This window comes from Meriones unguiculatus, chromosome 1, assembly GCF_030254825.1.
Source record: "Meriones unguiculatus strain TT.TT164.6M chromosome 1, Bangor_MerUng_6.1, whole genome shotgun sequence".
Classification (NCBI taxonomy): Eukaryota; Metazoa; Chordata; class Mammalia; order Rodentia; family Muridae; genus Meriones; species Meriones unguiculatus.
The window spans coordinates 114533906-114605286 of NC_083349.1; the positions used below are offsets into that span (position 1 = coordinate 114533906).

A 71381-nucleotide genomic window follows, 5' to 3' on the forward strand; every position below is an offset into this window, starting at 1 on the left:
AGAGCCCAAACAATCCCCCCACTGTTGGCCAGCAGGCCCTCGCCCTGCACAGTTGGAGGCCCTGTTCCTGAATGCTTAACTGGGTGAAAGGTCACCACAGACAGGTTTTTCTGAGCTGACAGAAGTGCTTCGCTTCAGAGTCTGAGGGAAGACAAAGAAACAGAAGCCTCAGCTTTGAAGCAAGCAACTTCAAAGGAGGCCTCCCCAGCCTGGACCCAGAGTGGAGGAGGAGGGGTTGGAGAGGGTGGCAACCCAGCATTAAGAACCCAGAAAGCAACGCTTCCAAAAACAAAAACAAAAAGCGACATAACCCTGAAGTAGATGGCAGAGGTTGGCACCCTTCCCTGGAAACTTCTCAGAGCTGGCAGGTTTGGGCCCTCCCGTCTAAAGCAGGGTTGTAGTGTGGTCTCGGAAGAGCAAGCCAGCCTGTGTAGTTAGGGTACACTGCAGAAGGAAGCCTGTCTGAAATGAGGGGGCCTTAGCATTGAATCTCAAAACAAGGCTGCTCCAGCTTTAAGTATCTACCACTCGGGCACCCAGCCTGTTGTCCGTGGGCCATTCTCCGTCCTTAGAATAAAACATTATGGGTTCCTTCTGGAAACATTCAGGCAAAAGTTCTGTCATAAAAGAACCAGCTCATTTCAACCCCCTCCCCGGCTCCCACTCAAGAGTTCCAGACACACATTCCCTTCCCCAGAGATACCAGCTCAGCCTCTGGGGGGTGTTGTCTATTCCCCCCCACCACCTTTTTTTCTTCTCTCTCTTCCCCCTCCCCTCCCCTTTGGTTTTTTAAGTCAGGGTTTCTCTGTGTAGCCCTGGCTGGCCTGGCACTCACTCTGTAGACCAGGCTTGCCTCAAAATCAGAGATCCACCTGCTTCTGCTGGGATTAAAGATGTACACCACCACCCACAGCTAGGCTATCCCCATCTCTTAAGTGGCCAGCCTGGTCCACACGTGTGGTTAACCACCTCCTAAAAAACATTAAAAAAAAAAAGTCATCTATGTTTAACATTCACAAATGACCATCATTCTCATTGTCAAAGCCAAAGAAGCAACAGCCCAGAATAAATTTCAGACACTTTTTAAAGATCTTTAGATGAAGTCAAATAAAGACCTTTGGCCTCACCTAATGGGACTAAATTCACAATAATTAGTACACTCTTCGTGTCTGAGTGACAGGCTTATTCTCCTCAGGGAATCTGACAGGAGCAACCTGGCCTCTTGGGTCACCCAACCCCCTAAAAGGTGGCAGGCTCACTGACTATATTTACTATATAGGGCCACAGCCAGGAAAGGCCTCTGTGAGAATTCCTTCCTTACCCCAAATTCATATATTTCCAATGACACTATTGAGCCACAGGAGCCATTTATAAATGTCATCATCATAGTCTTTTAATATTTTACATAAAAAACTGTATACACAGCTTATAGAACTTTTATGTAAACATCATAAGCTCACCACTTTGTCATTTGTCAGTTTATTTAAAAAAATAAAACAAAAACAAAACAAGACAATTTAGTAGAAGTACCACTGGGCTGGGAAGGAGGGAGGGGGCAAGGGGCAGGAGGCCTTGCTCTGCTCTGCACACAGAATGTACAGAAAATTTCACATAGATGGAGAGACTGTCTTGTAGGGGGGGAAGGTTTAAATAAACCCCAATGTGTGTTGCCTTCCTTTATCAAAACAGTGTGCGTAAGCTACACAAATAAAAATCACAACAGTGTTGACACTTTTTTTTTCAAGAAAACAAAGCAAAAATTAGTGTTGTTTTTTTTTTTAAATCTCCTTAAAGTCATTAAAGTTTTAAAAATAAACATCAGAAGTAGATGAGGTTACAGCATACAAGTGTGGTCAGAATGCTGTCTTATGCAAATGACAAGTGCACTGAGTGTCAAACAATGAGACAATTGTGCAAAGAATTCTTTCATCATCAACAACAACAAAAAAAAGCTTCAGCCTTTAAATAAATTCAGTAACAATAGTTTCTCGGACTGAACAATGTTCACTTGTAGGACAGGCACAAAGTTCGCTTATGGCAAAAGTGACCCCAAAGCACACCGTGGATCCTCCGACGGCGGCTGAAACGGAGGTTCTGGGGGGGGGGGGGGTTGGCCCAGGAGACTCTGTCTGGGAGCTGCTTCCTCTCAAGCTCAAGTCAGCTGCAAATGTCTTCCCCAGGGTGTGGAAAGATGGCCAAGTCCAGTTCATGCTCCGATGGGCGGGCAGCTGACCCAGCCTGGGAAAGGAGTTGCTCTTGGGCCCTGGTCACACCACTCACCACCATTAAACAATACCATTCTGCCTCCGAAAATAAAATCTGTGTTTCTGTAACATCCCCATCTTCCCCAGCCCTCCCCTCCCGTGATTCCAGGGGTCTATGTTACAGACATGGAGGGACAGTAGTGGCTCACTGGTTGCAAGCGAACATCTGCTGGGGTGCGACCACTCGGCGTGCCCCTGGGGAAACCAGAGGTGGGGGTGGGGCTGGACCGGGGAGGGACGTGGGGAGTCGTACACACACACAACCACACTTTGAGGCCTGGCTCTTTCGAAAAGGATGCTCAGGAACCCCTTGGCACTCAGCGGGGTGTCCAGGCCTGTGCCACAAAGCTGGACACACACAGACACTGGGAAGGGGGAGCTTGGTGCCCACGCTAATTCTCAGCGTGACCAGCCAGAGCCACCAGCAGATGTCAGGCAGTCTGGTGGTGTCCTTGGAGGCGTGGGTCTCCCTTTCTCCCGGCTCCGTGGGCGACCGGGCCAAGGAGGGGGAGCCACGCTGGCAGGGGGCGGGAGGCAGGGCGCGGCCCTCATAGCACCTTGCAGCAGTTGATGCAGCCATTCTGGGAGCCGTAGCGCTTCTGAAGCGCGGCGCGCGTGGCCGTCTCGAAGACCTCGCGCACGCCCTCCTTGGTCTTGGCCGAGCACTCGAGGTAGTCATAGGCTTGGATGCGCACCGCCATGGCCCGGCCGTCGTCCGTGCGCACTGGCTCCTGCTTCATGCGGGCCAGCTCCGTGCGGACATGCTCATCGCTGCGCAGGTCTTTTTTGTTGGCCACTAGGATGATGGGCACATTGGGGCAGAAGTGCTTTACCTCGGGTACCCACTTCTCGGGGATGTTCTCCAGAGAGTCCGGGCTGTCCACCGAGAAGCACATAAGGATGACGTCGGTGTCCGGGTAGGAGAGCGGCCGTAAACGATCGTAGTCCTCCTGGCCCGCCGTGTCCCACAGCGCCAGCTCCACCTGCTTGCCGTCCACCTCGATGTCCGCCACATAGTTCTCGAACACGGTGGGCACGTACACCTCGGGGAACTCGTCCTTACTGAACACGATCAGCAGGCACGTCTTGCCGCACGCGCCGTCGCCCACCACCACCAGCTTCTTGCGGATGGCCGCCATGAGCTCGCCGGGCGCCGGCAGCAAGAGGGGCCCGCGAGCGCCTCGCCGCCGTCCCGCTCCCTGCTCGCCGCTCCTCGCCCTCCCGCGGCCGCGCGCTGCGCGCTGGGCTCGCTAACGGCACCGGGACCCCGCGGAGGTGCGTTCTCTCGGGGCGCTCCGGCTGGCGCGGCAGGGGCGCGGGGGCATAAGGCGCACGGAGCGTGTCGCCGCGCTGCCACCGGACGCTGCTGCGGTCCTCCCGCTGCTGTTGCCGAGCTGCGTAGCTTTGTGCGAGGCGATGGCTGGGGCTACGGACTCGGCCTGGCTTCTCTCCCCGGGCAGGCTCTCTCCAGACCTGGGGCACACGGGCGCAGACGACTGCGGTGGCAGATGCGGGCTGCGGCCCTAGCGCCCGCTATTTAAAGAGTCCGGCCACTTTCTTAATATAGCCATCCAATGGGAAGCCACCGGGCTGAGCTCATCGCTGCGGAGCCTGCCTCCGATTGGCTGCCCGCCGCAGGCCGGAGGAGGGTCCCGGGGAGCTTGATTGACGGCCCCGTCCGCCGGGCTGGGAGAGGTGGCGACTGTGGAGTCTGCGCGGTGGCCCGCCCCGTAGGGTTGTGTGGCCGCCAGGTCCCCGCCTGCCTTCGTCGCAGCCTCTCTGAGCGCGACGCGGTGGGGCTGGCAGCCCAGAGCCCTCCGGGTCTGGGCGGGCGGTTCGGAGAGCAGCCGCACTTTTGGAGCGTGGGTGTGGGTAGGGGGAAGTTGGCTACTGCCACGGCTTCAGATTTACCTAGCTTCCGAGCGAACTCCGCGCGCGGGTGCTCAGACCCATGGGGGAGGGGCGGCGCTTTCCCTGTGGTTTTGTTTTTACTTAAACAGACGCCCATGCACACTTTTGTGTCCGAGCCAAGGGTTTCTTTCTTTCTTACTTTCTTTAGGTGAGGAGCCCCTCTTCTGCTCGGGGCCGCACCGTGATACTCGCCCAGAGACAGCCTTTTCACAGGGAGAGGCTGACAGTAAATGAGGTGGGCCTGGGTGAGTCCCCTCCAGGCTCTGTTCTTCGGGGCCTGAACTTAGGTCTCCCGGGGGAAGAAGATAAGAAAAACAATCTAGGAGAAGCACAGCCTTAGGACAAAGGAAAGAGGGGTGCGGGCCACTCCCCGGAGAAGTCATCCATCTTGGGGAGGCAGCCTCCACCCAGCTCTACAACATCATATCTTGATTCTAGTCCTGAAGCCAGAGGGCTACCTGAAGTGCACTGTGCAAGAAAACCCATGCACCCCAACAACTCTCACTGAGCCGATAAAAAGCCTGAGCTGGGAAAGTAGGGAAGCTGACAGGGGACCTGCAGGGGGAACACGGTTAAGGCGCAATGGACAGAGCTTCTAGTTGTAACACCAGGCCTTAAATCACGTGTTACTCGGTTCTGCAGGAGACAATACCAACTCCGGTCTTAAGGGATCTAAGTCAGTCCGTTCTAAAAAATAGAAGGGAGCTGGGCATGGTATCTCACGCCTTTAATCCCAGGCCGAGGCAGTCAGATCGACTTCAGTTCAAGGCCAGCCGAGGCTACACAGAGAAACTCTGTCTCGAAAAAAACAAAAGAAAACAAACAAAAAGATAGAAAGGACAGAAAGTAGCATGGGGAGTCCCAAAAGAGAAACTGTTTGAACAAAGCACCTGAAAGATAGTTGAAATTCAAACTGGGGTCCCTCATGGAGGGCTAGGCTAAAGGTACCAACTAAGAAAGCTGTATCTAGGGTAGAGGGACTGCCCCACCATGGCATGATGAGGTTATTGCCCATTTCTCTGTCTCCTGTGAATTTTCTGAAGGCCAGGATGTCCTCTCACCTCAGAATCTGAAGACCTAGCCCTATGCTTGGCCCTTTGCAAGGATCAGAAGGTGGCCGGTGCAGTGGCAGGCCTGCCCACCTGTCCTCCCAACCACACAGGAGGCTCGGGGTGATCTTCTGGGTCTCTAAGGGTTGGAGGTCAGTCTGGGCAACAAAGTGAGACAGAGAGAGCGGGGAGGAGGAGTAAACGACTTTGGAGAGCTAACCCAATTTCTCAAAGTGGAACTTTCAGTTCTTAGTTCAACACCAGACTCTGTTATAACCTGACCAAGCCAGTATAGTCAGCCAGGGTTTTCACATGTCCTTCCGGTGTTACGGTTTCTATGTAGCTGTATAGATATGATCAAACCGAATGTTCCATTAGTGCCACTGGAGCCCATCTCAGAGGGAACCACTTACTCAAAGACCAGAAAAGCTGGGTTTCCTTCACCCTGGATTACATCCCAGCCTTTTGTTTTTCTCTGCATCAGTTTTCCAGACCTAAGGAACTGGCAAATGGTTTGTTTTGTCATTGGTTTAGGAAGTCAGCATACACACACACATACACACAAGTGTGCATGCCTGTTAGGGGGAAAATTCTATCCACACATATTTTTCTCCTTTTAGTCAAAACTTTTTACGGCTGTATTGTTAGCATTGCTTTCCTTGGTCTTAATATAGCTTGGGAATCTTGGCTGTGTCCTTAAACTTCAGATGTTAAGAAAATATGAAGCAGAGCTGTGTGCCATGAGGCTCTTTAAAAGACTTGAATACAAAGAACCAGGAAGCAGGATTAAGTCCACTTGCTTCCTGATTTCCAGACCTATTTATACTGGATGTTCCAAGCTCAAGTCTCTGTATTGAAATAATTGCCAAAAATACAAAGTGGGCAAATTATGCCAAAGTCAAGAAGGACAAAAATCTCATTTTGCAGCGACCTCTTCATGGGGTTGCCGTTTCTCACCCACAACACTTTGCTCCCTGCAAGGAAGACCTCACTGCTTACAGGATCAACTTTTCCAAACTGGAGGATGGGTTTTATAATCTCCCCCTGTCCCACTCCCACCCTTCAAAATTCACTTTCACTGCAAGGTAATGTCTAGACTTAGTTCTCCTACACAAGAGATCATTTTCAAAATGTTATTAATATATAGATTCACCGTATGGTGAATAATATACTGTATCAGTATATTATTATTTTGTATCAGAGATTCAAATATTAAGAAAATATAAAGAGGTTATCTTTCAAACAGGAGGGGACGAATCCATTTCTAGTCTGCAGCCTAATTTATTTGCCCTTTGTTTGTTTTGTGGGTTTGGCTGTTTCTGTTTTTCCCCCAGGGGCTTTGTAAATCACACCCCACTAGACCACACCAGATATGGATTTTTTACTAGATTTTAGTGCCACCTTGTGGCACGGTTCATAACTTTTTTTCTTAAAAAAAAAAAAGGAGCAAACCCTTAAAATTGGCATTTTGTGAACACTTCTACTTTAAAAAAAAATTATTTTTACAAGATATAAAACTAGCCTGGAGTGATGGTGCACACCTTTAATCTCCCAGCACTTGGGAGGCAGAGGCAGGCAGATCTCTGTGAGTTTGAGGCCTCCCTGGTTTACAAAAAGAGTTCCAGGACAGCCAGGGCTACACACAGAGAAATCCTGACTTGAAAAACTTGATTATATGTGTGTATTATATATTTAATACATATATGTGTGTTGTATAATTAATACATATATAATACACACATACATAATGCATATGTTATATATGTATATATATACACATATATATACTCAAAAAAATCTCATGAAAATATTTAGGGAATTTTTTTCAAAAATTTTTTTACATTGTGTGTGTGGGGGGCCCTCCAGGTAGGAGCAATAGCAGCTACCATACACTTCTCTGTCCCTAACTTGAGACCTGTTTTGACTTGAAGTTTTAAAATAGAGCATTGAACTCTTCGGAGAACCAGGTTACATAGTTTGACAGTAACCTGGGAACTTGGACAGTGACCTTTGGTCTGACCTTAGTTAGACCTTTATCTATTTCCCAGAATCAGGGAAATAGACAAAGGGTAAGGGGGTCGGGTGGGGCTGCTCCAAAACTGCTGTAGACACCAACCACAGGTGGCTACAAGTGCCTGAAATGTCCCTCATGCCATGAAGGAACTAAGTTTCTACTGTTCAATTTTAACTCAAAAAATTCAAGACTGATATTTGAGGGGCTGAGGTATCCAGTTGTAGAGTCTAATCTGCCAGGAGCCCTGAGTTGGAGTTTCAGAACTCCCAAATGAACTGAGCATGGTGGTGTGTGCCTGTAATCCCAGGACTGCTGAGGGGAGCAGAAGCAGGACCGCCAGGGTTTCCAAGGTGACCCATGGCCACAGAGCAACTCCAAGGCCAGCCTGAAACAAATGGCTCTTTCTGTAAAAGGTCAGGGAGAGGAGCGAGGCGGCGAGGCAGCCGAGACTGAGAACTGGAGTGTGGTTCCTGGTGGAAGGAGAGAGCCAGCTCCCTCAAGTTGTCTCCTGACTTCCGCTGGTGCTCACTCACAAATGTGGAAACAAGTATGTTACTCTAGTGCAGAAGAGATGGCTCTGCAGTTAAGAGCACTGGCTGAGCTTCCAAAAGACCAAGGTTCGATTCCCGGTACCCACACAGCAGCTCACAACTGTCAGTAATTCCAGTTTTAAGGGGATCCAACATTTTCACACAGACATAGATGAAACACCAATGCATAGGTAGATGAAACACCAATGCATAGGTAGATGAAACACCAATGCACATAAAAAAATGAAAAAAGAAAAAAAATTTCTTAAAGTGGTTTTGTTCTGTTTGTTTAAAAAAAACTGTTAGTTGAAAAAAAAGAAAAATGAAGAAAAAATCCTGATATTTGGCTCACTCTTTCTGAACTCTGGCTGGCCTGTTCAATTCCACTGTTCTGGCTCACACTCCTCTCCAAGCTGACTGATTCAAACTGGCTTCTCTTAGCTTCTTATTTGCTCTGCTTGGCCTTAAACTAACCCTAGCAACCTGTTCTAATCTTCTGGTTCCTTCTCATTCTTTGGCTTCAACTTTCTCTGCTGACCTGCCCTGAACTCATAAAAGAACCCCCATCTTACTGCTTCTTTCTACAAACTAACTTTACCTTCATTGTTTTGGGATTAAAGGTATGTGCTAAGGGTGTGTGTGTGTGTGTGTGTGTGTGTGTGTGTGTGTATCCCCGTGTAGCCTTGGCTATCCTGGACCAAGCTGGCCTCATACTCACAGAGATCCACCTGCCTTTGCCTCCGCAAGTGCTGGGATTGAGGCATGCACCACTCCCCTGATTTTGCTGTATAGATTTTGTATGGAAAAAGTTTTCAAGCAAAACTGTTTGCTAGGAAGGAGAAACAACAACAGGCAAAATAATATGTTCCTCTCTCCAAAGGTAAGGTTTGCTGATGAGAGCAGAGTCTGAGCTTTGCCTCTGAGGACTATCTGAGAGGGCAGAGAGGAAAGGTCACAGGACTTGCCATTACACAAGTTCCATCATTAGGAAAGCAGATGCTTGTAGGTTCGGCAGAGTTAGCTACAATTGCACACACATTTAGTAATTCAGCCAAAGCTTCAGGAACATGATTCATCAAAGCGTAGCATAAAAGGAGGCTCATGCCAAAAGCCAAGAGCTACTTTTTTAGCCCTTCTCCTTCCTAGGTCTGTAGCAAGAGCAAGTCATTCTTTGTAGGTCTTTGTTAAGTTTTACCACTTATATATTTTTTAAAAAGTCATAAAAATCAAGATACAGAAATCTCACATCTCCACAGAAGTCCTGACAGAGCATAGCTGTGAATGAGACAGGAGGCAGTGGTAGTGACTACTGGGGACTAGAAAGTGTGGTAAACTAGGTTATAGAAACACTGGATATACGGCATGAGAGATGGCTCAGAGATGGCCCTCCAGAGGGCCCAGGCTCCATTCTCAGCACCAACATGGCAGCTCACCACTGTCACCAGCTTCAGGAGTTCTTACACCTTCACACAGGTATACATGCAGGCACAATGCTTATAAACATTAAAACAGAAATTAGATAAGTAAGTAGAAACCCAGAATATTTGTTTTGGGTTTGTTATTTTATTTTGAGTCAGGGTTTCTCTGTGTAGTCCTTGCTGTCCTGAAATTCACTCTGTAGACCAGGCTGGCCTGGAACACAAGACTAACTGTCTCTGCCTCTCAAGTGCTGGGATTAAAGGCATGTGCCACCACAGCCTGGCTAGAAACTCAGAATTTAAAAATAAACCAGATGCTATTCAGAAAAGCATAGATAGGCCAGGCTAATTTCAACAGAGCTAGTTAGGATCCTGAGCTGGATGAAATGCACTTATGAGAACCAAGGAGGAGCTGGCCTGCTGAAAATAATACTGTCAGTTCATTTATTGAAACAAAAACAAGGGCTGGTGAGATAGCTGAGCAGGCAGAGGTACTTACTACACAAACCTGAGGACCTGAGTTTGACCAATCATGGAAATCCAGGAAGACAGAAGGAGAGAGCTGACCCCCTAAAATTGTCTGCTGACCATAATGTGTCCCACTGCCCATAATAACTGAGGAGGAGACTACCCAGCCTGAGCATGCAAACAAGCCTCCGGCAGGCCTTGCTCTTCTCTCCGGTTCCCTCTGTTAAAGTACCTACCTGCCGCAGGTCTTAGCCGCCTACCCTGCCCTCCACCTATGGGCGGGGCTTCTCCCCCAGAGGCCCTTTACTATATAACATCTTGGTTTCCTTTTCAGCCTTTTCTCCTCCTTTACCCTCTTCCTGCTCTCTGCCGCCCCCCTCCACAGCAGCACGCGCTCTCCAACCCCCGCCCCGCCCCTTCCCTCCCTGCTCCCAATAAACCTGCATTTATATAATGTAGCGTCATCTCTCCATTAGCTCATTCTATGTTATTTAATCAATCACCCTCTACCTTGCTACAAAACAAACAAACCAAAAAAAAAAAAAAACCATTAGATTACAATCCTAAAGCTATCTCGCAAAGTCTAGTTCCTGATTTGGCCACTTCCTCCCCCTGAGGCTTACTTGGTAGGTCCAGCTCTCAAAGTATTGAAGTCCATCAATCAAAAGCACCCTTTGGCTCACCTAACTAACATGCCCAATTAAAATTAACACCTTATCCTAAAGCAGGGTTTCCCCCTTTACCTTTATAAACCAGTTCCCTTTGGGCCACTGTATCCTCTGTATCCTGAGGCAGTTCTTTGTCCTCCCTCTTCCCCCTCCCCCTTGTTCCCTTCTGCTTCTCCCTCAACCTCTATCTCCTGTCTTTGTCTCTTGTTCCCTGCCCTTTGTCCCTCTGGGGCAAATAAATCTCCTTTGTGCTGAAAACTTAGTCTTGGGTCGTCCAGAGCTGATACCAATCCTTTCAATAATAAGTAAAAGCTTAAAAGTAACAACAAAGACTCATTTATAAAACAAACAAACAAAAAGATCCTTTTATTTGGTTTTATTATCACAGCCCTTTATCCCTGCCTTCCTTCCTTTATTTATTTGGTTTTTCAAGACAGTGTTTCTCTGTGTAACCCTGGCTGTTCTGGAACTAGCTCTGTAGACCAGGCTGGCCTTAAACTCAGAAATCCACCTGCCTCTTCCGCCTGAGTGCTGGAATTAAAGGCATGCACCACCACTGCCCAGCTTTTATGTGTTATATTTTTGATGTTATAATATAATGGCATCATTTCTGCCTTCCCTTTCCTTTCCCTCCAAAGCCTCCCATATGTCCCGCCTTGCTCTCTTTACAACTTATGGCCCTTTCTTTTCATTAGTTGTTATTACACGTGTGTATATATGTACATATTCCTAAATATAGCATGCTCAGGTTACTTGTTACTTTTATTTATGTTCAGGCTTGACCACTTGGTACTGGATAATCACTAGGTCAAACCTTCTTTTAACCCTGCAGTCAAAGCACAGAAGTGGAAGGGGCAAAAAGTTGTTCCCATAGCTGACAAGGTACCTACAGAGGAGTGGAGGGCCTTGCCTCCAAAGAGGAACACAGAACACCAAGTTCTTTCTCTCTCTTTCTCTTTCTCTCTCTTTCTTAAAAAGTAAATGATGTAATTGGAGCCCCTCCACAGGAATGATTCACTTCTTCTGTTCTCTGATGAAGTCAGGATTTTGCAATAGGGAAGAGCTGAGTTCACAATGGATTGCCACACTCCAGTGTGTTACCATCGACAATGTGTCTGTGACTATTTATAGAACCAGACAGAGCCTATATTAGGAGCCACTGCTCAGAACCCCAGAATCTGGGAAGCAGAGAACACATTTGTGGGGTGAACCTTGTGCTTTTCTTCCCCAGACACACAAGGAAAACTGTTCCTAGAAACTAGTCAAAAAGAGAGGCAGGAGAAACCTCCTAAAGACAACTTTGATGGACTTGCTTCATCTAGAGAATGAGTGTTTTCTGCTCAACTTGATCACAGTGTGTGTATCCTGAAAAGCAGGATACAGTAGAACACATTATAACCCTAGCACGCCAGGAAGCAGAGGCAGTTGGACAATTGTGAGTTCGCAGACAGCTTGACCTACATAGTACCTTCCAAGCCAGCCAAGGCTACAGGGTGAGACCCTGTCACAAACAAAAAGAAAAAAAAAATACAATGCATTTATACTTGAAAATCTCAATGATTACCTAGAAAGTTGACTCAACGAATGTGTTTATTCATTCCATCAGTGATTATTAGATTATTCCTAATAATCTAATTATTCCTATCTAATAATAATAATAATAATAATCTGATTATTCCTATCTTCCAGAAATCTATTTACAGGACATGGCTGCCATGGTCTAAGGAGTGTGGGAAGCGTGTTAGTGGCTACTCAACTTCCAATGTCAAACTGAAGTAGCAATAGGGCTTGAGTCTGGCAAATAGGAACTATGTGGTGACCATGGCTCCCCCAATTCCATCATGAACCCTTCTAGCACAGTGTGGTTAGGACTGGGATAATGGAGAATGGAGAGATGGTGTTTACTCTCAAAGGAGTTCCAGCCTGGGACAATTCTTGCAGCCAAACTTACTACTTAAAGCTGATGGGGTAAGTGCTGTAATGGGTAAGTACGGAGGAGGCCCATAAGGAGGCACAAGAAGTCTCGAACAAATGACTATTGTACTTTGGTGATCTCCAGCGAACTCCACACTCCAGTGTTAGTCTCTTTGTGTAATCCTCTCCCGTGATGATTCTGAGCTTGGCCGTGGCACTAGCTTACCTCAACCTGATTGATGCAAGCTGCAGGTTGGTGTGTTCTTGCTCCTTAAGAATAATTTTTTCCTGGAACCCACCCATCATTCTCTGAAGATCATCAACCAATCTCACATAGAAGCCCCATATGGGAAAGAACTGTGACCTTGGCTATTAGCCGAAGCTGAGCTAACAGCTGGTGCTGGCTCCTGTGTGGGTGGAGCCACTAGAAGTTTCCACCTTAAACTCCTGGCCAACCTCTGGGAAGCAGGACTTCGTGACTCAACAACAACCCACAGAGATAGGAGAAGTGATGAGCTGTTGTTGTCTTAAGCCACAGGTTTGGGGGTGGCTTGTTCCAGCTCTGAGGCTTGGCGTCATGGAAGTTAGCCTGGCCAAGTAAAGAGGAGTACATGAAAGGCATGAGATGGTACAGCAGATTCAGATACTGTAGAGAAGGCTGAACAGGACCCTATGTGGGGCATAGGGTCAGGGAGAGGCCGTTACTGAAACTGAAGTTGGCCACGTCCAGATCAGAGCAGCTAAAGATAAGCAGATGCCTCCAAGATTGCCCCTGATCAAAATCCAGTGATAAGACTGATAAGACTCTGTAGGTATGATTTATGGCAGGACACAAGATGAAGCAAAATCAACAGGGGGAAAGGCATATGAGGCAAAGTCTGGGGCAATCATCAGGTACAAGGAAATTGCTCTCCTTGAGACACTTCATTCATGAGAATCCTCTCCCAGCGTCTCACAGATGCAGCTCCCACAGGAGCTTACAGCATCTCCTGTGAAACACTGCTAATTAAGGATCATGGCACTCGGCATCCCAGGGCTTCTACTAGTGACTGACGGATATTTTTATATGTGCACTTGGCTAGACTACAATGCTTAGAGGTTCCATCAAACACTTGTTTAAATGTGAGAGTGTTTCCTTAAAAGATGGCATTAACACTGAAGGCTTGGAGTCGAGTAGATGGATCACACGCAGTCCTGTAGGTGGGCCTGGTCCACCTGGTTGAAGGCCTTTATCAGAGAGGTTCCCCTACAAAGAGGAAGAGACTAACCCAAGACTGTAATATAGAATGGCCTCAGTGTTTAGCTGTTGCTCTGCAGATTTAGAGTCAAAAACTGCAAGATAAACTGAACTGCCAGCCTTCTAATTTGTAGGTTTTGACATTTCTGGCCACCTAAATATTCCTAATATTCCTCTGTGCATGCTTACCTACCTGCCTGCCTGCCTGTGTAGTTTCCATCCCTCTTCCTGGGTTACATGTGAGAGGGCCAGAAGCAGAGGAGGGCTAGATCCATATCTATGCAGGAGATGGACTCATTATCAGGCACCCTGATGTTCCTACTGGCCCTTCTCCTGCTTCCTTCCCTCACAACACCATCTATACCAGCCTTGACTTTAGGATGTCAGTGAGACTCATGAACACACCTAGGACTATTTAGACAGAAGGGACTCAGTGGGCCGCTAGGCAAAGTGTGGTCCAAGGGCAAGTTACCTCTGCATATCCTAGAAGCTTTGGGAATGCAGAATCTCAGGCCCTAACCTATCCCTGGATCTACAAATTTGAAATACAGATGTTAACAAGACCTGACAATCTGAATGTGAAAGTTCGAGAAGCATTGTCGTGGTCCCCAGTTTAAAACTTTATTGTCTGCTGATTGTGGTAACCCACACTTGTAATCCCAGTATTTGAAAGGCAAAGTGAAGAAAGTTACCAAAAATTCAAGTCCAGCCTGACCTACATAGCAAGTTCCAGATCAGCCAGGGCTACATAAAGACACTCTAGGCCATTACAAGGGAAAATTTTGAACTAAAAAAAAAAAAAAAGATATTTGGTAAGAATGGAAAAGGGAACTTAATACATATTTTAACTTATGATGCTAAAACATAAAATACAAAAAGTAGTATCTGCCATCTAGTTTTGAAGTTGTTGAATTTTCTTTACTTTTCTCAAATCACTGAGGCACATTCAAAGCTCCTGTGTGCCCTCCCCAATCCTGTTCCCCAGACTCCCTTTTTATTTTGTACTGCTATGCATACACAGCTACTAATACTAGTGCCTCCTAAATACCTATAGTATTTTGAATTCTCTTTCTGTCTCTCTCTCTCTCTCTGGTGTTGAGACAGGGTTTCTCTGTATTAGCCCCCTGGCTGTCCTGGAACTCACTTTGTAGACCAGGCTAGCCTCGAACTCCTCTGTGCCTCGCAGAGATTCCTCTGGCTCTGTTTCCTGAGTACCGGGATTGAAGGTGTGTGTCACCATGCCTGGCTTGAACTTTCATGAGTAGTACACTTTATGTGACTTCAACCTCTTGCTTCTACTCAATGATAATCATTTTGAAGTTTAGCCGCATGAATACATAAGTGTCCCATTTGGTACATACGTATCTGTCCTCCTGTTGTAGCATTTGTGGTTGTTTTTGTTTGTTTGTTTGTTTTTTGTTTTTTTTCTTTTTCTTTTTCAAATCTTTTGGGTGGACCACAAACTGTGCTGCCGTGGCCAATGCTGCAGTTGGATGGGTCAGAATAGGAACATGCTGAGGGACTTCTAACCTCCTTAGATGCATTCCTACATCACTGGAAGGAGCTTCTAACTGAAATCCTGGGTTGCATTTCAGATGTAGAATCCACAGTCCTCACAGCGAGTAGGAGATGCCTCTGGCTTCTGATCTGGGGACTTCATGTTCTAGGGGAGCAAATGTGGCCAGCTTCAGGAAGAAAGCAGTCCCTGAAGGTGTCCTTACATCCATACTTAATCAGAGTCACAGAGACCTCACTGAAAATCCTTTGTTCTGTCCATCTTCTTCTTTAGGTCTATGACCGGGAACAGTGATTAATTGGAAATGTGATGATTGACCCTCAGTGAGTCAGTGATGTGGTAGAGCCACTGTTTAATAAGGGAAATGGATTGGTCACATGGAAATCGGGACTAACTGTGTCAAGTCTTCTGGGTAACCACCCATCCAGCAGAGCTTTATTCTCCTAAATTCTGCCAGCTTCCCTGATGGTATCTTTTGGCTCTCTTAAATGACTGGTTTTAGCTGGAATGCTGACAGAGCCAGAAGGCCTAGTGGAGTCTGGTTCTCATGTCTGTAAGTTGGAGGCAATTATTTTGAGTCATCTTGATCACCCTTAGTGTGGCCTTCCACCCTCCAGAATGCTAACCCATCTTCTTTACTCCGTTGACTCAAGGCAAGATTCCAAGGGAATGAAGAGATGCCACAGAACGCTGGAGGGTGAGACACAGGTTTTCTATAACATCGCTTCCACGAACTCTGCTGGCTTAGGGAGGGATAACTAAGGATCATTGCTCAGTTCCTGGTCGGTGACCTGTTTAGGAAGGACTAGCAGATGTGGCCTTATCGGAGGAGATGTATCACCGGGAGTGGGCTTTGTGGTTTCAATAGGCCACGCAAGGCCCGGTCTCTCTCTCTCTCTCTCTCTCTCTCTCTCTCTCTCTCTCTCTCTCTCACTGCAACTTTCAGATTAGATGTTAGCTCTCAGCGACTGCTCAGTGCCATCCCTGCCTGCCTGCTGCCATGCTTCCCACTATGATGATCACGGACTAACACTTAGACACTGTAAGTAGGCCCCAATTAAATGCTTTCTTTTATAAGTTGCCTTGGTCATGGTGTTTCTTCATAGCGATAGAACGGTAACTAAGTCTTCAAGTTCTACACATACACATATATGTATATATGCATATATTATCTATATTTGTGTATATATACACATATATGTATGTATATGTGCATGTCTGTGTGTATGTATACACAGAAATATAGATAATTATTAATCCAGTTTCCATATATGGGAGAAAACATTTCTAAATTGTTTTGCTCAACATAAGCAAACAGATTGCCAGTTGCATTAACTTACCTGCAAATGTCATGATTTCATTTTTCTTTATGGCTGCATAAAGTCCATTATATGCACGGGCCATGCTTTCTTTACCCTTGTGTCTGTTGGCAGACAGCTAGGCTAACTCCATTTCCTGGCTGTCAGAAGTATTGCAGCAGTAAGCATAGAGGCCTGGCGGTGGTGGTGTACACCTTGAATCCCAGCACTCAAGAGGCAGAGGCAGGCAGATTTCTGAGTTCAAGGCCAGCCAGGATCTATGGATCAAGTTTCAGGACAGCCTGGTATACAGAGGAACCTGTCTCAAACAAAAGGATCCCTAGAGCCCTGAAGTGTGTATGTTGATTTACATATATATATATGTGTGTGTGTGTGTGTGTGTGTATACCCAGGAGTGGTAGAGTTGGATAGTATGGTAATTCTATTTTCAGTTTTTGACTAACTTTCATACTGATTTTCACAGTGCATTCAGCCATTTGAAAAATAAGCTTTTACTTTTAAACGGTGAGGGCAGAGATGGAACTTTTACCCATCGCCATATAGATTCTAGCTAGAATTTTCTGTGCCATTTCTGTCTCAGTGAGCGTTTCATTACTGTGAAGAGACACCATGACCATGGCAACTCTTACAAAGGAAAACATTTCATTTGAGACTGGCTTACAGTTTAAGAGGTTTCGTCCATTATCATCATGCTGGGAAGCTTGGTGGCATGCAGGTAGACATGGTTCTGGAGAAGCCAAGATTTCTACCTCTTAATCTGCAGGCAGCAGAAAGGGATTGTGTGACATACTGGGCATAGTTTGAGCACATATGAGACTGCACTTCCTGCAAAAGGCCACAGCTCCTCCAACAAAGCCACTCCTCCTAAGAGTGCCACTCCCTATGGGCCAAGCATTCAAACCCATGAGGCTATGGGGGCCAGACCCTTCAAACCACTACAACTACCAAAATTTATCATGATGATAAAATTACTATCATACTCACCTCTCACTCACTTTTAAATTATTGACTATGACTACTTTTTTCCTTAATCCAAAAATGTTATTTTAAAAAAGTACCCTCAACCTATATAAATTCTTAGAATTATTTTTTTGTTGCTGTTGTTTCTCTGTGTATAGCCCTGGCTGTCCTGGACTTCATAGATCAGGCTAGCCTCGAACTCCCAGAGATCCACCTGCCTCTGCCTCTGCCTCTGCCTCTGCCTCTGCCTCTGCCTCTGCCTCTGCCTCTGCCTCTGCCTCACAGGTGCTGAGGCCACCATGTCCAGCTTCAATGGTTATTTTTAAGCACTATGCGTATTTGATGTTTTGTAACCGGTATTATGGACACAGCAGTGAAGAAACAGAAATGTGATGTCTACTCTTGTTGGTACTTTTTGTTTATGTGTTTGTTTTTCAAGACAGGGCTTCTCTGTGTTGGCTGTCCTGCACTGGCTTTGTAGAACAGGGTGGCCTTATTCCATGGTAAGAAAAGACACATTAAACAGCATTACAAGGTGTTAGTACTGTGGGCGAAGGAAGGCATGAGTAAAAAAAAAAAAAAAAAAAAAAAAAAAAAAAAAAAAAAAAAAAAAAAACCCAAGACAGGGCTCTGACTTGGAGTTGAGGCAAGGAAAGCTTGCTAAGGAAGAGATGTGGGCTAAATTTGAGGAACAAGTACACATTATGCAGGCTGAGGGAACAGGGAGGAGGGTGGGAAGGGAAGGAGGGGTATTTAAGGCAGAAGAAACATTGTGTACTCAGAAAATTAAGAAGCCTGCATGTTTTGGGGCTGAGACATAAGGGACAGGAAGGGAAAAATGACTACAAGATGAGATTAGAGAATCAGCAAATTAAAAAACCAGCCCCATGTAGCCCTGTAAAGGAGTCTGTCTCTCTCTGAGAGCAACACAAATGTGTAGGCATGCACTGTAGCTATGTCCCCTCAAAATCCTTACATTGAAACCCTAATCCCCAAAGGGACTATATGACAGGGGCCCTGTCCTAGTTGAGGTCACTATTGCCGTGATGAAGCACCATGACTAAAGTCAACTTGGGAACTTTAACTCACAGTTCCATGTAGCAGTGAGGGCAGGGACTTAAGCAGGGCAGGAACCTGCAGGCAGGAGCCGATGCAGAGGCCATGGAGGGGTGGTCCTTACTGGTTTGCTTCCCATGGCTTTGCTCAGCCTGTTTCATGTTAGAACCCAAGATTAGCCCAGGGATGGCACCACCCGCAATGGGCTGGGCCCTCCCCCGCTAATTAAGGAAATGTCCCACAGCCGGATCTTATGGTGGCATCTTCTCAACTAAGGTTCCCTCCTCTCAGACACAAAAACTCTAGTTTGTGTCAAGTTAACATAAAACTCATCAGGATGGGGCAAGGGAACTCAAATGATGTCATAGGGTGGGGCCCTGGACCCAAAGGACTGGTGTTATTAAGAAAGATAACAGGGGGCTGGAGAGATGGCTCTATGTTTAAGAGCACTGACTGTTCTTCCAGAGGAACTGGGTTCAAATTCTAGCACCTACAAAACTTTCTGTAACTCCAGTTCCAAGGATCTGGGACCCTCATACAGACATATATGCAAAAATAAAATACCAATGCACATAAAACAAAAGTAAACAACTTAAAAAAAATGAGAAAACAGGAAAGGATAGAGAGAGAAAGGCTACATGAGGTCACAGAGAGGAAGGCCATGTGTGGCTGCAGAGAGAAGGCAGCTGACTGCAAGTCAGAAACCAAGCCCAACAGCACCTTGGTTTTGAACTTTGAGTCTCCAGGGACTTTGGGAAAAATTAATTTCTGTTGCTTAAGCTCTTTGGTTTGTGTGTTTAGGCTCCATTGCTTTGGGAGAGTAATACAGCTTGTGAAACACTGAGATTTATGCTCCCAATAAACTATTCTTTGTCTCATGAGGAGCAGGTCCAAAAACCACTGGGACACAAGCGAGAAGGCTGTGAAAGAGATTTTTGCAGCCAGCAAGTATGGTTTGGAACTAGCGCTAGCCATGAGAGATGCTGAGAGATGAGGTAAGCACCATCTCTGGGAGACGGAGCCATGAAGAAAAAGGCAGGCACAGAGGCAAAGGAAGGAATGGATGAAAGCAAGACAAACATGAGAACCAAATGGGTGAAAAGCAATGTCCCTTTCACTCCCATTTAGAGGCTGAGGTTCAGCTGTCTTCCATCTTGGTTGAACCCATATGGCTAAGTGAACATAACTGGAAAGTAGTTGGGGCTTGGTGTTGTGCTCCAGAGCCTCCAGACAGCCGTGGGCATGACCTGAGGGAGTGGGACAGTTGGCTTTCTGGGCCACCTTGAGCCCTCTGTCCTGATGTGACTAAGTCCTAGATATGCCTCTTCTATCCTATCCAGCTGCTGGACCTGCTTGGTTTCAGCACTGGATGGGCAGTGTCAGCTGCATGGTCACTTTGTCTCTCAGTCACAAATATTGTGTTGATCGTGAGGCTCAGCTATGTGACAAGAATCACTTTTCAAAGGATCTTCATTCTCCACTACAGAGGGCATGGCCTGGGGTTTACAGGAGAATTACTCCCCAGCTGGCTGGCCAGCTCTCCGCACGTATCCTTTCCTGTCACCACAGCATCTCCTGGGTCATATGATTCAAGTGACAGAAATGCCTCGGGCTGCAGCCACATCCTGCTGTGGAGCCTCCACACGTCTCGTACATGGGCCCAGCACAGCCCTGTCAGCCGTTCTCACCCTTCTGCTGACACATGACTCCTGATGTCAGCAGCCACCAGAAGGAGAAGAGAGCATACACTGTTGGTACCCACCCCATGTGCTGAGGCCTCAGAAACTTAATCTCATCCCGTCCTTACGATAAAGCCAGACTTACGCTTTATATACTTTTCCTTTCTCATTGCTGAATGGAATACCTGACAGATGCTACTTAGGGGAAGAAATTCCCTTAGGTCACAGTTTCATGGTGGGGTGAGCAAGGTGGAGCCAGGTAGAGTGTGCACGGCAGGACAGCGAGCATGGTGGGACGAGAGCACAGCAGGGCGAGCATGCGGCAGGAGCAGCTGCTGTTCGAGGAGGGTGAAGCAGCTTGCTAGGTGGCTGATCAGGGAGCAGAAAAGATGAGGCTGGCATGAATCTGGAATAGAAACCCTCTAGTCCCCCCCCCAAAAAAAGCCCTGTGTCAGCCAGATAGGGCCTGTCTCCAAAAGGTTCTGTAATATCCCAAAACAATGCCACCAGCTAGAGGCCAAGCGTTCAACATGTCAGTTCAACAGGGGACAAGCATCTGCCTGCCCCAGACAGACAGCAGATCAAGTAGATGATTACACTCAAGTCTCCTTGATTACCAATCTCTGTCTCTTTCTCTCCGTGAGTCTTTCTTTGTGTCTCTCTGTCTCTGTTTCTCCATCTTTCTGTGTCTCTATCTCTATTTCTTTTTCTGTCTCTGTCTCTGTATGTGTTTGTATTTTTGTCTTTCTCTGTGTGTCACTGTATCTGTGTCTTTGTGCTTGTCACTGTCTCTATGTCTCCGTTTCTCTCGCGCGTGCTCTCTCTCACACACACATGCATGCACTCACACACTCTAGAATTCTACAGATTCTAAACACCCCCATGGATATACACCTTAACCAAATACCTAGGCATTTCATGATCTAATCAAATTGACATAAAATTAGCAACCATAGCTGCTGCTGCTGCTGCTGCTGCTGCTGCTGCTGCTGCTGCTGCTGCTGCTGCTGCATGCCTCTAGGTTTGACAGTCACTGCTTTGGACAGTTCGCCTCCTTCTGTGGTGACTTGTCCACTCTGCCACCACATCCTCATAACCACAGGAGCACGGCGGCCATGTTTCCAGGCTGGCACTCTGAGTCCTTTGTCTTAGTAAGCTGCAATCCTGCACTGACTATCATAGGGTCACACCATGGGCCTCTCCACCTCCGCTGGCCTTCTGCACCGTTAGGATTCACAAGATAAAATCCAGGAGATTCTAACACCAAAAACCTGATTAGTAGCCCGGGAGGCCCCACCGCTGGCTGTTGAAGGCTGCTGAGGAAGGGAGTCACTTTGCTTTGCAGATGTGGCTGGTCACCCATGCTGGTTAGTTACCCATGCTCCAAATGGGAGGACCCACACCCATGCACATTCCTATAGCACTAATTGTACTCCCGGGGTGGGGGATGGGGGTTGTTTGTTTGCCTGCCTTTTTTTTTTTTTTAAGGAAGAAAGTGAGCTAATCATTCATCTCTCTGCATCCTGACTGTGGATGGATGCAATGTGACCAGCACCTCCAGTTCCTGAAACCTTGACGGCCCCACCATGATAGACTATACCCTCAAACCATAAACCAAAATAAGCTGTTTCTCATGTTTAAAAAAAAAAAAGAGCCTGTCATTATCTAAAACGTGACTTTAACTGAGCATCCTCATTTTTATCTACTTATCTACTTTTTGCTAACCTTAGCATTTCCAGCTTCCTTCTCTGTGAACTAGGGTGACACCAAAGTCACAGGATCAGGGTAGCTGGTGCCAACAGGGCAGGCTACTGCTTTCTGAGTGGTTTCGGAAATGCTACCTGAAAGAGGTAGCAAAGAGAGCAGCTGAGATAAGCGCCTTGCTGAGCCCAAGGGAGCGCGTTTCATTCAGTCTCCTGGGTTTTATCTTGTGAATCCCAAAGGGGCAGAAGGCCAGGGGAGTGGAGAGGCCCATGATGTGACCCTATGATAGTCAGTGCAGGATTGCAGCTACTAAGACAAAACCCTGGATGGGGCAGGCACGTGAGACAGCCTAAGGGGTAGGTGGGGGACATAGCTCACTGTGGCTACAGAAGGACAGCCTTCTCAGACCAAAGCTGACACCATCAGTAAACAGGAAATTCCTCCAGCCACAGCTTCCTGTTCTTCTTGCCAGAGTTTGGAGATCTTTGAGGAGGATTCAGAGGAAGACTTGGCGTTTGGCAACCTCAGGATGGCTCACCAGCTTCCTACCGGGTAGTGCCTCAGGTTTTGCAGCCTCAGGCAAGCGTGTACCCTACAACCACTTGGGTCCCCCAGCTCGCTCGGGTCCAGACCTGAGAGAGAACCTCAAACCTGATTGGCAGGAAGAGGAGTTTCCCAGCAGGAGTAGGTGGGGCCTTCAGCCTGTTCTCTCCTTCCTTCACCCTGGTGGTCTCTTAATTGCTTCACCCACTCTTGCAGTTATGTCGCCAAGCTGTCTCCAGGGACCTCTCTGTTCTCGGTGGTCTTACGCACTCTGTGGTAATGAAAAGACACATGAGACTCTCTTCTCAGCCCTCTCCTTGCCTCCCCTCCCTACATGCAGGTTCCCAGTCAAGGCTGTGAAGAATGAGTACATGCACAGGTGAGATCAGAGCCTCAGGGAGGTGGGGGAACTGAGACCCTCCTCCTGTAGACCCTCACAAGGGCACGTGATAGAAGGAAAGCTAGAGCTTTAGCCTAAAGGAGAAACTGCCTGAATGAAATTGAGGACGTGGCTGCTCCTGGGTATGGAAGAGGGAGACAGGTTTTCTTTGGTTTGGTTTGGTTGGTTTTTGGTTTTTCAAGACATGGTTTCCCTGTGTAGTTCTGGCTGCCCTAGAACTCACTCTGTATACCAGGCTGTCCTCAAACTCACAGAGAGCCACCCAAGTGCTGGGATTAAAGGTGTGTGTCCAGCTGCGGATATGAGAACAGTCAGAGGTGTCTGGAAGAGTCCAGACTGAACATGGCCATCAGAATAGACCAACCACAAGAGCAAAGAAAGGAGGAGAACAAGAGAGGAAGAGATGAGAGGGGTCAGCAGGCATGTCAGCCATTTGTTTCTTTGGGATATGACATCACCTATCTCTCGCCAGCTCTGTCACTACTTGCTGCTTAGAAAACCATTTTACTTCTCAATGGTGGAGCTTCATCGTCATTATTTACCCGGCCTGCTACCTAGCTAGTACTCAAAACTGTGGCCTTTGAAGGGATTTGGGGGCTGTAAGTTGATCTTAGTTAGGGCTCTTCTGGGTCAAGAGGTGAGGAATCAGACATTATATAGGAAGGGATAGGTAAAACGGGCCTCACTTGCTCCTGGGAAAGGGAGAGACATGCTTGTTCATCTCTCTTTCTGGCGTTCCCGTATGAGTCAGCGTCTTGCTCAGTCAGTCTGCTTCTTGCGTAATTCTGGAGCCAGCTTCACCTCCCACAATAACTTCTCTTGTCTCCTAGAACTGACCTGAACAGTCCCTAGAGGGTCTGCTTGGGGCCATGTGCCCATGCAGGGACTGGGGGCAGTCTGTTGAGAATCCTGTTCTAGACATACATACCTAGAGAGCTGGGAGGTGGGACTGTCCCAGAATAAACAAGGTGTCTTTCCTTGGAGAATAAATGTGCTGGGAAGGTGCCACTGTGGGGTGGTAGCTTTTGTCAAAGGCATCTACCACATTTTCCCAATTCTAGTTGCCCTTGGGTTAAATGTGTTGGTAGCTAGGGGGCATAGGTTTTGAACCCAGATGGTCTAACTCGAATTCTGCTTCTCTCACTTTCTACTGTGTGACGTTGAATAGGTTGCTTTAACCTCTCAGTACCTAAATCTGTGACAATTAAATGATGATTCAATACACGAAAGGCATGAAGAATCATGCCTGGTATGGGCTAGGTACTTCATAAATCTTATTTTTATTACCAGTGCCTGGGATCCCTAGTAAAAGAAATGCCTGGGAGGGAGCTGGAGAGATGATTCAAAGGTTAAGAACACTGGCTCTTCTCACAAAGGTCCTGAGTTCAATTCCCAGCAACCACACGGTGGCTCATAACCATCTATGGTGAGATCTGGTGCCCTCTTCTGGTGTGCAGGCACATGTGCAGGCAGAATGCTGCATAAACAACAAATAAATAAATCTTAAAAAAAGAAAAAGAAATGTCTGGGAAAGCAAAAGAAAACACTGCTCTCCATTCACACTCACCCCTGTTTCCTCATGATATCTGATGGATTCAGTGAAGCAGTAACAACTCTCAAAGTTCTGTGGAAGCCTTGAGCATTACAGATGTTGACAGGGGAGTCTTGGCCTGCAGTGTACAGAAGCTGTAGCCATCAGTGACCTATAGAGGAACAGAACCAATAGGGTGAACACATATTAAAAGGAGATTCACCAGACTGGCTTGCACAGCACAGGCTAGGAGGTCCAGCAATGGCTGTTGGCATTCTGGAGAATCTGAAAACCCAGTTGCTCCTCAGTCTGAGAAGCTGCATGTCTCAACCATCCCAATCTGGCACTGAAAGCCTGAAGTATCCCGGGAGAGTCCCCGGCCTTCAGTCCACATTTAAAGGCTGAGGAAGCTGCACTCTGGCGTCAAGCAAAGACAGTGGCAGCAATACAGCGGGTGCACTCACCAGCAGGGATCGAAGGTGAGCAGGTGAAGAACAGCACTGTTTTGTTTTTTGTTTTTTCCTCCAAGCTCCAACCTAGAGGGAGGTTTGAAGGGGGCCAAGGGCCGCTGCCCACTCTAGAAGAGGGTTGTCTGCACTCAGTTAATCATTCCAGGAAATACTGTCAGGGGCCTGCCCAGAGGTGTGTCTGTTAGTTGATCCCAGATCCAATCAAGTTCACAGCCAAGAAGAACCATTACAGAAGGAAATGCACACCCCCGTGCGAAGAAATTTACCTAAACTGTAAATTAAGACCTAGTTAGAAGTTAACAAAGCCCACAATCCATATCATAATAATTTCATGTCTTAGATGCATTTTGTCATGTTGAAAATGTGTATGGAGCGGCTGAGGCTCAGTGTACATTTCCCTCACATGCACAAGGGCCTGGATTCAATCTCCAGCACTACAGTACAAACAAATGAACACACACACACACCACAGAAGCACAGGTACAGTCTCACTCTGAAGCCCATTCTAAAACTCACCACAGAGCCAGGCGATGGTGGCTCATGCCTTTAATCCCAGCATTGGGAGACAGAGGGAGGTGGATCTCTGTGAGTTCACGGCTAGCCTGGATATCCAGGACCACCAGGGCTACACACAGAGAAACTCTGTCTCTGGAAAACCAAAACCAAAATAAAATAAAATAAAATTTACCACGTAGTATAAGCTGCCCTCAAACTCTTGGTAACCCTCCTGCCTCAGATTCCATGGGGATTATAGAGGCTTGTGTCTTTTATTTATAAAAATGGCAAGTACTAATCCCAGAGGAAGACCAGAGTTTAGAACAAGTAGAATAGCGATCAAGTCTGTGGTTGGACCACCATTTTCCATTCATCAAGATGGTCCCTCCAGCCTTGCTTATAATAATTATAAAATGAAAATGCTCAGGTAGGTATGACGATCAGGCCAGTGGAATTAAGCAATCAGTGAAAAAAGAGCTAAGCGCCTGCGGTGGTTAATTTTAGGTGTTGACTTGTCCAGATGAAGAAATAGAGAAATTTGGACAGCTTTGTGGGTGTGTCTGTGAGGATGTTTCTGAAGAATTGTGGCTTGTGCATCTGACTGGACTTGCCCTCAGTGTGGGTAGGCACCGTCCAACCGGAGAATAACCACAAGGAGATTGATGTCTCCCTCCAAAAGCCAGGGCATATTCAGCTCTTGCAGTGGTCATTGGAGTCCAAGTTGTTTGGCAGCCAGACAGCTTTCTCCTTGGCTTCTCCAGTCTTTGACCTCAAAACTGAAAGCACGCCTTCAGTTTCCCTTGCACTGAGGACTTGAGACTTGGACTGATATATGTTACAAGGGTCCTTAGGTCCCCAGATTACAGACCTGCCCTGAGATTTCCCAGATGTTATAATGTGGGGACTGTAAGACCTGGGGTCTCACAGCTCAGGAGTTCAATCGCGCCCTTCCCAGAAACTCCCCCAGACCAAGACTCGTTGCAAAAGCAAGAGGTTTATTTACCATTGTACAATGGGGTCACCCCCGCTGGTCAGCAAAGAGTGGCACCGGGAGACAAAGGCCTTTAGGTTTTTAAAAGAAAAATTGCGGGAGATTTGAAGTTCTAGTTTTGGCAATTTAGGATTGGATGAGGAAGCTATAAAGTAAGATAATTGGTTAGTCTTAGGTGCTCAAGCTTGGCCAGTCCTGCCAAGTGTGGATGCAGCTGCAATTGAAGGTGGGGGTGGTTAGCTCATCCTTGAAAATTAAGGCTTTGGGCTCTTGGCTGGAGGTCAAAAGCTACTCAGAAGAAGTCTAGGTTCGTTGCTAAGAAATGCTATCTCAAGGACAAGGGTCTGGTCCTTCTTTTGCTGAGTGAAGGTCATTGCTTGCTTGCCCTTTTTTTATATCTGTCCTCACGGATAGGGTCACATTTCTTCACTCTCTGGAAAGGTACTAAGAGGCTTTAGCTTAACCTGGACCTAAAACTCAAAACTATAGGCTTTAGAAGACATATAGGTTACAGTTATCCTAACCCTTTCAGGGACTAGTTATCCAGTTAAACCCTCTCTCATCTGTCACATATGGTCCCTCTGGTCTGATTCTCTGGAGAACTCTCTCAGGTAGGATTACCACTGCTGTGAAGACACATCATGATCAAGACAACTGATAAAAGAGAGAATTTACTTGGGAGCTTGTTTACAGTGTCATAGGATAAGTCCATAACCATCATGACAAGAAATGCGGCAGCAGGCAGGTAGGCAGGAATGGCGCCGGAACAACAGCTGAGAGCTTTACATCCTGATCCAAAAGTTGGCGGCAGAGAGAAGGAGACTGGGCCTGGTGTGGACTTTCGAAACCTCAGAGATCACCCCCAGTTACACACCTCTTCCAACAAGGCCACACCTTCTAGTCCTCCCCAAACAACTCCACAACGAATGACCAAGCATTCAAATAGATGAACCTGTGAGGGCCGTTCTCATTCAAACCACAACAAGAACCATCACTAAAGTCATGCTGATACAAAAGGGTTATACAAAAACACCCCCCTAAAATCATAAGTCACTAAGAATTTTTAAAAACTTTGTATTGATTCTTTGTGAGTTTCACACCATGTACCCAAACCTGCTCATCTATGAAGGTCCCTTCATAGCCATCCTTCGCCCTTTCAACCTTCCCCCAAATAAAAAACACATACACAGACAAAACAAAACAAAAAACCATAGAGCTATAGACACCTGCTTGCCAGAGGAGGTCACCTAGGGGTTCATAGCCACAAGGCTAGCCTGCAGTGGGAACCACCATAGTGTACATCACAAGGTGCAACTCTCCTACCCTTACCATGGGGCGAAGGGCAGGTAAGGTCTATGGCATCTTTCCCTGCCCATACTGTGTGGCATGGCAGACGGCAGTTCTCTGTCTGTCTTCCTAATCCCATGCTGAGCTACAGATTTGATTTGATTTGATTTGATTTGATTTTTATGCATCCTAGACATAAAACAGCTTCGGCCACCTAGCCAAGATTTAAGCTAGGATGACCAAAGGACTGCCATGTTCTGCCCCTGACTGATATTAGAACACCACCACCAATAAGGTGTCTCTTTGTCCATTGCCGGGGGTGGGGTGGGGGATGAATTTTTAATCCTGTTCTTGGTTTCAACTTGGTTTTGGGTTTTGGATTTTCGAGATGGGATCTCATGTCACCCAGGCTGTCCTTGAATTTGCTGTTCAAGCAAGAGTGATTTCAACCTTCTGAGCTCCAGGTTTCATCTCCAAAGAGGAAGAGACCACAAGTGTGGACCTCCAAGCTTTGCTTATGTGGAGCTGGAGCTCAGACCCAGAGCCTCATACATCGCACAAGTATTTTAAAGTGGATACTGCCTGTACAGTTCATCTGTGAGCTCGGGCATTAACATCTCAGAACCATCGCCTGCTTGTGTTATCTGCATGTTTGTCTCACTCTCTCTTGCACACTGGTGCCCCTAGGGCTAGGCTTGGTAGTTGCTTTGTTTTGTTTTTCTGACCCACTCCTAAGCAGGAACAAAGATTCAAAAGCTAGACAAAATTTCCTTAATGTGTGTGTGCAGAACCAGTTATTCTTCTCTGAGAGGTAAACTAAGACGCCCTGGTAGAAAGGAAGGAGACAGAGTGGTGCTAGGAGAAGGTTGGATTAGCTGCTTGACAGATCACAGATAGGTGAGGGAGGAGAACAAAGAGCATGAGTTTGCCAGTATGGCTTCATGACCAGCTTTGCCGCTGAAGGCTACCTGCTGCTCAACAGCCCTAGGTACCTATGAGGGTACCTCAGTCACAAGTGAGGGCTGTGCCCACTTCATATGTCATGAGGGCCTCTGGTCCTTCACCAAACGAGCAGCTGATCAAGAGTTCCACAATCCCTATCTTATTGTTTGATAATCTGTTATAACAGCTTACAGAGCCCAGGAACACAGTTATTTGTAGTTATTAGTAGTTTATTATAAAAGATGCAGCCCAGGGCAATGGCACATGCCTGTAATCCCAACACTTAGGGAGGCAGAGGCAGGTGGATCACTGTGAGTTCGAGGCCAGCCTGGTCTACAAAGCGAGGTCAGGACAGCTAAGGCTACACAGGGAAACCCCGTCTCGAAAAACCAAAAAGAAGAAGGAAAAGCAGAAGAAGCAGAGGAGGAGGAGGAGGAGGAGGAGGAGGAAATGCAAATGAGGCTAGACTGTGGCTCAGCTGGTAATGTGCTTGCCTAGCATGCCCAACGTCTTGAGTTTGATCTCCAGCACTGCATAAACCGGTATGGTGGTGTACTTCTGTAATCCCAGCACTCAGGAATGAGTGCAGGACAATCAGCTGTTCAAGTCCACCTTCGGCTGTATAAATCTGAGGCCAGCTGGATTGGATGAAATCCTGCCTCAAACAAAACAAAACATATAAATGATCCGCGCAGAGGCAAGGTGGTGGTGTTCACCAGCCTGGACTCTCTCTGACCCCTCACTTAGTTTTTGTATAGAATCTCTGTTAGACATGCCTGCTTGATTAAATCATTGGCATTGGACCAGTGAACTTAATCTGCAGCCCTACCTTCCTCTCCAGACGTTATGCTAAACACTCCGATCCTCTTAATCACGTGGTTGGTTTCTCTAGTCCAACCCACCGGGTACTTAGAAGAGGATCTGGGTAGGACCAGTTTTTTTTTTTTTTTTTTTTAAAGCTTTCTTTCCTCTTCAACATTCCTCAACCCCCATCCCCTTCAAGCTCCTTGGGAAGATGGGACGCTAGAACTTTCCTGTGAAACTGTCCTCAGGAACTGGGTTAATCAACAGTTCCCGATTCAGGACTGTGCAGACCACAAACAAGGTTTTATTCTTAATTGCTAGTACAGAGTCCCTAAAACTTTTGGAATGACTAGAATGTTGAATACTTTTAACATACTACTTTGGTAGCTTCAGGGATGGGACATGGTTAGAAGTTTAGAACAGGGATGGCGGCATCTGCGCGGCTGGAGGCCCGCCTGGCCCAGGTGCACTTCTACCCGATGCTGCTCTACATGGTGTTCTAGTGTTCCTCGGGAGGGTGCATGGCTGGGCCCACCGGGACTGGTACCACCGCATCGACACCACGGTGCTGCTGGGCGCGCTGCTATTGCGGAGAATGAAACGCCGGCTGGTATTGGACGAGAATGTACGCGGGACTATCACCACGAACCAGGACTTCGAGACTAGATTCCTGTGCAACACGTCGAAGGTGCATCAAAAAACAGGAGCCTAGAAGAAGCTATGGAAGCTATGCCAAAACCCGGCCACACATTTCCATCAGGCCCAACCAGTTGGAAGTTCTCAAGAGTTCCACAAGGAGACTGCTGCGAGGGCAGCCGAGAACCAACTGCTGACATCTCTCACGCCGACATATTATTAAGAATATGAAATCTGTGGATGACAAAGAACCCGGCTCTCCCCGAGATACAGTAAAAAGTTTAAACAAGGGGCTTAAGCCAGGACAACACCGCAAATGTGCAGGGCAGTAAAGTGCCTCCTTTGCCTGCCTTCCTGAAATAACGCTTGGATGGCTACAGAGAGCAAGATTGTCTGGCTGAATGTTACTTTCTTCGACAGGGTCAAGGAAATACTAATTTTAACAGAATATTGTGTATCTAATATTTTGTGTACCATCACTCAAAGATGTTAATGCTAGGAAAGGAAAGAAGAAGTACTTAGATTGAAAGGGTTAGACTAACTTTGTATCCTGTATGTCTTCTAAAGCCTATAGTTTTGAGTTTTAGGTTCAGGTTAAGCTAAAGCCTCTTAGTACCTTTCCAGAGAACAGAGAAATGTGACCCTATCTATGAGGACAGATAGAAAAAAAGGCAAGCAAGCAATGACCTTCACTCAGCAAAAAGAAGGACCAGACCCTCATCTTTGAGATAGTGTTTCTTTTTTTTTTTAAAGATTTATTTATTTATTATGTATATAGTATTCTGCCTGAATGTATGCGTGTGAGCCAGAAGAGGGCACCAAATCTCATTGTAGATGGTTGTGAGCCGCCATGTGGTTGCCGGGAATTGAACTCAGGACCTCTGGAAGAGCAACCAGTGCTCTTAACCTCTGAGCCATCTCTCCAGCCCCCGAGATAGTGTTTCTTAGCAACGAACCCAGACTTCTTCTGAGTAGCTTTTGACCTCCAGCCAAAAGTCCGCAGCCTCTAAGCTTCAAGGATGAGCTAACCACCCCCACCTTGAATTGCAGCTGCATCCACACTTGGCAGGACTGGCCAAACTTGAGCACCTAAGACTAACCAATTATCTTACTTTATAGCTTCCTCATCCAATCCTAAGTTGCCAAAACTGCAACTTCAAATTTCCCACAATTTTTCTTTTAAAAACCTAAGGTCTTTGTCTCCCGGTGCCACTCTTTGCTGACCGGCAGGGGTGGCCCCATTGCGCATGGTTAAATTAAACCTCTTGCTTTTGCAATGAGTTTAGTGGTCTGTGAGCGTTTCTGGGAAGGGCACGATCTTGAACTCCTGAGCTGTGAGACCCCAGGTCTTACAAGATCTGTTAATACTATCAGACTCCCAATTTCAATTGTATGACTTGGCAAAATGCTTGCTCAGCATGTATAAGGCCCTGAAGTTGGTCCCTAGCACTTCCAAATGTAAAAATAAAAACAATTCCTGGGGGACTCCCCTCTAAGGGGGAGGAGGAAGTTTAGAACATTCCACCAGTTGCAGTGGCACATGCCTGTAATCCCAGCACTTGGAAAGGCAGAAGCAGGTGGATTTCTGTGAGTTCAAGGCCAGTCTGGTCTACGAAGTGAGTCCAGTGAGCCTTGGCTAAGGCTACCCAGAGAAACCCTGTCTCAAAGAAGGAGGGTTGTTTAGACCACTCAACCCACTCTGCCTGGGGAAGGGACAGAGGTTGGAGATTGAATTTGAGCAATGACTTAATCAGTCATGCATACCTAATGATGCCTCTATAAAAACTCCCGAATGACAGGATTTGGAAAGTTTCTGGGTAAACATATGTAGGTGCTGGAAAGGGTGTTGGATGACTTTTCCAGAGGAGACATAAACATCTATGTATCCAGACAGAGGACTCATTAAAGAGAGGAGTCTGTGTGCAGGCCTCACCACTTTTGGGTGGGGTCTTATGAATCTTGTGAATTTCAGGAGCTTCCTAGGACTTGTTAGTTACTTACTTCCTGAGCATTGTTAGTTTTGTTAACTTCCTGAGTGTCAACAAAGCTCCCTCCAGGGTGGAATATTGCAAACCAGAGGAAACTGCTTTACAACAAAAGGCATGGCAGAAGCTGGCTGAAGCTGCCCTCCAGTCCTCCTACCTTACACTATGCATCAATTCCATTTAAGTATTTCTGAGTTGAATCTTTTATATTCAACTACTAATAAAGTGGTTTTCTAGGTTCTGTGAGTTGTTCTAGTATTGTAAGACCTGGGGTCTCACAGCTCAGGAGTTCAAGATCGCGCCCTTCCCAGAAACCCCCACACACCATGACTCGTTGCAAAAGCAAGAGGTTTATTAACCATTGTGCAATGGGGTCACCCCTGCCTGTCAGCAAAGAGTGGCACCAGGAGACAAAGACCTTAGGTTTTTAAAAGAAAAATTGTGGGAAATTTGAAGTTGCAGTTTTGGCAATTTAGGATTGGATGAGGAAGCTATAAAGTAAGATAATTGGTTAGTCTTAGGTGCTCAAGCTTAGCCAGTCCTGCCAAGTGTGGATGCAGCTGCAATTGAAGGTGGGGGTGGTTAGTTCATTCTTGAAGCTTAGGGCTTTGGGCTCTTGGCTGGAGGGCAAAAGTTACTCAGAAGAAGTCTGGGCTCGTTGCTAAGAAACACTATCTCAAAGATGAGGGTCTGGTTGTTCTTTTTGCTGAGTGAAGGTCATTGCTTGCTTGCCCTGTTTTTTTGTTTTCGTTTTTTTGTTTGTTTGTTTGTTTGTTTGTTTGTTGTTCTCACAGAGAGGATCACATTTTTTCATTCTCTGGAAAGGTACTAAGAGGCTTTAGCTTAACCTGAACCTAAAACTCAAAACTATAGGTTTTAGAAGACATACAGGTTACAAAGTTAGTCTAACCCTTTCAGTATTTGAAGGGGGAAGTTGTAGGGATGTCCAATTTAAAAGTCATGCTTGTAGACTTAAATCACTGGTGTCTCAAGTGATAGTCATCATGAGGAGCTGAACCCTTAAACTGAGGAGTTTGGACCAAACTCAGACTCTATGTCAGAACTGAATCCAACTGTTGAACTTTTCTGGTTGATGTCTACTGTGAAGCAAGGTATGGGGTAAGTAGTGGTTTGAATGAGAATGTCCCTGATAGGTTCAGATGTTTGAACACTGGGCGAACCCTTGGTGAAGCTATTTGTGTAGGTTTGGGAGGTGTGGCCTTTCTGGAAAAAGTGTGTGTAGGCTTTGAGGTTTCAAAAGGCTCATACCCTTTCCACTGTGTCCTCTACCACGTTTGAAGTGCAAAATCCGAATTCTCAGCTGTTGCAGCCACCACATCTGCCTGTTGCCACACTTTCCTGTCACAGTGGTGATGGACTCTGATCCCTGTGGAGCCATAAGCCCAAAGAAACACGTTCTATAAGTTGTGTTGGTCATAGTATTTTATCACACTAACAGAAAAGTAACAAATGTGTGACGGTGCCCTAAAACCATACATGAGTTGCCTAAATCCATTTTTCAGGAGGAACTAAAAATGTTTTCTGCCCCTTTCTTTTCAATCACTCAACCCCTAGATGTCTGCAGGAGCTATACTCTCATCCTAAGCACCTGTCATTCTTCATCTCCCACATTCTTCCCAAGATAGTGAGGTTTCTCTGTCTTCTCATTTCTGTTTAGTCCTATAACCTATAAGCTTTCTCAGGAAATCTGTTCCAGCTCTGTCTTTTTTCCTGGATTTTTTAAAAAAAGATTTATTTTTATTTAGTTATTATATATGTGTATGTATATATATATATGTATATGTATATGTATGAGCTCTCTCTCTCTCTGCATGTACACCTGCATGCCAGAAGATAGCATCAGATCCCAGTTTAGATGGTTGGGAGCCACCATGTGCTTGTTGGGAATCAAACTCAGGACCTCTAGAAGAGCAGACAGTGCTCTTAACCACTGAGCCATCCCTCCAGTCTCCATCTCCTGGAAATTTATCTGTCTTTCCTTTTTTTCAAAGCCAATAATCCCACCTTTCTAGCAGTACATCTACTGCTTATTGCACTGTTCAAGCAAATAGGGAGCTTCAAACCACAACTGAAGTCTCCCCAAACAAGAATAATTGCCACAAACAAATCTTGTCTTATTGCCAGAAGCAGGTAGGTACCCACTCAAACTCATTGGAGGCAAAATGAGAAATTTATTTTATGGTATAAGTTATCCCAAGAAATTTGATGCTACAGTGCTTGCCTATATCCAGGTTTGCAAAAATAGAAAAAGAAGGAGGAAGAAGAGGAAGAGGAGGAGAAGAAAGAGAAGAAGGAGGAAGAAGAAAAAGAGGAGGAGGAGGATATAAATCCCAAAAAATATCAAGTGGCACTTAAACTACATGACAAAGATCAAAACTACTCTTTCAGATCCTGCCTCCTCATTCTTCAGTGCCACATCATTTTTTTAAACATATCTCTCCTATAGTGTCCTCATCCTTCTTGCCATACTGGCTTTCTCTACTTCTCTGCCCATTTGATACAAATGGCCCCATTTAAATCCCAAGATGTGCACATCTTCAGCTCAAGCAACATCAGAGGCCAAATAAGACTACAGAATTCCAATGACAGAAACCCAAAGAACAAACTCATTCAGGACTACCCATTTAGGCTACAAATAGCAATTAAATAGCTATCTGTAACTAGCTGTTTCTTTGTGAAACAAGGCTGTACCTGTGTCAAAGGAATAGGTTTCAAAGAAATGTGACAGTGTCCTGGTAGATATTCCCAAACCTGGAAGCAGCTGTACTATAACACAAGTGCTTACTAGAATTATGCATCGTCAGTCTACAGAGAACCAGTAGGAATAGTGGGGTCTGCATTGAAGGGAGCAGTGCACCCTATAGGATCACCCAGTCAATTATCTTTAGTGGTTGGAGCAACTTCCAGGAGCAGCTGGAGTTGCATAGTGACCGTTTGTATACACTTGGGTTGACACCGGAAGTGGAAAAGTAGGAAGTACACTGGGAAGCCACTGAGCACGAACAGGAAGACGTACAAGAATTCCATTTGGGGCTGGTCAATGATGGGTGCCAGAACCAGGCAGAGAGACACCAGGACCATGAAGGCAGGAATGAAGGTGGGAACCTGCAGAGGGCACAAAGAAGTTATTTGACCCTGAGACTGGAATGGTGAGGGAGGGGTGTCACTGAGTTCTGTCCTACCAACCTACCTTTCATTTATTTCCACTTGCCACTAGTGCCCCTCCTCCAGGTTCTGCTGGAATGCTAGGCTGGGCCAGGGGATCCACCCACTGGGCTAAAGCTGGCTCTTTAAGAAGCAGAGTCTGGAGCACAGACTTGGTCTCTCTGTGCTATGTGGCCTCTGCATTTGTGTTCCATCTTTCTCCCTCATGGTTCTCCAGAGGAAAAATGGTCAATACCCCTTACCACCCCCAAAAATGTGCAATGTCCTACCAAATACAATGACACTAGCAGCCACTGACATTCCTTGTCTAGGCCTGGGGTTCTCAACCTGTGGGTCTCAACCCCTTTGGGGATTGTATATCAAATATTCTTGTTATGATTTATAAGAGTAGCAAAATCAGTTATGAAATAGCAATGAAAATAATTTTATGGATGGGAGTCACCACAACATGAGGAACTGTATTAAAGGGCCACAACATTAAGAAGGTTGAGAACCACTGCTCTAGGCCTTGAAGGAGACAGTGGCCCAAAGATATAATTCCTAAAGGAGTCTAGATTGAGAAATGCCCAGTGGCTGTCCTGAAGGTTACCTTGTAAGCGTGGGGAAGATTCTTTGTCTTTATTCGCAAATACAGGAGACAGCTAAAGGTGGTTCCAAAGATGAGCCAGGACATAAAGCTGCAGTGGAAAAATGAAAAGTATAAATGAGGCGGTCTCTGATGGAACCTGCCTAGATCGGGACAAAATATTCAAAGAGAAGGAGGAGCTTTTGGTTTTCTTCAGAAGAACACCCAACAGCTATAAAGATGGCTCAGTGATTAAGAGCATCTGCTCCTCTCACAGAAGATACAGGTTCATGTCCCAACACCCATATGGTGGCTCACAACCACCCTTAACTCCAGTTCCAAGAAATCTAATGTCCTCTTCTATTCTCTGTGGGAACCAGACACAAATGTGGCACACAAACATACATGCAGACAAAACACTTATACACATAAAATAAAATCTATAAATCTTAATTTTAAAAAAAGCCTAGGGATGACCCAGTGAGTCACAAAATAAAAAGACATGACATTGGGATAGGAAGTTGGTGAAGGAAGGAGTGCAGCTTGTGGGAAGAGGAAGGTCGTGGGCCAGAATGTATTTTGTACATATGTGAAATTATCAAAGAATAATTGTTTCTCTGTGTAGCCTTGGCTGTCCTGGATTCCCTTTGTAGAACAGGCTGGCCTCAAACTCACAGCAATCCACGTGCCTCTGCCTCCCTGAGTGTTGGGATTACAGGTGTGTGCCACCATGCTGGGCTCTAAAATAAAATCTTTTAAAAAGGAGAGCATGGTGGGATCTCAGAGAGGCCTCTGCTCACCAGAGAGAGACAGCTCACTGGAAAAGAGAGTTCTTCTCCCAACCCATCTTTCCCTTAGGACTGGTGATGTTATGTGTAGGCTGCTAAACACCCAATAAACCCTTGACTCTGTTCTTTCCAAGGTCTGTGGTCTGAGTGGCTGCTGCCATTCTAATAAAGTTCCACCTGAGTGTCTGGAGACATAGCTAGATCAGTAAAGAGCTTGCTACACAAGTGCAAAGGACCCATGTAGAATATTCAGGTAGGGTGCTATTGGGCAACCCCAATACTGTGAAGGCAGATAAAAGTGGGTGCCTAGGGCTCAGTGGCCAGGCAGCCTGGTCCACTTGGCTAGTTTTACACTTGGGAGGCAAAGGCAGAAATATTGCCGAAAGTTCTAGGCCAACTTGGTCTATGTAGCATGTCCACGACCAGCCAGAGCTACATAGTGAGACACTATATGTGCTGGCTAGTTTTATGTCAACTTGACACAAGCCAGAGTTAGCTGAAAGGAGGGAGCCTCAATTGAGAAAATGCCTCCATGAGATCTGGCTGTAGGGCTTTTTCTTAATTAATGATTGATAGGGGAGGGCCCAGCCCATTCTGGATGGTTCTATCCCTGGGCTGGTGGTCCTGGGTTCTATAAGAAAGCAGGCTCAGCAAGTTATGAGGAGCAAGCCAGTAAGCAGCACCCTCCATGGCCTCTGCATCAGCTTCTCTGTCTAGGTTCCTGCCCTGTTTGAGTTCCCGTCCTGACTTCCTTCAGTGACAGACTAAAAGAGTCGAAGTGTAAACCCTTTCTTTCCCAACTTGCTTCTGGTCATTGTGTTTCATCACAGCAATAGAAACTCTAACTAGGACATTGTTATAGAAAAATGTGAATGGCATATAAGAAATGACACCCAGGTTTGGTCCCCGGTCCTCCACACGCACATATGAATGAGTATACACACGCGCACACACACATGCCTGCATAGACATGGATACATACACAAATTCTATCTAACTTGGCAAACAAGGTCCAAAACAAGCCATCCCTTGAGTTGATCAAGACTGTAAAGTGTTAGGTCCTAACTAAATGGATCAGTTCAGGCTCTGTACTTGCTCTGTACTGAGACATTTTAGACACATCCCCATTCTCTACCTGAAGACACCTTACCTCTTGCCCCACCCCCACTCCCCACCCCCCACCAGACCCACAGTGGGTTAGATTTTGTTATCACTGTATAATGATGTCCATCTTTCTTTTGGGGAAAAAAAATGAAAATACAACATTATTTGTGACTTGTTCTTAACAGTCACGTCAGGCACTGAACGTCCCATCTTAGATTAGACAACAGAGCAAGGGAACATGTGATGCCTGAGACGTTACTAGACCTCCGTCCATACCCAGATACTGTGCTCAACTGGTAATTGAAGAATCAACCCGCTTCAAACGAGCTTAGAAAACTACAAATGGGTATCACAACAGCCTGTGATTTCTGTCTTGAGGAAAATATTAAGAGGGAGTCAGAACATCCCCTTCCCTTGGCAAAATCATCCACTGCGCCGAAACAGCTTGCTGTGATTCTGCGCTGAGTTCCGGAGAATTAAATGGGGTAGAGTCCAGAGCACAGGCCTGGACTACAAAGGGAAAAACCACGTCATGTCCAACGACTCCCCAGTGTCACAATGCCTCTGTGTCCTTTAACATCATCTTAGCTGCAGAATGAAGGACTATGAAAAAAGTGACAGTGACATCACAGCCTTAGGTTATCTTGTGGTGGAATATCTGTCTTTCTGCATTTAGGGAGAGGAGAGCCACATTTAATTTTGGAAACATAACAGAGGAAATGGTTGAAATATGTGTAGATGTGAGGTCTTTGAGCCTGGGCTTTCAGAAATGCCTCATACACACACACACACACACACACACACGTACATATATATACATATATATATATGTATGGAGCTCAAGAGGCATGGATACACTTCTCTGTGTGTGTGTGTGTGTGTGTGTGTGTGCAGAAAGAAAGATAAACAGGCAGGCAGGCAGACAGACAGACAGATTTCTTTGGATGTAAAATATTGCTCCATGGGCTCATGTGTTTGAAACATCTGGAGTTGCTGTTTTGGGAGATTACTGGAATGGAGGGGATGGAGGTACAATGAAGAAACGGGTCTCCGGGTGGATGAGCGGCCTTGAGATTTATGACACTCAGCTTCTCGTCCTCTCTCTGCTTCCTGGTCCACTGAGATGTGAACTAGCAACTTGTTTCTTGTCAGACATTAGTATCTCTAATGTATCTAATGTATACTAATGTATCTCTGTGTGTGTGTGTGCATATGTGTGTGTGCATATGTGTGTGTGCATGTACGGGTACACTTGCATGCCCACGTGCTTACGAGAGCCAGAAAACACATTTATATGTGCATATGTGTACAAGTTTGTACATGTAAGGATACGTAGATACATAGAGGTCTAGGACACAGATACCAGCCTGTGAAAATCTCACTCACCTCAGGAAGTTCACAAAGAGGCTGAAGCTTCCTGGGAATACCAGGACCAAAGCCACAGCTGTGGTGAAGATCAGTGCTGGGGCTGGTGTGAGTCTATTCACGTGAATCATTGACATGATTTGGGGCTGCAAAACATGGCGTGAGAGAGAGGCTATAGAAAAGCCACAGTAAGCACTCTGTCCCCTGTCATGCTCTAGACAGCAGTGTGCCCAAACGGATGATCACTAGCACCATAGCTTCCTCGGGTTACTAAGGTACACTGGATTTTTTTTTTCTTTTAGTATCTTTATTGTATACTTCCAAAACCCTAGAATTGAAAGAAATAAACTTTGAATTTCTATGGCAGGCAAGAAATTTACATTAGGACTAAGGAAACAACAGGGCACAAGACATATTCTGTAATTGCAAGAGTTCCATAATGTAGAGAGAAGGCAACAAGTGTGGCTAACTAACAATGAATGCATCACTTAATTCTCAGTGGTTCTTAAGGAGAATAAAGGGTACACTGGATTTTTATCTGACAAATATTCTCTCCCTCTCTTTGCCTCTTGTGTCAGGAATAGCGTTTTCAGCCATTCGTGTGGACTCGATTGCTTTATTCACTCAATAAAACATGAGCAAGCAAAGACCTAGATCCCTGGAAGAGGAACAAACTCGTTCCAAAAATAAGAATGGCTGAAACCAGAAGGGCTACGGTAACACTAGGAGCAACAGTTAAATGCTGTTGTAAGGCACTGGGATCTGGGGTTGTCTGCTATTCAATATTACTGTTACAGTCAAAGCTGACATGGGAGGGAAGAGTCTCGGAGGGAAAAGGCCACTATGTGTACTCTGGGCCGCCTCCCTGTGGCCTCTGAACTCTTGCTATACACAGTAGGACTTTATCACTCACTTCTTCTAATCCACATAATCCAGGACCATGACTGTCCTGAAATCTGGAAGACACTAGGAAGATGTCGGGAAGGCATGGAATGCTCTCTGTTCCATCCTCAGAAGAAAAGATGGTCACATCCGATTGGGTTAGTTCAGCCTTGGGCTAAATGCTAGGCTCAGGCAAGAGAAAGCATAAGTGAAAGGTGTCTTAGGAGCCCTCTTGCAGCCCTCACCATCTTGCTTGACCCCAGATGCCGCCTCTTACCATGTGACCTTCTCTTGCGGCTGCGTAGCACACTCGGCTGCCGCTGAAGAACACCGCATTGACAGTACCAAAGGTCGAAAGTGCAACAGCCACAGGCACCAGCCAGGCCCAGGATCCCAGAACCTGGTTCCTAGAACAACAGAGGGATTGGTGAAAAGAACTCCAACAGTTAACTTGGAAAGGGTCAAGGAGGCCTCCTTGGAAATAGAACAATTCATTTAAAGGCAAGTTCAAATTCACATAGCACACCATCCTTCCCCATTCCCTAAATGTCTGTCTACTGTCCAAGGGACATACCACGTGACTCACTCACCCCCAGGTCACAGCTATGGCATCAGAGGAGAGAATCTCAGAGGGTGACATAACCAGCAGGTAGCTGATATTGACCAGGACATAGAGGATGGTGACCAGGGGGATGGCAATCATCACTGCCCACACCAGGTTCTGCTGCAGGGTCAGGGAGAAGAGGGCAAATGTTAGCCGATGAGGTCTTTCTCAGCCTCCAGAACAAACTCAGAACTATGCTATCCACATGGCACTGTGCCAGGCCCTGGGGAATGGAAGCACTGTGCTTTTCTCCCCATGAGATCGTGACCCCTGTTGTAGGGGCACACAATCAGACAGGTATGCAGGAAATGACAGGAGGGACTAGGCAGGTGGCAGTAGAGATAACAGAGGGAATGGTGGAGGCATCACCAAAGCTTCCAGGATGAAGAGGGCCTTCACCTGGGCTCTCTCTGAGGCATGGAAGTGACTGAGGAAGACGTGGAGGAGAATTTCTTGCAGAGGAAACCAGAAGAGAGAGAAAGCTAAAGATCTCACTAGTCTACTCTGCAACAGGTAGGATTTGCCCCTCATGGAAACACCCACTTCTGATTAGCACATCTTCTCCTCCTCAGACTTAAAGAAAGAACAAGTTCCGAAGCTTTCTGTCAGGACTGAGCTCTGCCCATAGAAATTACTGAAAGTGGAGAGGGAAAGGAAAGGAGAGGGACACTGAGAACGGGGCCGTCATCTTGACCTAGTTTAGCTCTTGGCAACCAGCCCCAGTGTAGATGCTGTCCTTGCTCCCTGTGTGCCCTTGTCCATTGGCAGGCTCTGTCCTTTCTGGCCTCCAGCTTCGTGCACATACTGCTTCTGCAGAGCTGTGGCTAGACTCCAGTCTCCTCTCCCAGGAGGACTTGCTTGCCTGTTCTGCTTTCTTATCACCCTCCCAAGAGAACTATATTGCAAACTAGGGAAAATGCAGGAAATGAGGCAGCAACAGACACATGAGTCTTCCCAGGCCCCTCCAGCTTTTAAATCTGGGACTCTCGAGTTCAAAGGAAAGTTGCCTTAACCGTAGAATGGCTATAGTAGCTACTGCTTTACCACCCAGGGGCCTCTGCCTAGGCTCCCACAAGTCTACCTGTAGCCAAGGTGCTCTCATCTTCTCAGGCCTCACTGGGATGCCCTCAGCACATTGCATGACCCAACCTCACAGGTATAGAGGGCAAGAAACTAAGTATACTTTTAAAATTTGACCTCTCCTCGGGCAGCTTTCCTAGCTGTGGCAATGGTAGAGCCCTGGGTTGTATCATAGACATGTTTCTGGCCAAAATATACCACAAGAAAGGTGAGGTATTCTGATTTCACTCTGAGGGCCTCTGAATTCTTCATTCAAATCCCAAGGAGTCTGCATATAAGGGTGACCACGTTTTGGCACAGTTTCTATAGTTTCTTAGGTGGAGGTGAAGAGAGTTTGAAATAAATATACCCTTTATCTACCCATTAGAGCAAAATGAGGCAGAATTTTAAATACTGGCATTCAGATGACTGGCTTACATTTTACTTTGAAATCCACATTTAAAAAAAAAAAGCCTCAGCTCTAGCAAAGATCATCAAACTACTGCCATAGACCATATGGCCTGATTTTTGTCAATAAAGCTTTATTGAAACACAGCAGTGTTCCTTTATTTATCTATGGCAGTTTTCCTGCTACCACAACAGCATTGAGCAGTAGTGACAGGGACTAACACATACAGGACCTAAAATCTTAACTCTTGGCTCCTTCCTAGAGAAGCTTCGCTGATAACCACTGCAACTATGGGACCTTGTCTTCAGCTTCAGGGGCCAACTTCTTGGGACCCTGCTCTTTCTTTAACCTAGTTGAAAACCTAGAGTCTAGATTGGAAAGGGGGCTCTGCTACTGTAAGGCAACCCTACGTACATGCTACCCATTTACTTGAGAGTTTCCCAAGCCATCTACCAAGAATGTACCAGTGAAACCTCAGAACCTTATGAGGAAGTGAGGGCAGTTCTTATGATGGTCCCTTTTCATAGGCAGAGAATTAGTAACATGAAATTATAACAAGGAATTAAAACCACCAGGCATGGCGGTATGGTCCTGTAATCTCACCATTAAGGAGTTAGAGATAGGAAGATCAGAAGTTCAAGAGCATTTTTAGCCACAGAACAAGTTCAAGGCCCACCTGGGCTGCAATGAGACTCTAGTCTCAAAGAAAAAAAATAAAAATAAAAATGAGGATGAACTCCTAGGACTCCTAGCATGCATTCTCTCTCATCTATCTCTGTATCTCTTTCCTCTGTCTCTATTTTCTCTCTGTCTTTCCTCACTCTTTTTTCTGTTTCTTCTCTCTGACTTTCTGTTCCCTCTGCCTCTGTCTGTTCTTCCCTGTCTCTATCTCTGTGTGGTTCGATCTCTTTCATTTGTCTGTTTCTTTCTCCTCTGTCTCCATCTCTCTCTACTCTCTCTATCTGTTTCTCCTTCTCCTCCCTCCTCTGTTCTTGCACTTTTGTCTCCAAGTTGCCATTCCCTTCCCAAGCTCCCCTCCAGTGAGCCTTTGCAGAGATTCTGAAAGCCAGAGTGTCCCTAGCCAGCCCAGTGGGGACAGCAGAAGACTTGCAGTTCCCATTCTGTGAGAATCTGAAACTCTTGCAAGGAAAAAAAGAAAATAAACAACATCTCAGAAAATATGTTTATGGCAAAGAGTCAGCATATTAATAACTGAAGATCTAAAAGCCACAACTGAGTCCCAGGTAGCCCTGCAGACTGGTTAGCACTCTGGTTATCCAGGCCAGGCTCGAAGGTAGGGGGAGCAGGCATGACTGGTCTGTTCCCCATGCCAAAGTATGCTATGTCCTCAAATGGCTCCCAGACTTCAGAAACTATGACTTAAGTATCTACTGCAATGTTCTGGAGGGAACAATCCAGGAGGTAGCCAACAGAATCAATAAGAATGCCAGCAGTATGAATTCAAAATAATTTCCCTTTTGCAGACTTCAGTTTTCCCTTAAAAGAAAGTGGAATGTTGATGGGTAATCTCAAGGGCCAGAAAGATGAGACCATGGGGTCTGACACTATGAAGTACTCTGCCTTATCTAGAAGCCATAGTTAAAATCCCCTAAACTACTCAAGGCAGAAGGGTTGGCATGCATGTCCTTTGAGTACAACAAGGGAGTCTGTTAGACTCTTCACGGTCTCAGCCATTTGAGTGGTGGGAACTCCAGTTCCTGGAGCTGCAGAGGTTAAAAGGTTCACCCACACAACAGCACTCTCAACTCACCTTTGGGTTCTTCAGCTCCTCTGCCATTGTATTGATATTAGCCCAGCCATCAAAGGACCAGAGCCCCTGGTAGAAAGCCATGCCAATGCGCCCAGCCTGATTTGTTGTGTTGTGGAAGGCAGACAGCAGGAAATCTGTGCGACTGTAGCCCTGGGCCAGCACCACAACCCCACCCACTACAATGACTATCAGTGAGAACACTTTGGCAGCCGTGCACACGTTCATCACCACGGTGGACATCCGTGAGCTCCAGAAGTTGATCAGCAGCAGAAGCAGGATGCAGGAAAAAGCCACAATCTTGACTGGGGTCTGGGGTAGTGAGGAGCAGCCTGGGTAGAAGGGAGCCAGCACATACTCAGCGAAGCTCAGAGAGACGGCGGTGATGGCAGCTGGTCTGCCCACTAGAACGAACATGTAGATAACCAGGAAGGCGGGCAGAGAGCCAAAAGTTCGCAAAATGTAGGCATAGTCTCCCCCAGATTCAGGAACCAGGCTGCCCATTTCAGCATAGCACAGGGAACCCAGCAGGGCCAGGAGGCCACAGATTGCCCAGACAATAAGACTGGCTCCGGCACTGCCCATGTAAACCAAGACCCCTTGTGGTGACATGAAGATGCCAGAACCAATCATAGAACCAGCAGTTATGGACACCGCACTCCACAGACCAATCTCCCTCTTCAGCCTCAACCCTGGCTCCCCACTCCTGTGCTCTTGCTTTGCAGGCTTGTCACTGCCACCTCTCTCCTCACTTCTCTCCATCTCGAGACTTCAGCAGATACTGCCTCTGGTTGGTGACAAGAACAGGCTCTGGTACCTATTGTCTGTGGGTTTCCAGGAGGCGTTAATGATTACAGTAGTGGAAGGAGTCCAAGCCAGAGGGCAAAGATTCTGGGTGTGATCTGGAAGGAGCTGATCAAGCAAGCAGTAGTCCCACCGAAGCTCAGTACAGACAGCCTTAGGAGCCCCAGGTCAGAATTAGCCAAGAAAGGTCCAGGAGAAGATAGGGTGGAAATCGCTACTGACAGCTGAGGTATGGCTTAGTGAGAGGGTGCTTGCTCAGCACGTGCAAGTTCCATCCCTAGCCCAACAGATGGAGGGAAGGATGAAAGAGAGAGAGGGCAAGAGGGGGGAAAGGAGAGGAAGGAGGGAGAGAGGGAAGGAAGAGATTTCCATTGCTCAGTTCCACAGCAACAATGGGGAATGAGCGCTGGGTGAGCACTGTGTATCTGCAGCAGGACAGCCAAGCATTTTTCTTTCTTCTCACATCTTCTGCCCTTCTCCCACCCCCTTCTGCTTTTATGAGCCCCCCTTCCACTTTCCCGTCACATGTAGAGCCTGTACTCTTAGCCATGTTCTACCTTCTTGCCAGGGAACAAGCTCCATCCTGCATCTTCTTCACCAATCCTCCTGGTCCTTCTTTGGACTAGGCTTTATGCAATTGACTTTAAGGCTGTATTGGAATCCTTGCTTTTTGTTAGACTTCATAAAGATGTCTCAGACTTCCCAGGTCTTTGGAAGCCAATCAACCAAAACTACATATGTGTAAAAAAAATTGATAAGTAAACCTGCACACCAAATAAAGCATAAATTGACAGAGTACACAGTTCTAGGATGAGACTGCTAATAGCAAATCCCAGATCTACAGCCTCAAAGTTGTATGAGACCTTGAGCTTCATCTTACTCATCCATCAATTTGTAATGTCTATCCTTAGAGCTATTTGAAGAATTAACTGACAATCTGAAGCAGTTTGGCTAGTATATGAAACAAAGTAAGCATTTCATAATGTGGTCATATCTCTTACTCTATGGATAACTTTCATTAGTTCCACTGGGAAAAAGAGGGATTGGTATTAATACCAGGAAGAGAAAAAGTTGAAAGGGATATATACATGTAATATATATTTAATATATAGTTAATATTAAATTATATTTAATAATACTAATTTCTTTGATCTATAAGTAATATTTATTTCAGAATATTATATGTAGCTTTTTTATTGATCATCCCTTTTGCTTTAAAACTACTGAGTAGTAGGACCTTTTCTAGTGTTGCTATACGAAGGTAAAGGAACTTATTATCAGAATTGTGGGTAAAGATGTTGACTCCAAAAGTAGGCATAAAGGTACTTACAGTCTTCCCATCAGGCTCTTCTACCTCAAGTTAGCCACACGGACAACTTGGATCTCATGAATGTGTCAATAAATCTCTCAACGGACACCAGGACCTTTACTGCCATGGCTCCTGAGTGTCCCTCCTACCTTTCACAAATGTCGAAAGCATAACCTCCTAAACATAGATAAAGGATGTAGTCAAGTGGCTTACAGGCTGTGGTCCTCAAACTATTCCACAAAATACAAACAAAAGAACATTGCCAAACTCATTCTATGTGGGCACAGCCATCCTAATGCCTAAACTGTACAAAGACTCAGTGAAGAAAGAAAATTTCAGACCAATCTCCCTTAAGAACATTGATATAAAAATATTCAATAAAAATACTCACAAACTGAATCCAAGAGCATATCAAAAACATCATTCACTGTTACAATCTGCTTTAACTTCCTAGCCCCTCCACTGAGACCTACATTAGTTCTTAGCATAACTGTAGCTCCTCTGTTAACATCTGCTTTTATCTTCAGCAGAACAATAGGCATTTTACTTTTAAGTCTCCATCTTGATCATAAGGTGAAATTAAATACAGGTTCTCAGGCTCTGCCTACCTGGAAACTTGAATAGCCTTTTACTTACAATTCAATACTTGTTGAATGTCCTACTTGAATTAATAATACATGTTCTATTTAAACAAAACCACAATACCCTGCTATGCTCCTTTCTCCTGGAATAGTGGGAAAGTGGAAACTCCCCAAGCCTAAATCCTAACCAATCAGTTCAAGAGGCTTTGTCTAGCTACCTAGATACAATGTACTCGGAGCAAAATCTTTCTTGTATTTAGCTCATAAAAATGATGTACTGCCATCCTCCCCTTGCTTCCCACCTTGTTACCTGGTTGTTACCTGGTTACAGTTTTCATATAAAAGGCCTACCTAAGAAATGGGAGTCACAGTCTGGCTCCCAGACTATGTCCCTGACTGGTCACTTTTTGTTCATCGTTCAATAAAGTTCTTTCAGTCTGAGTCTGGTGTTCAAGCAGTTGGTGTGCGGCCATTCATGAACCCATAACATCCACCATGATCAAGTAGACTTCATCCCAGAGATGCAGGGATGGCTCAACATATAAAAACCTATCAATGTAATCTACCACATAACAAACTAAAAGAAAAAAAAAAAAACCTCATGATCATCTCAGTAGATGCTGAAAAAGCCTTTGATAGAATCCAACTACCCTTCGTGTTAAAAAGTTAGAGAGATCAGGGATACAAGGTGCACTCCTAAATACAATAAAGGCAATATAGAGCAAGCTAATTGCCAACACCAAATTAAATGCAGAGAAACTTAAAGAAATTCCACTAAAATCAGGGACAAGACAAGGCTGCCCACTATCTATCTCCATATCTATTCAATATAGTACTTGATGTTCTAGCTAGAGCAATAAGACAACTAAAGAAGATCAAGGGGATAAAAAATAGAGAAGAAAAAGTCAAAGTATTGCTATTGACAGATGATATGATAGTATATATAAGTGACCCCCAAAATTCTACCAGAGAGCAGTGCAGTGGTGGCATACACCTTTGAACCCAGAATTTGGAAGGCAGGGCAGGCATATCTCTGTGAGTTTGAGGCCAGCCTGGTCTACAGAGTGAGTTCCCGGCCAGCCAGTGCTACACAGAAACACTATCTCAAAAAACAAAAACAAACATACAAAAATCTACCAGAGAATTCCAACAGCTGATAAACAACTTTAGCAAAGTGGCTGGATACAAAATTAACTAAAAAAAAAAAAAAATCAGTAGCTCTCCTTTATAAAAATGATAAATGGGCTGAGGAAAAAATTAGAGAAACAACACTCTTCACAATAGTCACAAATAATATATAATATTGGTGTAACTCTAATCAAGCAAGTGAAAGACCTGTATGACAAGAACTTCAAGTCTTTGAAGACAGAGAAATTGAAGAAAATATCAGAAGATGGAAAATTTTCTTATGCTCATGGATTGTTAGGATTTACATAGTAAAAATGGCCATCCTACCAAAAGCAATCTACAGATTCAATGTAATTCCCATCAAAATCTCAACACAATTCTTTACAGATCCTGAAAGAGCAATCCTCGATTTCATATAGGAAAAACAAAACAAAACAAAAGAAAAAAAAAAAAACAACAGAAAAGCTAAAACAATCCCATCTAATAAAAGAACTTCTGGAGGTATCACCATCCTTGATTTCAAGTGGTTCTACAGAGCAATGATAATAAAATCCACATGGTATTGGCATAAAAACAGACAAGTTGATCAATGGAACCAAATAAAAGACCCAGAAATAATCCCACATACCTATAGACCTGATTTTTGACAAAGAAACAAAAAAAAGACAGCATCTTCAACAAGTGGTGCTGGTCTAACTGGCTGTCAATCATGTAAAAGAATGCAAATCCATCCATATCTATCACTCTGCACAAAGCTCAAGTCCAAGTGGATCGAAGACCTTAACATAAAACTAGATGCACTAAATCTAATAGAAGAGAAAGTGGGGAATAGCCTTGAACTCGTGGACATAGGAGACAACTTTCTGAACAGAACACCAACAGCTCAGGTTCTAAGATCAACAATTAATAAATGGGACCTCTTGCAAATGAAAAGCTTCTGTAAGGCAAAAGACATTGTCAATAGGACACATTGGGAAAAGATCTTCACCAACCCTACATCTGACAGAAGGCAAATCTACTCCTAAAGAGAAAGGGTCTACCCTTTTATGAACACAGATTTAGAGATTTCATTCCGTGGTCAGGTAGGCCCATTGCTTTAGGGTCTGTGATGAGGCATCACCTCATAACAGAGTTTATAGAAGAGCATAATTGGTCCTATGAGAAGGGCTGAGAGTCCAGTGATGCTTTTGAAGGCACACTCCTGATACCCTAGCTTCCCTCAATAGCAAGCAGCTTTTAAATACTCTAAGCTGCCTATCAAGACTTTAACACACAGGCTTTTAGGTCAGGTGCAATGGACAGAGTTTGGCAACTCAGCTCATCAGAACTGAAAACAGTGTACACATAAAAACATCACATGAATTCTCACAGCCGGCACACTATTCTTTCTGTCATTGTCACTTTGTTTTGTTTGAGATAAGCTCTTCCTATAGGTAGCCCAGGATAGCCGCAGACTGACACTCCCCCTGTTTCTGACTACCTGATGACAAGTCTGTACCACTTGGCCTGGCATAACAGCACTATTCTATGGAAACAGCTCAGATTCACAGGAAGTGATAAACGGATAAATGAAATGTAGCATATCTGTGTAGTAGAACGTAACCCATGCGTGGAAAGACTGGGCTATGGATGCATACAACTCCATAAACAGACTTTGAAGACATTATCCTAAAAATGTCAGACACACAGGCTGAGGATGCAACACAGCTGACAGTCATTGTCTAGCAAGCGTGGATCTCCGGTCTCTGGCTCCAGTACCAAGCATGGCGGCACATACCCATTATCCTGGACCCTTGTGTAGTTAGGAGTTCAAGGGCATCCTTGGCTACATAGCTGGTTCAAGGACAGCCTGGACTGCCAGAGAGCCTGTCTAAAAAACAAACAAACAAAACAAAAATCAAACAAGCAGAAAGGAAGACTCAAAAGTTTCCATCGTATTATGACTCTGTTTGTAAAAAGTGTCTGGGAATAAGCCAAGTGAAACAACATGGATTAAAGAAGTTTCCTTAGAGGAAAATGATAAGAATCTTCCGGCGCTGGTTACTGTTAGTGGCTGTACAACACTGTGATAATTTTTAAAAGCACACTGGAATCGATCTGGGTCAGTAGCTCAATAGTAAAGCCTCTGCTCAGCATGTGTGAACCTGGGTTCAATTCCTGGAACTACTACACAAACCAGAAAAAAACAACCAAAAAATGCAAAAGAACTAAAACTCCCACTGAACTTACATTAAAAGTTATTATATTACATACATACATACATACATATATATATATACATATTTACTTCAATTTTTTTAATTAAAAAGAAGGTGAGAGTTGGGCTAGAGAGATGGCTCAGAGGATAAGGGCTGTCAGCATTAAAAGGACCCAGGTTCAATCCTTAGCACCCACACAGTGGCTCACAACTACCTATAACTCCAATGCCAATCCAACACCCTCTTCTAACCTTTGAGGGCACCAAGCACCCATGTGGTGCATATATATGCATGTAAGCAAACATTCACACATGAAATTAATAAATCTAAACAAACAATTAAAAGAAAAACATACTGGGCCATCAAAATGGCTCAACTGTTTAGGCATGTGCAGTAGAGACAGAAGACCTGAGTCCAGTCTTCAGGACCCATGTGGTGGAAGGAAAGAACCAACCCTCTCATGCTGTCCTCTGATTGCTGTGGTACAAGCAAGCCACACACATACACAAAGAAAGAACTTAAAGTAACTTTTGAGGGGTTAAAGAGATGGCTCTGCAGTTCAGAGCACTTCCAGAGGATCTGGACTCAATCCCTGGGACCCACACAACAGCTCACAATTGCCTGTAACTATAGTTCCAGTGGATCTGATAACTTCGCAGTCACACATGAAGGTAAAACACAAATGCACATTAAAGAAATAATTTATAAAAATAAAACAAAGTATATTTTGAAATGTTTTAAAGATTAGCAGCAGGGTTTTGAAACAGGGCCTGTACAAGCTAGCGGTTTATCTCAGTTACTAGGGTCCTTGCCTATCTTTGCACAAAGCCTTGGATTTGATCCCTAGAATCACAGAAAACCCAGGGTAAAGTAGCACAAGTAGGTGGAAGTAAAAACAGGAGGCTTAAAAGTTCAAGATCAAGGTCATCCTCAGCTACCCATGTACTCAAGGCCAATCTGCTATGCATGAAGCCCTTTCTCCAAAAACAAAGCTAAATGCCACATTGCTGCCTTCTGTTAGCTTCAAAGCAAGCTCGGCCTCACTTTCTCTAAGTAGAGCAGCAGGAAGTTCATTCTTCCCCGGCTCTCCCCTACCAGCCTAAGGCCCCAAGGATGCTTTATGCTGCTCTTGGAGTAGGCCTTTCTACCTTAAAAGTCAGTCACTTACCACTCTGCTCAAAGAGTGCAAATGCAGGAGCCAGTCCCAGCAATGACTTTTCTAGAGAACATAGGCAGCTGACCTTCACTTCTATGAAGAAGTGATAGTCATGAAGTGCTCAAAAATTGCAAAGCAGAGGTTACAAGAGAGACTATTTTAAATTGCATTTCTTAAAACCCACAGTACAACAGCTAAACATTAATCCAACACAGGAATTGAAACTGTACCCCATGCTGAGCACCCATAGTGCTGGCAGAGCCCTAAAACTGAGCTGACCCAACCCCCTCTGAAGCTCAGAGCACAGCAGAAGGAAAGGCTATCAGAGACTGTAACACCAGCAGCACTGAGTGTTTCAGCAGCCTTGAAATGTTCCTCCACACTCTTTCTCCAAAACAACAACTAGATAACTCGGCCTTGGATGACTGTGTGGCCTGGTAGAGAAGAAGACTCTTAGGACCAAGGACAAAGGACACTGTTCTGTCCTGTATCTGGGAACCTCTCACCTGAACAGTGACCCTTGTCCACACGGATTCTGGATATCACATGGCCCCCTTTAATTACCACTCAATGACTGGCAGATTTTTTCAGCATGGGCCTTAGTAGTTTTCCTTCTGTGAAGCATGGTTGCCTTCATTGTTCCAAATGCCAAACCTACAGACGTCAGCCACTGCTCTAGAGCTTCCGGTCAGTCCAGCTGTCAGTCTAGAGCTTGTCAGTCCAGCTGTCCACTGATGCCCATCTGCAAGCTCCTTAAGTATACTCACCTCAACATATTCAGTGTCTTCCTCAGTCCTTCTCCTCCTGGCCAGGAGGAGAAACTTCTCTTGAAGCTTGCCATGTTTCCTTGATATGGAGGACACCATGGTGAGTTACCAAAGTCAGCTTTGGGGATGAGAGATTTATTCCTCCAAGGGCAAAGTGTTGCTAGAAAGAAGTTCTGAGCTGTCTGTCTTCTTTGGTGGTCCCTCTGGTGCAGAGAGGAACCTCACCAAAGTTGCCTTCCTAGTCTTCTTAATGAATGAGTCCTTATTCAATGACTAGGCTCCTAGTGGCTTTGCCATACACACACACACACACACACACACACACACAATCTCATTCATAAATTTAGAAACATAATTGCTTTTCTTTCTTTCCTTCTTTTTTGTTTTTGCTTGTTTGTTTGTTTTTGAGGCAGGGTTTTTCTGTGTAGCCCCAGTTCTGGAACTCCCTTTGTAGATCAAGCTGGCCTTGAACTCAGAGATCCACCTGCCTCTGCTTCCTCAGTGCTGAGATTAAAGATGTGTGCACCACCAACAGGCATAATTTCTTAAACATAACATTAAAAATGAAATCCAGTCCTGGGAGTGGTGGTGTAGTACTCACAGAAGTGAGTTCAAGGCCAAAATGAGTCCAGTACAGCCAGGGCTCTGTTAAACAGGGCATTTTCTAATTTTATCATGACAAAGGTTTATCTCACCAATGCAAAGGTCTCTAAATTTCAGAAAACCTCACTTTCTCTATCACATTATGAGATATGTAATATGAGAATGTGATGAAGTTCTAGGTTAGATTTCCAGCAAAATATACATACCCCACCACACACACACACACACACACACACACACACACACAGAGAGAGAGAGAGAGAGAGAGAGAGAGAGAGAGAGGTAGGGGAAGAGGAGAAGCAAAGAAATGACAGGTGAATCTGGTTATAATGCCTGTAATCCCAGGACTCAGGAGCCATGTTCAGGCTCTTTCTCCCTCTTGTGGACTCTTCCAGATAGCTCCTGTTGTTCTTTTTCTCATATCTACAATAGAAAGAAACCTTCTCTGTAATCATACCATGGAGGGGTCGTGTCATCTGCTTGTTCACTGAGGTCTCCAGAGCACTGTTTCAGGAGTTTCCTCACACACCATCTCCCAAAGAGATTCTTCCATTTCTGTTCTACTCACTTGGGAAAACGCAGTTTCTCTGGGCCTGACTGTGTCTTCAGAAATGATTCTGGCTACTCAGATACCCTCTCCTTTGACCTCTGGTTACAAGGGGCCTGTCAGAGATTACCTGGCCTTTACATACCCTAGTGAGATGGGGTGAGCAGTCCAGGGGAAGGAGCTGGGCTTTTGACATGCTGCCTAACAGTGATCTCCTTTCAACAATGTCCTGGACACTTGAGTGGGGCTGAAACTAAGCTGGTAGAGTGTCTTCCCAGCATGCACAAGGTTCCATTGAGCATGGCATAATGGGATGATGGCAGGCACTCCCATAGTTCTAACACTTGACAGGTAGACACAGGAGGATCAGAAGTTCAAGGTCACAGTGATTCAAAGCCAGCCTGGAATATTTGAGAGTCTAGTTGAAAGAGAAAAGAAAGTCAAACAGAGGCAGGTTGATCTCTGTGAGTTCAAGGCCAGCCTGATCTTTATAGTGAGTCCCAGGCCTGACAGGGCCACAAAGAGAAACCTTGCCTGAAAATAAGTAGTGTCGAGCAGAATAAGATATTCTGGATACAGACTATCACTTAACTCCTATCTCTTGAGTTCTGTGGCTCTCAACCTTGAAAGAGTCGGAGAAAGCAATTATCCGTTCAAAGGCACTGAGACAATCCCATATTTTTCTGTCTCTCCCCTCCCATCTTCCTGTCAGATAGAAATAATTGCCTGCAGTGTTTCTCAATTTAGAAGGCAGGGTAGAGAAGCAGTTTCTCCCTACTCTCCTAAAAAAAAATCATTTCCCACCACACAGGTCCTTATAAAAACAGCACAGTCTTGGGAGGGAAGGGGTCCCAGAGTCTCTGAGTGAATGCCCGAACCAGAGCTGTGAGATGTCGCCCTCTAGTGGACCCAGAGGAATCAGACAGCTGGAGAATGGGATGCAAAGAAGCCCAGAGGCTGCTACGGACATGGTTGAGCAAATGTCCTTGTTGTGTACTTGAGCATATTTTGGATATGTGCCTAGGAGTGGTATGGCTGGATCTTGAGAAATCACTATTCCTAATTGTCTGAAAAAGTTCCAGATTGATTTCCAAAGTGGTTGTACAAGTTTACATTCCCACCAGCAGTGGAGGAGGGTTCCCCTTACTCCACATCCTCTCCAGCATGTGTTGTCACTTGAGTTTTTAACCTTTGCCATTCTGATGGGTGTAAAGTGAAATTTCAGAGTCGTTTTGGTTTGCATTTCCCTGATGACTAAGGACGTTGAGCATTTCTTTAAGTGTTTCTCTGCCATTCGCTATTCCTCTATAGAGAATTCTCTGTTTAGCTCTGTACCCCATTTTTTAATTGGATTACTTGATTTGTTACTGTTTAACTTCTTGAGTTCTTTATATACTCTGGATATTAGCCCTCTGTCAGATATAGGGTTGGTGAAGATCCTTTCCCAATTTGTAGGCTGTTGTTTTGTTTGGATGACAGTGTTCCTTGCTTTACAGAAAATTTCAGTTTCATGAGGTTCTATATATCAATTGTTGCTCTTAGAACCTGTGCTGTTGTTGTTCTGTTCAGGAAGTTGTCTCCTGTGCCAATGAGCTCAAGGCTCTTTCCTGCTTTTTCTTCTAACAGGTTTAGTGTGTCTGTTTTTATATTTAGGTCTTTGGTCCACTTGGACTTTAGTTTTGATACATATATTGTGGTACATTTACACAATGGAATACTACTCAGCAATTAAAAACAAGGAAATCATGAAATTTGCAGGCAAATGGTGGGATCTAGAAAAGATCATCCTGAGTGAAGTATCCCAGAAGCAAAACAAAACAAAACAAAACACACGTGGTACATACTCACTTATAAGTGGATATTAGACATATAATATAGAATAATCATACTAAAATCTGTACACCTAAAGAAGCTGAGCTAGAAGGAGGACGCTGGGTAGGATGAACAATCCTCACTCGGAAAGGCAAATGGGATGGACATTGGAAGAAGGAAAAAACAGGAAACAGGACAGGAGCCTACCACAGAGGGACTCTGAAAGACCCTAGACTCTACCCAGTAGGGTATCAAAGTGGATGCTGAGACTCATAGCCAAACTTTTGACAGAGTTCAGGGAATCTTTAAAAAGGGGGAGATAGAAAGACCTGGAGGGGACAGGAGCTCTACAAGGAGAGCAACAGAACCAAAAAACCTGGGCCCAGGGGTCTTTTCTGAGACTGATACTCCAACCAAGGACCATGCATGGAGATAACCTAGAATCCCTGAACAGATGTAGCCCATGATAGCTCAGTGTCCAAGAGAGTTTCCTAGTAAAGGGAACAGGGGCTGTCTCTGACATGAACTCAGTGGCTGGTTCTTTGATCACCATCCCCTGAGGAAGAAGCAGCCTTACCAGGCACAGAAGAAGACAATGCAGCCAGTCCTGATGAGACCTGATAAACTGGGGTCAGATGGAAAGGAAGGAGGACCGCCCCTATCAGTGGACTGGGGGCGTGGCATAGGAGAAGAGGGAGGGAGGAATGGGATTGAGACGGAATGGGATGAGGGAGGGAGCTACAGTTGGGATACAAAATGAATAAATTGTAATTAATAAAAAATAAATAAATTTTAAAAAAAAAGAAGCTCAGAGGCATCCCTACAGGAACATTTCCATTCCTCTCCCATCCTGCTTCTCACCACAGCCAGTCTTTTCACTGTGTTGAGCATCATTCCCTGAGTTCATTCATCTGGGGCAGTAACCTTACCTACCCTGACCAAGCTCTGGCCAGGCTAGGAATTCCTCAGCTTGCAGCTTCTTGCTTGTTCCCACCCATTTGTCCTATAGAAGGAGCTGCTTGCTGATCGCCTCAGACATCATCTCTTGATTCCAACTCCCTTGGATTCTCCTGGCTGCCACTGCACCATCTTGGTGGGTTTATTTGTGTGTGTTTGTTTTGTTTTTTTGTTAACTCTGTAGAGCAGCGAGTCCCAACCCCCTTTGGGGGTTGAATGACCTTTTAATAGGTCATATCAGACATCCTGAATATCAGCTATTTACATTGTGATTCATAACAGTAGCAAATTTTCAGTTATGAAATAGCAACAAAATAGTTTTATGGCTGGGGGGTTGAGAACAACTGCTGTAGAGCTTCAGTCCTATCGGTCCAGCTGTCCACTTATGTCCATCTGCAAGCTCCTTAAGTACACTCACCTCAACATATTCAATGTTTTCCTCAGTCCTTCTCCTCCTGGCCTTCCCACTCCTCTTAAAGCTTGCCATGTTTCCTTGATATGGAAGACCCTGTGGTGAGTTATCAAGGTCAGTTTTGGGGATGAGAGGTTTATTCCTCCGAGTGTGAAGTGTTGCTAGAAAAAAGTTCTCTCTCTGGGGGTCCCTCTGGTGCAGAGAGGAACCTCACCAAAGTTGCCTTCCCAGTCTTCTTAATGAATGTCCTTACTCAATGACTAGGCTCTATGTGACTCTGCCGTACACACACATACATACAATTCATAAATTCATCTCATTCATAAATTTAGAAACATAATTGCTTTTCTTTCGTTCCTTCTTTTTTTTCTTTTTGTTTGTTTGTTTTTGAGGCAGGGTTTCTCTATGTAGCCCCAGTTGTCCTAGAACTCCTTTTGTAGACCAAGCTGGCCTCGAACTCAGAGATCCACCTGCCTCCTCAGTGCTGAGATTAAAGGTGTGTGCACCAACAACCGGCATAATTTCTTTTTTTTTAGATTTATTATTTATACACTATACTGCCTGCTCATGAGCCTGCATGCTAGAAGAGGGCACCAGATGTCATTATAGATGGTTATGAGCCACCACGTGGTTGCTGAGAATTGAACTCAGGACCTTTGGAAGAACAGCCAGTGCTCTCAACCTCTGAGCCATCTCTCCAGCCTGGTATAATTTCTCAAACATAACATTAAAAATGAAATCCAGTACAGGGAGTGATGATGTAGAACTCGCAGAAGTGAGTTCAAAGCCAGCCTGGTCTACAAAATGAGTCCAGGACAGCCAGGGCTCTGTTAGACAGGGTATTTTCTAATTTTATCTTGACAAAGGTTTATCTCACCAATGCAAAGGTCTCTAAATTTCAGAAAACCTCACTTTCTCTATCACATTATGAGATATGTGATATGAGAATGTGATGAAGTTCTAGGTTAGATTTCCAGCAAAATATACATACCCCAACACACACACACACACACACACACACATGAAAAGAGAGAGGTGGGGGAAGAGGAGAAGCAAAGAAATGAAAGGTGCGGTGAATCTGGTTATAATGGTACATGCCTATAATCCCAGGACTTAGGAGCCTAAAACAGGAGGATCAGTTCAAGGCCAGTCTTATCTACACAGCAAGACTTTATCTCAAAATACATCTCCATGTGTACATGCATCCATGCTTCTTTGTATGTGTGTGTGTGTGTAATATTAACATACTAAGAAAAATGTCAGAAGCTTCAAAAAGTCTGCTAGAATTTAATACTAATGATGAAATTTGAAAGTAACTGAAGAAAATTGTTTGAACTCCATGATTTAAATCCACAACAATCTCAGTTGTCAACCTATATACTTGTCAACTGCAAAGCCATGTTGATGACACCAAACGTCAGAACAAGGGTTTATTAGAGCTAAAACGAAGAGGGCCACCTGGGAAGAAAACACAAATGCCAGTTGCTGAGAATCAGTGCTCCTGAAGTGGTATGGGAGGGGGCTGTTCTGATAAGAACAAGAGGGAGACGGGACAGTGACTGGATGTCCTTCATCACACTTTATGTCCCAGGGAGAAGGGAGACAAGCAGGGAAAGGCTTTCCCTGGTGTGTGTTTCTATCTTTATGGCATAGGAAGTCTGCAGGAACCTGAGCCCATGTCTCATGTTCTCCCCTGGGCTAATGAATCCTGTGACTTCATTCTTGTGACATTTAAAATGCGTTCTCATTTCTACCCTTCAGTTAACATAAAGATGAATTGTTAACCGGGTGCAATCATTTCGAAAAATCTTTCTCTGTAAGCATTGATGATCAATGGATGTTTTTGAAGGATTAAGAACTAGAGACCCAGAGCTAGAGAGATGGCTCAGTGGTTAAGAGCACTGTCTGTTCTTCCAAATGGGACCTGGGTTCAATTCCCAGCACCCACACGGCAACTCAAAACATCTCTGTGATGGCAATTCCAAGGGATCTGACACCTTCACACTAATGCACATAAAATTAAATAAATTATTTAAAAAAAAAAAAAGAACCAGAGTCCCATGGTACTAGGGAGGTTCATTCCTAGGTGGTGACCTCTCATGTAGGAGGGGGAAAGGAGACTATAGCTGTGAGGCTGGGACCAAGTCATGGGTAGCGACAGGGAACTCTCGTGAGTTCTTTTGATTATATTGTTTTACTGCTTAAGTGATCTGGCAGCTAAGCAACTTTAAGTTTGCACTTTAAAGGCATGAATGATTCTTCAGCAAAATAAGGCATAGAATTTACAATTTTGTCATGAGTGCATGGTGTCAGAAATGTAAATAAACCTGTTTGTGTCTTTCTACAATGGCACAGTTTACTGAATAACGATAATTTCACAAAGCAGGTGTTTTTCTTGCTAGTCAGGCCAAGGGAAACACAGTTGTCTGTATTCCAGTTTTTGTTTATTTTAAGAAAGGGTCTCACTGTCTAGCCCTGTCTAGCCTGGAGTTCACTATGTAGACCAGGTTAGTCTCCACCTCCTAGAAATATGCCTGACTTTACCTCCTTAGTTAACTAAAGGTTAATCTTTATCCCCCAGATCACACTTCATACAGCATGCAAATATGTGCGCATACACAAACATATATGTAGCTGTGCAAGTCTGTGTTACACAATGGCTGTAAAGGGTTAAATGCACCATGACAGAGATCAAGAGATTTCAAAAGAGGCCTGAGAGGCCAGGGAGCTGCAGCAATGTAAAAAGAGTGCTTGTGGGGGTGAGCTAACCCAGGGGTGAACCAGCTGCTTCTGGATCACAGGTTTGCACAGAAGTACAGCATGAAGTCCATCGGCAGAGGTGAGCTGCAGGAACTAAGGTCAGGTCATTGTCCAGGTGGACAAATGGACAGCATGCCCTGACCTACAGACAGGCAGACTTCAATCCAAGGGGGCCCTGTCAGCAGCAGAGACCAAGTGAAACTGAAGGCCCTGGAATGGTCAGAAATTCTTTGCCTGCGTGTCTTTTGCCACACACCCCAGGGAGGAAGAGCCATGACAGCACAGTATAAGGAGTTTTCTTCTATATGGGGTCCAAGTGAGGGAGCTGCACCACTTCCCAGGTCTGGTGTGTCCAATAAGTTCTCGGAGCTGGTTTACCTGACATGATTTTAATTCACCCTTGTGTTCCCACAATCTCAGTTCACCCCAGCAAATGTATAAGGTGGCACCTTTTCTACTCCCAGGAATAAGCCAGTTTTCAGTCTGTACTTCGTGGGTGGTGCCAGACAGATGGTAACCGGTCAAATGTCGACCAAGGTACAGAATCCTTCTCCATCCTTAAAATGGAGTCAGATGTTACTTGTAAAGCTGAGCCTGTCCAGACAAGACACAAAATGAAAAACCACTGTTTTACACAATATGGACTCACTTAGGGCTGAGCACCACCTGCTCACAATAATGTTACTGAACTCCAACCTAAACATCACTGTATGCTGAGACCAAGGAAGGTATAAATAAAGGCCCAGATGAGGTGAGATGGTCAAGAATGAAGCTTATCAAAAACAAAACAAAACAACAAAAAAATAAAACTTATGTTAATGGCTTTCCCTATTTGGAGACTTGGTTGGCAGGGACTAGAAGTACCCTAACAAATGGGATTTTCATTTATAGATGTGCATTTCCTTTAAAAAGAGTTTTAAAATAGCCAGGTCAAATGTCAGACAAATCACTGGGTGGTAGGGGTACCTACTTTTAATGCCAGCACTTGGGAGGCAGAGATAGATGGATTGTTGTGAGTTTGGGGCTAGCCTGGTCTACAGAGGGAGTTCCAGGACAGCCAGGGCTAAACAGAGAAACCTTGTCTCAAAAACAAAACAAAATAGTCAGAAAGTGATTGAAGAGTGATTGGAGATAGACCTGGTTCTTCTAAACACCATTTGTTTTTATATTAGACTATAAGTGTTAGAGCACAACCCTTTAACAAATAGAGCAAAGAGCTATTTTATGCCCATTTGACCAGAGAGGGTATTAGGGAATGCCTCTTCAAAGGCTCCTAAAGCTTTTGGCCATTGTAGAAGAGAATATTGTAAAAGAAGGATTTTAGAGTCCATAAATTCACCAAAAAGTCTGCATCTGACTGTTCTAATTATTTTAATTGCCCTAATTATTGCTCATCCTGCTTAAGTTTAAAAACACTTCCCTTTTTTTTCGAGTGTTATGAGTTTCCAAGAGATTTCCATTGAAATACATCAGTGTAGATGAGACAAGTAGAGAGGGGTTGGAAATGAAAGAGGTGCTGCATGAAACATTATGGGTTGGGATTTGTAAACTGTAATCATTGCTTAGAGCCCTAGGCCTTGCCCAGCATGACATCAGGGAGTCCTAACAAATCAGGGCCAGTGGCTCATCTCAGAAATCAGAGGAAGCAATGGTGAAAGACAAACTAGCAATGTGTTAATATAATTATACGGGAAGACAAGAGAACTGAGTGTCCTCAGTAATGTCTTTGAGGGTACTGCATAGGTCTTAGATTGTACAGAGAAAGGTCAGAAGTGGGGAGGGCAAGGCCCCTGGGGTAACTGTCAAACTGTCTTCTGGCTGATCATTATCTCACGACTGGTCAGGCAGAAGCACTGTTAATAAGAAAATGGCTATTGCCTTGGGGTAGTTTTGACCCTTGTCTCAAGTTGCTTATACATCTGCTCTATTATTACTGGAATCCTAGATGTCAGTAGGAAAGAACACCTTTGAGCAGAGAAGATGCAAAAGGAAAGCAAAGATGCTAAGCTTTCATTCTGCTTGCAGTTACCCTGTGGGCATCTGCAAACTCCCTGTGGAAAAGAACCATCTCCAGTCAGGGCCTTTCAAGTGGAGAACAGGGTTTGTTCTACATTTAAAGACATTCCAGCTTCTATGGTTTAAAAAGGGGAAAGGCCTCTTGTAAGCTCTCAAGATTTGTATCGACTGTAGGAGACTAAAGGGATTGCTTTATGGGGTTTTGTTTGTTTGTTTCTTCCTGTGTTTGTTTTTGCTTTCAGACAGACAGTCCAGGCTGGCTGTGAGCTCTGCTTTAGCTTCCTGAGTGCTGGATTACAGTCATATCTGGTCTTTTCCCATCCCAGAGTGGATACACATATATTTATTTATTCATTCACAGGGCTACATTTTTGTTCTAGAAAAGGAAGTGGGGGGGCGGGAGGCACAGCATTCCATCTGGGTCATCAAAATGTCATGGTTCCAGGTCCAAGAATCAAACCTAGATCACAGGGATTCCACCACTGAACTACCAGGAAACTGAAGCAGCATCGTAGAGGCAAGGAAAGGTAGAATGGTGTCACCAATTGCCTTCTTCCACCTTCTAGTGTATACAAGGCTATTGTGTCAAGAGGGAAATGAAGAGCAGAGAGAGGTTGATTATTGATTTCAGTGAGGTTGGAGAACTCTAAGGCAATTCTCACAGCAGGGTCACCATGGCTGCCATTTGCCGGCATGCCTACCCACCATGATGGACTCTAGATCCATCTAGAACCATCTTGACCAAGTCATGGATCAGATAGCGAGAGCTATCTGTGTTCTTGAACAGTAGGAAATAGAATTCACATTTAAAGATAAAACAGGAGAAAGCATTCGTAAAGATAAAATGTTCAGCTCCAGATGAATTACCAGGACCAGTTAATATGGAGAAAGATACAATAAGACATTTACTGATGAAATGATGACATTTCAGACAGAAGAAGTAGACTGTTTTCAGAGAAAATAAAATAAAAAAATCAAATGGCCTAGGCATCCCCACTGGGTGTTAGATTCCAGAAGAAAACAAAGCAGTGATGACAAAGGGTGTCTTAAAAAGTTCTAATCAAATAGGGTTCTTGACACACAACCCAAACATGCAAGGATTCAGGAAGTGTAGCATCACATTGTGTTTTCTGGGGAGGCAGAGTTGGGGAAACAGAGACATGTTTGAATCATAAGATACACACCGTAGCTCACCCCAATTAATCCTAGCACTCGAGGAGCAGAGGCAGGTGGGTCTCTCTGAGACCAAGGCCAGCCTGGACAAAGCAAGTTCCAGGACAACCAGGGCTACACAGAGAAAGCCTGTCTCAGAAAACCAAAAAAGGAAGAAAAAAAGAAGAGAAGAGAAAACGAAAGAAAGAAAGGAAGAATGGAAAAGAAAAGAAAAAGAAATTGTCTGCATATGATGTGCTTTGAAACAATATGCAAAATAAATTAACTACCACCACGCAGGGGGTCACTCTCAGTCTCGAGGGACCATTTTCCTATGAGCACATAGGTGTTGTCTGTGAAGCCAGCTGGAGTTCTGAGAGACGGTTACTCTCTAAGTGGAAGGCTCTGGCTCTCGTTCTTGTAAGTCACATTCCTTCAAGAGTTCCCCAGCTCCCTCCATTAACCTGGCCCAGTGCGCGGCTTGTGACCCTTACTCCTCTGGGTCTCCCCACCCTAGAGTTGATTTTATTCTTCTACATGTCTTAGGAACCTGGTTGCCACGAGTAAGTGTTGCGTTCAAGGTCCAGGTGAACAGACTTGGTGCGCATCTTCCAGGTGAGCTGAAAGTTCCCTAAAACAAAACAAAACAAAAAATAAACAACAAAACACCCCCCAACATTCTTTTTTTAATATTTTTTATTTTAATTTTTATTAATTACACTTTATTCACTTTGTATCCCCCCCATAAACCCTTCCCTCCTCCCCTCTAAATCCTACCTTCCCTCCCCCTTCTCCATGCATGCCCCTCCCCAAGTCCACTGATAGGGGAGGTCTTCCTCTTCTTCCTTCTGATCCTAGTCTATCAGATCTCATCAGGAATGGCTGCATTGTCTTTCTCTGTAACCTGGTAAGGCTGCTCCCCCATCAGGGTGAGGTGATCACAGAGCAGGCCAATCAGTTCATGTCAGAGTCAGTCCCTGTTCCCATTACTATGGAACCCACTTGGACATTGAACTGCCATGGGCTACATCTGTGCAGGGGTTCTAGGTTATCTCCATGCATGGTCCTTGGTTGGAGTATGAGTTTCAGGAAAGATCCCTGTGCTCAGATTGTTTGGTTCTGTTGCTCTCTGTGTGGAGCTCCTATCCTCTCCAGATCTTACTATTTCCCACTTCTTTCATAAGATTCCATGTACTCTGCCCAACAGTTGGCCATAAGTCTCAGCATCTGCTTTGATAGTCTGTAGGGTAGAGCCTTTCAGAGGCCCTCTGTGGCAGGCTCCTAACTTGTTTCCTGTTTTCTCCTCCTTCTGATGTCCATCCTCTTTGCTTTCAGGATGGGGATTGAGCATTTTAGCCAGAGTCCTCCCTCTTGATTAGTTTCTTTAGGTGTACAGATTTTAGTAGGTTTATCCTATATTATATGTCTATATGAGTGAGTATATACCATGTGTGTCTTTCTGCTTCTGGGATAGCTCACTCAGGATGATCTTTTCCAGTTCCCACCATTTGCCTGCAAATTTCATGATTTCCTTGTATTCTAATGGGACTGTCTACACGATTCTGCATGTCGTAGACCAATCTCTCCTAAAGCTTCCATTGAGACTCTTGATCTAGAAAGAGTCATGTAATCTCTTCAGAGATTTACTCTCATGGTTTTGGTTACTTGGTTTAGAAGGATATGGAAAGAAGGTTTTTTTTTAAGTTGTATGAATGAACATTTTGCCTGCATGAATGTATGTATATGTACCATGTGTGTGTGCGGTGCCTATGGAGGTCAGAAGAGGAGTCACATCTCTTGGAACTGGAGTTATGAATGGTGTAAGCCACCATGTGGGTGTTGGGATTCGAACCTCAGTTCTGTGTGAGTGCAACAAGTGCTCTAAGCCTTGGAATCATCTCTCCAGCCCCGGGGGTGTTTGTTTGTTTGGGTATTTGGGATTTTTCGTTTGTTTGTTTTATTTTTAGACAGGGTCTCTCTAGGTAGCTCTGGTTGGGCTGGAACTTTCTGCAACCTGGTTGCAGCCTTGCAGCAATCCTTCTCTCTCTGTTCCCCATTCTCTCTCTTCTTTCAGACAGGGCCTCATTATCTACCCCTTGGCAGTCTAGAATTCACTATGTAGACAAAGTTAGTCTCAAACTGGCAGGGATCCTCCTACCTCTGCTTCTCAAGTGCTGGGATTAAAGATATACACTATACTATTAAAAGACACTATACTATGCCCAGTGTCTTTTTTAAAATTGAAATCAGACTAAAAAGGATGGTTGACAAAGATAGATACAAATGTTTCTACATACATACACACACACACACAAATCAGTTGCAATTTATAATATGCTTATACTAAAGCAACCCAACCAAAAACCACCTTAGTACCTTTATCAGTAACCAACCCTAACCTCAAGAGACTCAAATATTCTGCAAAGGAAGGTAGGAGGCAGTACCTATCCTACACATAGACTAGGCCTGATTCTCACCGAGAAGATGATAAAACAGCTCTTTAAAAACAATCTCAGTTGCTGGGTGTGGTGGTGCATGCCTTTAATTCCAGCACTCTGGAGGCAGAGGCAAGTGAATCTCTGTGAGTTCAAGGCCAGCCTGGTCTACAAAGCAGTCTAAGCCAAGACAGCCAAGGCAAACAAAAACCCAAAACAAAAAAAAACAAGTCTCAGTCAAAGGCCTGGGAGACTTGCAATCCTGAGGGGACTCAGTCCTGATGACTGAATGCACCCTGAGCAGGAGAGCACAGTGGGTTCACTATCCCATTGATATCCCAGCCAAGTCTGAAGAGAGCCACCAGGGAAGTGCAGAGAGACACTTTGAGAGCCGCTTGTTGGGAAATTAATTTGACATTAGCCTTAGAAAACATTAGGGCTGGGTCCCTCCCTAATAGTCAGCCTAAGAAGCAAAGGACTGGAGGAGCAGGATTCAGTAACTGGTTTGAAAGAACAGGGCCTGAGTCATGTCTCTGGCTCTGGAGGAAGGCATGACATCCTGAACTTCCCAGAAGGTTATTAATGGATCACTTTCCAAACCTGACTCCAGGAGTCACAAATCTTATGAGATTACTACGTAGTAGAAGATCTGTTTCTGATTGATAAAGATGAAGCTCATACCATTGCTCTCTAATTAAAACTCGATCAGAATCAACCAATCAATCATGTGGACAGAACAAGGTCCTCCAGGAGAGCCTACTTGCTCTAGACCCCACTTAGAAAACACGAAAATGCCTGCCTGGAATGTCATTCCACACAGGGCTCTCTCCCACCATTGTCCACACTCCATGCTGCTCCATTATAAACTCCATCTTTTGCACCAATCTCATCTGAATTTTTTCCACAGTGATGACAAGGATGCAGCAGGTGAGAGGAGATCCACTTTATGATAGTCACAAAATGCATCACCTTAAAATGCAACTTGAGGCACATTGGGTGTGTGAAGAGAGAGTATCCTGGAGCCAAAATGAGGTCGGTAGCCTGAGAAGAAAATATGAATGCTAGACACTCAAAACAAGTGTTCTTATACAGGGAAGTGGGATTCACAGAGTAAAAGAAGGAGGGAGTGGGGAGAAGTTGGCAGTGACAGGGGTGCTAGCCTAGCAGATACAAGGCCCTGCTAGCGAACAACAAAAAAGAACAAGAAAGATGTTAGAGAAACCAGTTACTATAGTTACATGGGGCACCAAGAAGAGTACAAGACACTGCTGGGTACCAGTCACCTACACTATCTGTCCCAGGTAAAAATTGCAGTAAGCAAGGAAGAGCTTTTTCCAAGAGGCTTTATTATCCTTTGTTGTCATTAAGCACACACAAGTCAGAAAACTTAAGTGACTTTGATCTGACCACTCACATCTTCTCTAAGCTAAAGAATTTTGTGACCTCATTTATATGATATTTCACAAATCATGTTTCATGCTTGATAATAAATGTTAGAACCAGAGCAAGTTTGGACCATCCAAAGATACGATAAAAGGGTGTAAAGACATGTCAGAGTAGGGGACTGTGACAAGCTCCAAAATAGTGATGTTGGGACCTGGAAGGAAGCAGACATCTGGACAGTATAGTAATTGCTCCTATGATGTCTAAGTCCTGGTAAAAGTAGGGGAGCGTCCCTGCTGGAGGGAACTCTTGCCTGGGGTGTGCGAGTCAAGAGTGGGTGAGGGAGACTTCTGCTTGTTGAGACAGCCCAGCACAGAGTGAGAGTCCAGTCAGTGTGCGAATGGTCTCAGCATGGTGTAGGAGGCAATTCAGCATGAACTCTTGGAGCCTGACCACAGCCCAGGGCAACAGGGAGCAGCCAGGATGAAAGGGAGGCAGTGTGTAGTCACCAAAGCTCAGACACTGCAGCAGTGGAGGCAGGCTAATGTGAAGGAGACAAGAAAAGATGTAAATGTAGGCTATGTCTTCTTCCCAAGGTGAGAAGGTGTCTAGCACAGGCAGGAAGCCCAAGAATACCCAGACCTCGAGGCTGGTTCCACACCTGTCCCTGTGTGCCAATACACATGCAGTGCCAGGTGTGACCTGTAACATGAGGGTACCAGAGACAATCAGAAGCATGACAATGCTCTGTAGATCTGTTTCCCTCTTAAAGGGAGTGTCCTGTCACCTACACCACACTTTCTTTTCTCCTGTCCATCTCAGGACTCTATTAAAAGCTGTCTCTGACTGAGCAAGCTTTTGAGCACCCTTCAAGAGATAGTGACTACAACAGCCCAGGGGAGTCTGAACCAGAATGACAAACAGTAAAGACCACTGTTCTCAGAACCTTGATACTCTGTCTGACTGGCACCTCACCGACTTAGACCTGTGTCAGCGAAAGTTCACCTGGTATCTCAGCCAAATTTCCAGAAAGAGAGGTTTTAATACAAACTCCTAGGGCTTCTTTTATTAGGTGTAGAACTAATAAAAGAGGATCCTGGACTTAAAATATAAACCCCAAGCCACTATAATAGAAAGCCAGAATTCTTCAAAATGTGCATGTGCACAGAGATATCAAATATGTGGACTGGCTGGAGCGCTCAGTGGCTGGAGGTGCTTGGTGTGGGACCTGATGACCTGGTATTGATGAGATGGAAGGAAATCGAACTCCTCCATGTTTGTTTGAGGATGAACGCTTACACTGGAAGAAGTGGTTCATACATGGAATCCCAACACTCTGTAGGCTGAAATAAGAGGATTGATACAAGTTCAAGACCGACCTGGGCTGCATAGTGAGCTCCAGGCTAGCTGGTGCTACACAGACAGATTCTGTCTCCAAACAATCAACAATCAAAAATACTTCTCTTCCCAAACCAGGTATTATGGGCTGAGGAACCAGAACAGGGAAAGCAGAGCTCAGGGAGAGTGTGACAATGGATGAAGGATGAAGTCGGTATAGACAAGACCAGGACTAAATTCAGAATGTGAAGAGGTTGGATTTAATGTGAGACTGTCACTCAGGTACAGAGCTCAGAATGTCAAAATGTCCTGTTGAAGTAGCATGAGCTATACATGGCTACAGAGCACTTAAAAGGTGGTTCATACAAGTGAGAAATTGTATTTTTTCAAGTGTTTTTTCCCCAGCATCTATTAATTACATAATCATTCATTTCATTACATATTTCATACATTTTCCAATTACAATGTGTTTCATGCATATTCATCTTTATTTCCATCCTTTGTCCCCTTCCCACTCCCACTGACTTCCTCTTCCTAACTAGCCCTCCTTTTTACTTTCATGCCTTTTGTTTGTTTGTTTTTAATGACCAAGTGAGCTTCATTAGGGCTGCTTACCGAAATGTGGGTGAGGGTTTGTGTAGCCTCTGGTAAGGTGTATGAGCACCTTACCAGAGGCTACACTACTAGAAAAAATGTCTCTCCCCACCTCTACCAACCATTAACGTTAACACATGGAGGAGTGGATTCCCATGAAGCTTTCTCCCCTCCATGACAGGAAGCTGATGGTCCCAGTTCTGTGCATATCCTGTGAAGACAATCACAGATGTTGTGAGTTCAAGAGTACGACAGCCATGTCATGCTTGGAAGTCAACATTTCACACCACTCCACTTTCTCACAGCTCTTTGGTTTTTCCCACCCTATTTCTCAATGTCCCCTGAGCCTTGGAGATTATGTAGATAGTCCATTTATGGCTCATGTGGAGGATCCAGTGGTCACTTAGTCTCAGCACTCTGACCAATTGTAGGCCCCTGCAGTTACTGATGCTCACTGCAGAATGAAGCTTTTCTTAGTTTTTTTTTTTTTTTAAGAAGGCAATCTGATGAACACTTTGTATCCATTTAGCAAAACAATTACACTAGCTTCATTGCTGGGGTCTACCTGCCGTCTGGCCATTAACTTTTGCCAGCTTTACTATACTAGATATAAATTCTCTCCTTTGGAGCAGACTTTAAAAAACAAACAAACAAACAAACGATTATCCCAATAACAGACTTGCCATTAGAGCACCAGTGGGTGCATCTTTGCTAGTGGATTGATATTGCTGCATCCAGGGTTTGAAGTTGAGTAAGATTGTTGATAACAATTCTTCTGTAGCAGCCTGCAGAGCATCTTCTAGCACTATGAAGGCTAGGTAACAAGGGGGAAACTTCCATTCCAGTTCCAACCTGGTTGTTCTATGTCCTGCAACTGATGGCCCATGGTATCTTTAGCAACGGGGTTCACGAAGCACTTCTGGTAGGCATCCAATAATTGCAGCAATTGCTTGGAAATAATTTCATTTTTAATTTTACTTAATTTGAATTAAGATATTTAGTTGGGCACAGGTGTCTAGCACAGCAGTTCTCAACCTTTGTGACCCCTTGGTGGGGGAGAGTTGAACACCCTTTCACAGGGGTTGCCTAATACATAGGAAAACACAGATACATTTACATTGTGATTCGTAACAGTAACAACATTATGAGGTAGCAACAAAAATAATTTTATGGTTGGGGGTCACCAATATAGGGACCTGTACTAAAGGGTCACAGCATTAGGAAAGTTGAGAACTAGCAGCTACCATACTGGACAGTGTAGCTAAACAGAATTTGTGGTTACTGTTTGACTATTGGTATGCTTTGCAGAGTTTTTGTAATCTTCAGCTCCCTCTCTGATAATTATAAAAATATTTTCAAGCAATATAAATGAAATTATTTGCGTAAATCAAATTTGCATGGCTCCTGAGTCCCACATGGGCAAGTTAAATGAACTCATCTGCTAAGTGTAGTTTATCTGCTGGTGTCTGGAATGGGCCAAGGACATAAAATCTGCCTCCAGACAGACATTCTCAGAGCACAGTAATGACCAGCTGCTACGTCACCATGTGCTTGCTGTTCATGTTATGAAGGGGTGTTGTGATGTTAAGGATGCATCTTGCACATCCCAGGGATCAATCCCAAGCTAAACCCTTCCACATAGGAGTCCCACAAATGCCTTGTGTATGGCTGCTGGGAAACATGGCTTTGTTCATGAGGTTGCCTAGTGCCTGAGAGTAAAACATGGAAGGCAGGCTGCAAGGATGAGGAAAGCAATAAAAAGACAGGAAATGAGGGCAGAGAGTGGAGCCAGTGGGAAAGAAAACCTCGAGTCAAGAAAATAGCCATGGCTAGCACCTCCCTGATGAGGACTTATTAACGCATAAACAACCCACATACATGAGAGATGAAAGACTAGGAAGTCTTCTGTGACCCATAAACCCACAGGAAGATGGGGATATGAGGTAGGTTGATCTCACGGGACAGCGAAGCCTAGACAACAGAAACAAAGCTGGAGGAAAAGCTGGGAGGGACGAGAACATCCAGGAAAATCAAGGAAACAAGTAGGAGCTGGCTACTCGGTTTTCTTTCAAGTTTTATTACGGTTATTTTTGTTGGAGCTTCTGTATGTGCTCACGAATGTGTACAGATGAGAGGACACTGCATGAGTTTCTTCATTCTTCACTCATGTGGGTTCCAGGGATCAGACTCAGGTCATCAGTGTTGGTGGCAAATGCCTTTACCCACTGAGCTAACTCACCAGCTCCTGCTCAGTTTTCTTGATGTGGGGCACAAGGCAGGCTGAGGCATGCTGGCTGCAGCTGCTCTCTTGCCCTTCCTTCACTTGTCACACCCCAATGTGACAGCATGCATTTGAACTCCTAGGTCAGATTTAGTGTCGTTCCTCCTACTTGCTCACTTACTCAGGGACCCTGAAAGTTTCTGGTACTGTGCTGAGTCCTCGGGGACGTCATCTGAATGTTCACACATCAGTTTGTCAGCTGCGTAGGGCCCACCACATTGACCCCACGCTCTCTGCCCTGCTCCTCTTGGTTACTGTTCTGGTGTTGGTTCTCCTCCTGCCTGGAGGCTGCCTCCCACCAGCCCTCCAAGTCAGGAGGAGCAGGAGATAAGAACCATGCCTGGAATGGCGGGCGAGAACCCTACAGGGATCACACACCCTGGGAAGAGTTGATGGCTAGTTCAACTTTAATTCGAGAGAACAAAGGTTATATATCTGTAGGGGAGTGGGTGGAAGGGCTCCTCTTGGAGCCCATAATTGGAGTACATAACTGGTTGGAACTAGGCACTTCAAGGATGCTTGATTTGCATTATACAGCATTCTATCATAAGAACAGAAACTTGGCACCTGATTAACATATAGGCTTACGGAGAGGAGAGCTGTGTCAGAAGCCATACATCAAACGTGGTTAGGGGAGTTTGTGTCTAAAGACACTCTCCAGATGAAGTCAGGCAGAGAGCAGGGGACTCCGCCAAGGGGAGGGAGTTCTGCCTTTAAAGCCGAGCTCATCATGGCTATCCAGTCCAGGCAAGAACTGCAACCTCAACCAGCAGGGTACCTCCAACATCCTGCTCATGACCCTGCAGTAAGTATGCCTCATGTCTTTCTCCTGGGACAGAGCCACTCTGGACAGTGGCAATGTCTGTACCAGGAATGCTGTTTCTGGTGTTTCCAAAGTTGCTGACTGGAGGCACCAGAGGTGCTGGCCTCCCTTTAGAAATGCCTCTGATTTTGTGTATTGTTTTACCACCTCAATGCTGAAGGAATCCTATTCCTAACACCCAAATGTAGACCTCAGCAGCGTGCGACTGCCAAGTAAAGCTTTAAATGTAAAGCAAAGGGAAAGCCTGCCTTTAAATAGCAGTGCTGAGGCCTCACCAGTCCCCTATCCTTCTCTTCCTGAGGTGGACCAATAGCTCCTCCTTAAGGAATGTTAAGGTCCAGGATTTACTCTTCTTCACTCAACCAGTTTCCCTGCTGGGGGAGGGGGGGTCCTGAAGCGCAGTCAGGTCCATAGGGCCAGACTGCAGACCCTTGACCGGCCTTATTGCTCTGTTTGGTTCCCTCCAAAGTACCTGCAGGAGTACACACAGAAAAGTGCAAGTCTCGTACCCAGAGCTCCTGTGTGTGTACACGAATGAGGCTTCTGAAAGCCTGTAAGATACAGTCCTTCTCTGGGTCTGCGAGCTGCAAGCCTGAAGGCACCATGTCTTAGTTAGAGCTTCTCTTGTGATAAAACATCAAAAGCAAGTTGGGGAGGAGAGGGTTTATTTGGCTTGCACTTGCATGTCACAGTCCACCACTGAAAAAAAGCCAGAGCCTCAAGCAAGGCAGGAACCTGGAGGTGGGAAATAATACTGAGGTCGTTCCACGGAGGAGTGTTCCACATGGCTTGATCAGCCTGTCT

At 45.1% G+C, this 71381-nt stretch overlaps 2 protein-coding genes, 1 non-coding gene and 1 pseudogene across 4 annotated transcripts; 1 reads left to right on the forward strand and 3 right to left on the reverse strand.

The window, feature by feature from the left end:
* Positions 1 to 1367: 1367 nt before the first annotated feature.
* Rhob (ras homolog family member B) lies at positions 1368 to 3790 on the reverse strand. Its single transcript, XM_021652797.2, has one exon. The coding sequence runs from the start codon at positions 3401 to 3403 to the stop codon at positions 2813 to 2815; it is 591 nt and encodes a 196-aa protein (XP_021508472.1). The 5' UTR covers positions 3404 to 3790; the 3' UTR covers positions 1368 to 2812.
* A 23814-nt stretch (positions 3791 to 27604) lies between these two features.
* Positions 27605 to 27746, reverse strand: LOC132651582 (small nucleolar RNA SNORA48). Its single transcript, XR_009589174.1, has one exon. It is a non-coding gene; the product is annotated as a small nucleolar RNA SNORA48 (small nucleolar RNA).
* Positions 27747 to 29595: 1849 nt separating this feature from the next.
* On the forward strand, positions 29596 to 29882 carry LOC110558066 (phosphatidylglycerophosphatase and protein-tyrosine phosphatase 1-like; annotated as a pseudogene).
* Positions 29883 to 33963: 4081 nt separating this feature from the next.
* LOC110558064 (b(0,+)-type amino acid transporter 1-like) lies at positions 33964 to 49214 on the reverse strand. Of its 2 annotated transcripts, none has more exons than XM_060373432.1 (6): positions 49121 to 49214; positions 40272 to 40405; positions 39959 to 40088; positions 38821 to 38945; positions 35567 to 35654; positions 33964 to 34917 (listed from the first exon to the last, which is right to left on the reverse strand). In XM_060373432.1, the coding sequence occupies exons 2-6, from the start codon at positions 40382 to 40384 to the stop codon at positions 34687 to 34689; spliced, it is 687 nt and encodes a 228-aa protein (XP_060229415.1). In that variant the 5' UTR covers positions 40385 to 40405; positions 49121 to 49214; the 3' UTR covers positions 33964 to 34686. The 2 variants fall into 2 exon arrangements, with proteins under 2 accessions (XP_060229415.1, XP_021508466.1); XM_021652791.2 differs by lacking the exon at positions 49121 to 49214 and adding an exon at positions 43525 to 44283.
* Positions 49215 to 71381: the final 22167 nt, after the last annotated feature.

Coding starts and splice junctions, on each gene's coding strand:
- Rhob (XM_021652797.2), bottom strand. CDS start 3,403: ATGGCGGCCATCCGCAAGAAGCTGGTGGTGGTGGGCGACGGCGCGTGC.
- LOC110558064 (XM_021652791.2), bottom strand. CDS start 44,283: ATGGAGAGAAGTGAGGAGAGAGGTGGCAGTGACAAGCCTGCAAAGCAA. Junction 40,089..40,271: donor GCCATAGCTGTGACCTGGGG/GTGAGTGAGTCA, acceptor CTGTTGTTCTAG/GAACCAGGTTCTGGGATCCT. Junction 34,918..35,566: donor ATCTTCCCCACGCTTACAAG/GTAACCTTCAGG, acceptor TGCCCTCTGCAG/GTTCCCACCTTCATTCCTGC.